This window comes from Schistocerca cancellata, chromosome 5 (genome assembly GCF_023864275.1).
Source record: "Schistocerca cancellata isolate TAMUIC-IGC-003103 chromosome 5, iqSchCanc2.1, whole genome shotgun sequence".
Taxonomy (NCBI): domain Eukaryota; kingdom Metazoa; phylum Arthropoda; class Insecta; order Orthoptera; family Acrididae; genus Schistocerca; species Schistocerca cancellata.
In genome coordinates, this window is record NC_064630.1 from 473,247,218 (window position 1) to 473,319,306 (window position 72,089).

The window sequence follows — 72,089 nt, forward strand, 5'->3', positions numbered from 1 at the left end:
GAGGAGACGCTACAGCACCAGTGTGCGGCGGTGAGTGACTGAAAGGCAGATCTCTGGTGGCTGCCAGGTAAGAAAGGTCGACGGCTCTTCTGACAGTTGAGATGTAGTTACGAAGTCAAGATCCGCCCCCAAGAAGGACAAGTGATGGACGCCCCCGGTTTGGGTGGAGAATAACGCTCTTCGGGCAGATTGTCAAGGAATTCGTGGAACTACTGAACGGGCAGTATCGTTGTTACATTAAGGTTTTACATGCTATGCTGCCCTGTCGTAAAGTTGGTTGAGTACATTTATTTTACAAAGAAATTTTACTTCACACACTTATGACCCGGATCCGTGGGGGATTTACGTTTTTTTTACTAGCCATAAGGCGTAAACTGGGGTAAGCACGTAACATATTTACAAACTTAACTGCCCTTGTCAGTTTACATCGAAGTTTAAAACATATTAGAGCCGAGTAACCATATAGGTGTTCATCATCGGCAACTAACATATGTCACTACATTGTAATGGCGTGGGATCCTTACACGGTGCATTCACACACAAATTAGAGTGCAAAATACAGGGTGACAATTCTAGCTGAAGCGGCATTATTGACAACCGGCGTATAAACAGGAGCTCAGTCGGAAAACGCAGCCTCCAGCGGCATCTTGTGCCGTTGTGAGTGCCACTGTTTTCTCGTCAACTACTACATATACAAAAATGAGATGGGCCCTTGAATTCATTACTCAGTTTCACGTTACTTCCACACCTTCAGAGGTGAGTAGAAAGGTACTGTGCGCTTTCATATGTTTTTATCAGAAGCCTGCCTACCTGCATCATGAAGCATCTCCGCTCGCATGAGTGTCCCACAGACCACTTTATCATTTCAAACTCGACTTAAAGAACCCTAGGTTTACATACAAGTACGAGATTAATAACTTCACACAGAAACTTAACACAAGGTTTTTTTCTGTTGTTGTGCTATTGCTAGTAAATGTTATCTTTGTAGTTCTTGTGTCAAAGAATACTTGTAGTAGTTATCTGCATTAAACGAGATACAGTGTCTCCTTTTTCTTCCTTTAAGTTTGTATCTGTAATTCTCACGTGGAACATAGCGGCCCGATACTTACACGTAAAACAATAGAAGCATGAACTTCAACACTCGTAATTCCATTGTTCTATTCTTGCACTTGATGAATTGTCACATGCTCAAGCACGAACTGGATGTGACAAGCAAACACAAAGTAAAAAGCCACCGCGATCGTGAAAGATAACACCTATTGAACAATTCGTCTTACATCAAGTACTATGGCACTGTAACCTCTCATATACTATGAAATTAAAATAGTTTTCTAATAAAACCAACTGCTTATTTGTCTCAGTTAAAGGACTACAAGACAACTTCTTGTATAACAACATATTGAAATATTACTTTCAAGTTTGCAAGGCTTAAAATTAATGTGATTATTTTCTTATTCTCTCTATATTACACTTTACACAGACAAGTACGATCCAGTGCATCTTACTCCCATAGTTAAATCAACGTCTACGGTATAGCAGTCACTACTGATCATATCACTGCAGCACGCAAATTTGACGTTTGCCATTCCCTCTAGCATCTGTTACGTAGGAAAACTACTTTTCACAGAAGCTTAGAAACAAATATCTATTCCCATTTAGTACTTAAACAAACTATCTACAAATAATCCGTTCACGATAAATAAACTATTCCTTGGTCAAATGTCCATAATTCTAAATGTACCAAGTAAATCAGTATTCTCGTTAACCAGTTACGAATTCTTTGTATACTACTTAACTTTGTTCTCAATTTACTAGTAGTACTCGTAACTATGCACTATAAGAGGAACATTAGAAATATTACGGCTTGTTAGCTTGTAGTGAGCAATTTTCAATATATTCAAACATCAGACAAACTTACTGTACTAAATACATTTAGATAATAGGGTATAAAAATAAAACAACACGATAAAAGAAAAGTATTTGCAAATTAGACATCATACACTATGGGCAGAACCTCTAATGTATTTGTTTCCTTAGATTTCTCTGATGGCACAATCGTTTTCAACATCTTCTGAGTCCGCCCCCGGTAGCTGAGTGGTCAGCGCGACAGAATGTCAATCCTAAAGGCCCGGGGTCGATTCCCGGCTGGGTCGGAGATTTTCTCCGCTCAGGGACTGGGTGTTGTGTTGTCCTAATCATCGTCATTTCATCCCAATCGACCCGCAAGTTGCCAAAGTGGCGTCAAATCGAAAGACTGGAGGCTTAGTCACAAGACATTTACATTAACATCTTCTGAATCTCGTGCTTTACGACCTCTCTTCTAGCCCACGGGACGTAATAGGACACATGACGACATGTTTTATAGGAAACTACCTCCCCGTGGTACTGATACTCCGTAATTACCCCACGTTTCCTGAGGAAAACTTTAACAGAACACTACAATAAATTCGCTAACTCAGTTCTATATTTCTCTGACAAACATACAGACTCCTCAACTTCCTTGCGTGTACGGGCCAAGGGTGCACGAGGGCGCTGCCACGAGCGATTACGCCGCTGCCAATGAGCTGAAAGCTCCCTCTCTCCGCAGCTCTAGCGGCGGGTGTATTTAAATTCATGTAATGAGCAACATTCATGTAATGAGTTTCATGTAATGAGCCTAATTTTGAGTGTTTGCCAGTTGAATAACATTTTACAGACTTCCATAGTGGTCAGGACTCGTGATCTACTGAATAGTTATTCTATTGAAGACTAACTGATTTATAAATCAACGTTCAAACTACTGTTACTACCTGACGACGTAAGTAAAGCAAAGAAGTTATGTGTTATTTCCACTGTTTGGTAGTAAGTGTCGAATAAATTAACGTTTGAAATCTCTGTTCATGAACAGCACCTGATCCTCGCTCCTGTATCCACTAAAGAACAACACAGCGTGCAAGGAATTATAGCACCATCACCATCATTTGGAAAAACAAGTAAGGCACCAGTACAGACCAGGTGATTGCTTATGCATATCACCCGAGATCACTTTAGCCGCAAGCACTATCTGCCTTTGCCTTAATTAAATTTAGAACAACTTCTTTACCATCAACTATCAGAGGGCACTGGCCACTCAGAAGGTCGATTTTCGCTTTCCATCCTAGCAGGATACCCAGTAAGCAACTGACAGATAACCCTTTCACACTACAAATATACAACTAATGGCCCTGTTCTCAAATTCTACACTCCTGGAAATTGAAATAAGAACACCGTGAATTCATTGTCCCAGGAAGGGGAAACTTTATTGACACATTCCTGGGGTCAGATACATCACATGATCACATTGACAGAACCACAGGCACATAGACACAGGCAACAGAGCATGCACAATGTCGGCACTAGTACAGTGTATATCCACCTTTCGCAGCAATGCAGGCTGCTATTCTCCCATGGAGACGATCGTAGAGATGCTGGATGTAGTCCTGTGGAACGGCTTGCCATGCCATTTCCACCTGGCGCCTCAGTTGGACCAGCGTTCGTGCTGGACGTGCAGACCGCGTGAGACGACGCTTCATCCAGTCCCAAACATGCTCAATGGGGGACAGATCCGGAGATCTTGCTGGCCAGGGTAGTTGACTTACACCTTCTACAACACGTTGGGTGGCACGGGATACGTGCGGACGTGCATTGTCCTGTTGCAACAGCAAGTTCCCTTGCCGGTCTAGGAATGGTAGAACGATGGGTTCGATGACGGTTTGGATGTACCGTGCACTATTCAGTGTCCCCTCGACGATCACCAGTGGTGTACGGCCAGTGTAGGAGATCGCTCCCCACACCATGATGCCGGGTGTTGGCCCTGTGTGCCTCGGTCGTATGCAGTCCTGATTGTGGCGCTCACCTGCACGGCGCCAAACACGCATACGACCATCATTGGCACCAAGGCAGAAGCGACTCTCATCGCTGAAGACGACACGTCTCCATTCGTCCCTCCATTCACGCCTGTCGCGACACCACTGGAGGCGGGCTGCACGATGTTGGGGCGTGAGCGGAAGACGGCCTAACGGTGTGCGGGACCGTAGCCCAGCTTCATGGAGACGGTTGCGAATGGTCCTCGCCGATACCCCAGGAGCAACAGTGTCCCTAATTTGCTGGGAAGTGGCGGTGCGGTCCCCTACGGCACTGCGTAGGATCCTACGGTCTTGGCGTGCATCCGTGCGTCGCTGCGGTCCGGTCCCAGGTCGACGGGCACGTGCACCTTCCGCCGACCACTGGCGACAACATCGATGTACTGTGGAGACCTCACGCCCCACGTGTTGAGCAATTCGGCGGTACGTTCACCCGGCCTCCCGCATGCCCACTATACGCCCTCGCTCAAAGTCCGTCAACTGCACATACGGTTCACGTCCACGCTGTCGCGGCATGCTACCAGTGTTAAAGACTGCGATGGAGCTCCGTATGCCACGGCAAACTGGCTGACACTGACGGCGGCGGTGCACAAATGCTGCGCAGCTAGCGCCATTCGACGGCCAACACCGCGGTTCCTGGTGTGTCCGCTGTGCCGTGCGTGTGATCATTGCTTGTACAGCCCTCTCGCAGTGTCCGGAGCAAGTATGGTGGGTCTGACACACCGGTGTCAATGTGTTCTTTTTTCCATTTCCAGGAGTGTACATTAATCTGCACTTGCTGGTTCGCCGTCTGACTTTTCGCACCGATAATACCAGATGCGAAACAATTCTGCACGGGCATAGTGGATATTTCAGAGTGTCAATAATTCTTTTAAAGAAACTGTCTTTTTAGGTGAGTGGTAGGGTGTTTGCCTATCATGCAGCGGGCCCTAGTTCGATTCCTGGCCCGATTGGAGACTTTCTCCACTCGTGATTGGGTCTTGTGCTATCCTCATCATAATCTCATCCTCACCGACGCGCTAGTCGCCAAGTTTGGTGTAATGTGAAATAAGACTTGCATCTGGCGGCCAAAGTTCCCCTGGGGTGGACTTCCGGCCATCAGGGCCACACGACCATTTCATTTTTTTTACCAGTAATAACGTTCATAATAGCACCTGTGTCAAGTATCCTGGTGGTCGTGTTGTTTTATAATGGTGGTCCGCCGGCCGATGGTGGCCGAGCAGTTCTAGGCGCTTCAGTCTGGAATCGCGCGACCGCTACGGTCGCATGTTCGAATCCTGCCTCGAGCATGGATGTGTGTGATGTCCTTAGATTAGTTAGGTTTAAGTAGTTCTAAGTCCTAGGGGACTGATGACCTGAGGTGTTAAGTCCCGTAGTGCTCAGAGCCATTTGAACCATTTGAATGGTGGTCCGAATTCCGACTACAGCGGCACTAATTGTGGCCTGGAAAATTTCTTGTGCAAGTTTCCCACATAACTCAAGAGAAATCATAGAGCTCTTGCCGAATATCTGTATCTTCATTATAACTCAACATATTGAGCTCCCGAGAACAAATGGTGCCCCCTATCTGTCTGCGACTATCATCACGACGATGCCTCACCTAGTTTCACGCTTCGTTTGTTGTTGAGGGACGCTCAAGTGCCATCTCAATAATGCGGACTCATGATTCTCTGGTGGTGGCCAGTTCAGAGGAGGTTCCGTGTTGGTCACATGTCCGTTGCCAAAATTTGAGTTTTGTACCAGTGGTCATTTCGGTGTAGGTGCCGCATTGGGCGCCTGTCTATTACTGTGATTATATGATTTCGACCTTTGGCAGAGTCCCAGTTTCTGTGTACCCCTGGTGCCGAAATTCGAGTGCGGTTTTTGTCGGCTCCATTACGGCTTTTATATCTTGGGATAACCTGTTGTTATTATTTCTCGGTCGCCTGTAGAAATGCGCCAGGTCTGTGTGTTCCCATGACTGTTTTGATTTGATAGCCCAGGGAGCGGCGCCATGCTGTTGCCACAGTGACCTTTGCTGTGAGGTGTTATGTCCCATAGTGCTCAGAGCAATTTGAACCATGTTTTTTTTCTGTGCACGTCAAATTTCTTTACAGGTTGTGCGCCGCCGTTGCCGTTTGTACACTTAAAATCTTCCTGGATCATGTCACTCGAATCAGGGACCGAGACGAAGCATTCCATGTCATTGTTTGGTATCGTTATTGGTTTCTCACGGATGTTAATCGGCAGTTTAGCGTTTAGGATCACAGTGAGTTTCATTACTGTATCACTCGAAGGATTTGCTCAAGCTACCCTGCTTTGGACCGTAAACTTCTGGGTTGAAAACCTCTTTCTGAAGACATTCCTGCATGCATCCTGACCAATACTTTCCCAGGAAGTCCTTTTCAAACTGATCACATATCGTGCAGACCTCGCTACAACAGTTGCCAACGAAGTAATGAGACTGATGTGGAAAAAAAAATTGCTTACCGTTTTAGTCAAGTTTAGTGTTGTCTCCTTCAAAGCAGTTACCTTCTGATTGCACACACTTTTTCCACCTCTTCTGCCATTGATGGTAAAATTTCTGGAACTCATCTTCTGTAATATCCTCCAAGACCCTCGTCACAGCTTTTTGGACATCTTGTGTTGTTTGAAAATGATGTCTCTTGACCGACGTTTTGACTCTTGGAAATAGAAAAAGTCGCACGGGGCGATATCTGGTGAATAAGATGGCTGTGGGGGTTCTGAAATTTTTTTTAGGTTAAAATTACTGTACTGGCAGAGCAGTATGGGATTGCGCATTATCGTGATGCAGAATCCAATTATCAACAATGTTGGCACGGACACGAACAACTGTTTTACCAAGTCTTTCTAAAATTTCTTTGTAGTAATATTGGTTAACTGTTTGTCCAGGAGGCAGCCACTCTGTATAAACAATTCTCTTTGAATCAAAGAAGCACACGAGCTTGCATTTCACTTTTGACTTTGACATGCGAGCTTTTTTTGGTCTGGGTGATCCCTTTGAGCACCATTGCGAACTATGGCGTTTTGTCTCTGGATAGTACTGAAAAAAAAAAAACAACTTTCATCACCAGTGATAACAGGGCTCAACAATCCTGGATTGATTTCCGTTTGCTCCAACAGATCGGCTGCCACATTTTTCCATGTTTCTCGCTGTTATGGTGTGAGGTTTATGGGGACCATTTTTGAACAAATCTTTCTCATGCCAAAATCTACAGTTATTATTAGACGAACCGTTTCTCCATTGATGTTCAGTTCTTCTGCAATCATTTTCACTGATAATCTTCGATCAGATCATACGAGTTCACACATCCTGACCAAATTGACATCCGTCCGTGAGGTTGATGCTCGTCCACTGCGCTCTTCATCTTCAACATACGTTCTGCCTTCACAAAACATATTATGCCAATGAAAAACTTGAGCTCTTGACATAACCTCCTCTTCAAAAGCCTTCTGAAGCTTACCGTAAGTTGTTGTCGCATTTTCATCCAATTTAACGCAAAAAGAAATGGCATACCGTTGCGCAATATTATGCAGTTCCATTTCCGTGACGACAGACACAAACATGTGTTAACTTATTACAGCACAACTCACGACTGAGGAGTTGGATCGATGTGCCGCTTGGACTAGAAGCAGCTTATAGACCAAGGTCAAAGATATTGTGCCTACGCAAGCCTGCAGGATTGCCAAATCTTGCAAAGAAAATTAGTCTCATTACTTTATTATCGCACCTATGCTACTGGCGATTAAAATTGCTACACCACGAAGATGACGTGCTACAGACGCTAAATTTAACTGACAGGAAGAAGATGCTGTGATATGCAAATGATTAGCTTTTCAGAGCTTTCACACAATGTTGACGCCGGTGGCGACACCTACAACGTGCTGACATGAGGAAAGTTTCCAACCGATTTCTCATACACATACAGCAGTTAACCGGCGTTGCCTGGTGAAACGTGGTTGTGATGCCTCGTGTAAGGACGAGAAGTGCGTTCCATCACGTTTCCGGCTTTGATAAAGGTCGCATTGTAGCCTATCGCGATTGCGGTTTATCATACCGCGACATTGCTGCTCACGTTGGTCGAGATCTAATGACTGTTAGCAGAATATAGAATCAGTGGATTCAGGAGGGTAATACGGAATGACGTGCTGGATCCCAATGGCCTCGTATCACTAGCAGTCGAGATGACAGGCATCTTATCCTCATGGCTGTAATGGATCGTGCAGCCACGTCTCGATCCATGAATCAACAGGTTGGGACGTCTGCAAGACAACAACCATCTACACGCACAGTTCGACGACGTTTGCAGCAGCATGGACTATCAGCTCGGAGACCATGGCTGCGGTTACCCTTGACGCTGCATCACAGACAGGGACGCCTGCGATGGTGTACTCAACTACAAACCTGGCTGCACGAATGGCAAAACGTCATTTTTTCGGATGAATCCAGGTTCTGTTTACAGCATCATGATGGGCACATCCGTGTTTGGCGACATCTCGGTGAATGCACATTGGAAGCGTGTATTCGTCATCGCCATACTGGCGTATCACCCGGTGTGATGGAATGGGGTGCCATTGGTTACACGTCTCTGTCATCTCTTGTTCGCATGACGGCACTTTGAACAGTGAACGTTACATTTCAGATGTGCTACGACCCGTGGCTCTACCCTTCATTCGATCCCTGCGAAACCCTACATTTCAGCAGGATAATGCACGACCGCAAGTTGCAGGTCCTGTACGGGCCTTTATGGATACAGAAAAAGTTCAACTGCTGCCCTGGCCAGCACATTCTACAGATCTCTGACCAATTGAAAACGTCAGGTCAATGGTGGCTGAGCCACAGGCTCGTCACAATACGCCAGTCACTACTCTTGATGAACTGTGGTATCGTGTTGAAACTGCATGGGCAGCTGTACCTGTACACACCATCCAAGTTCTGTTTGACGCAATGCCCAGGCGTATCAAGACCGTTATTACGGCCAGAGGTGGTTGTTCTAAGTAATGATTTCTCAGGACTGATGCACCCAAATTGCGTGAAAATGTAATCACATGTCAGTTCTAGTATAATATATTTGTCGAATGAATACCCCTTTATCATCTGCATTTCTTCTTGGTGTAGCAATTTTAATGGCCAGTAGTGTAATATACACTCCTGGAAATTGAAATAAGAACACCGTGAATTCATTGTCCCAGGAAGGGGAAACTTTATTGACACATTCCTGGGGTCAGATACATCACATGATCACACTGACAGAGCCACAGGCACATATACACAGGCAACAGAGCATGCACAATGTCGGCACTAGTACAGTGTATATCCACCTTTCGCAGCAATGCGGGCTGCTATTCTCCCATGGAGACGATCGTAGAGATGCTGGATGTAGTCCTGTGGAACGGCTTGCCATGCCATTTCCACCTGGCGCCTCAGTTGGACCAGCGTTCGTGCTGGACGTGCAGACCGCGTGAGACGACGCTTCATCCAGTCCCAAACATGCTCAATGGGGGACAGATCCGGAGATCTTGCTGGCCAGGGTAGTTGACTTACACCTTCTAGAGCACGTTGGGTGGCACGGGATACATGCGGGCGTGCATTGTCCTGTTGGAACAGCAAGTTCCCTTGCCGGTCTAGGAATGGTAGAATGATGGGTTCGATGACGGTTTGGATGTACCGTGCACTATTCAGTGTCCCCTCGACGATCACCAGTGGTGTACGGCCAGTGTAGGAGATCGCTCCTCACACCATGATGCCGGGTGTTGGCCCTGTGTGCCTCGGTCGTATGCAGTCCTGATTGTGGCGCTCACCTGCACGGCACCAAACACGCATACGACCATCATTGGCACCAAGGCAGAAGCGACTCTCATCGCTGAAGACGACACGTCTCCATTCGTCCCTCCATTCACGCCTGTCGCGACACCACTGGAGGCGGGCTGCACGATGTTGGGGCGTGAGCGGAAGACGGCCTAACGGTGTGCGGGTCCGTAGCCCAGCTGCATGGAGACGGTTGCGAATGGTCCTCGCCGATACCCCAGGAGCAACAGTGTCCCTAATTTGCTGGGAAGTGGCGGTGCGGTCCCCTACGGCACTGCGGTTCCTGGTGTGTCCGCTGTGCCGTGCGTGTGATCATTGCTTGTACAGCCCTCTCGCAGTGTCCGGAGCAAGTATGGTGGGTCTGACACACCGGTGTCAATGTGTTCTTTTTTCCATTTCCAGGAGTGTATTTGACCAATGAATACCCGTTTATCATCTGCATTTCTTCTTGGTGTAGCAATTTTAATGACCAGTAGTGTAGTATGTCACGTGAAACTGAAGTTTCTGCCATTCGTTCGAAGATCTGGGTGCACCTTTAAAGGCTTTATCAGAACAAGTGGGTGGGGAAATTACTTTTCAGATGAATATACTTGAAACTGGCGATGTTACGATAAGCTTTCTTCTAATAATATCGCCGTCGAGGTGGGTGCCTCCACCACCAGTTCAGTAGTGTAATGAAGGGAGTACACTAAGGTGTCCCGCCTCATCATGTCATATCCTATGACAATGCTCTGTCGCCTCATACATTTCATGAGTGCACCCTGCAGCGGGTTAGGATGCAGAACACTGCCTGGGGCGGACATGTAGTTGCACCACTCAGGAATGTCGTGATTTAGCATGCGGGTTAGACCTGGTACCAAGCGACTTGGCGCAGTGGCTGGCGCATTGGACCCGCATTCGGGAGGACGACGGTTCAAACCCGCGTCCAGCCGTCAGCACATGGTTAGATTCTGGGATCTCTAAATGCGCATTGTGCTAAACAAATCGTGCTCAGTGACAGTTATTAAAATATATCTTTAAAATCGAAATGTTGGGGTGATATTGATAGTGAAATCTTACTTTTTTGGTTGTTTCAGCCTGATGGAAGACTGGACGTGAAGTCTAGAAATAACAATATACATTGTAGATTAATTACCTTAAATCTGTAACACCATATTGATTATGCGTGACTATATGTCACTAAGGACGTTATTATAAGCTGTAAAATAGTGACAATTCATACGAAAAGATAACTTACCTGTTGCAGATAACCGGTTGCCACAAACAAATTTGCAAACTACTCTAAACGGTTCAGTATTGATCAGTATCTAGGTAACGTCCATTTGTTTGTAATATCTTAGGATGCGCATCGTTAACCATCGCCGATCATGATTTCGTCAGTTTTACTTAATATCTACACTGTATCTGACTTTACTCAAGAATCCCTCTACAGCGTGATTACTACTTTGCAGACTACGTGTCGCAATGTTGTTGTTGTCTTCATTCTGAAGACGGCGCTGATGCAGGCCACCATAGACCTCCATCAGATCTAACCCAGGCAGCTGATTATAACTAACTGATAGCAGAAACGAGATCTGTATTTGGAGGTGTAGCAGCACATCTCACGGTGATTCTATTTTTATTCTCACCTGGCGTCTTATAAAGATGATAGATGTCGATGTCGTCTTCTCTGCGGAAGATAGCGCCCGGCCTTTGCTTCATTTACGTAATGTTGCTGATAGGTTAACATCGTAGGAAAATGAGTAGGTACTTTGCTGTAGAGAGCACTACAAAGTTATAGAAGGAATGCTTTCTCGTATTACAGGCTGTAAGTCTTCCTACAGCACCCTCCCCACACAAAGCGATTACACCACTGATTACACTCCTCATCACTCGTGTAATTTTCTGTCACACAAAGCGAATAATTCATAACAGTGCTTATAATACTGTAATACTTCATATCATCGTCCTTGACAATATTTTCACCCTTAAATGCCAGAATTCTCAAACCTATATGTTTTGTATGTTCCTAGTTTATTGATTTCTTGTAGATCTCAATGTAAACAAACTATTATTTCATCTTTATCTTTCTTAGTGTGTCTATAACACACATGGTTCATGTGGATACGCTGTGTACTTACATGCAAATTTTACATTTTTTCTGTGAGATTGAAGTTCAGTTACTAATACTTTTGCTAATCAGATTTTAATACAAATAGTGCAAAATTTGAACAAAATAATGCCTGTTATTCGATTTGTAGCAATAAACACAAACTAATTCACAATCTTTGATTTACTGGACTCCGTGATATGTTTTAAAACAATCTAAACATAGTCCTACGTCAGATTTACCACATTTTGTGTAACTGCTGATGACTTCTGTTTGCAGTAAAAACGTAAAAACCTTCTCTTTTCCCACTTTTCTTGATGTAGTGTTTTATTCCATCGCTTATTTTACAACCTGAAGCGCGTTATTAGGTAGGACTGGTAGAAGGCCTGCCTGCTCATTTTAAAGGTAAACTTCTATAATTTCTCTCTTACATTCATGCTAAGTAGCCCTAGCTCCTGTTCCTTTATTCATCTCCCGGGCAGCCAAGAAAGTAAAGCCCAATACTATTTTTTGTTTCGACTACTTATTCTGTAGACGGAAATGTTTTCATGCATCCTATCGACACCCTCGATGTGTTTATTGTAAGCCGCATAATCTAAGTATGATGTATTTGGATTGTCTTCTTCTCCTTCGCAGAGTATCTCTTTATAGGTGACACAGGTTCCCCTCTTACACAGGTAGATGCTACAGCAAGCACTGAATTGTCCACTGTTAGCAGAGTAATTTGCTGGCGGTATCTTATTGAAACTGTAAGATTTATTGCACATACCAACACATTAAACACAGTTATACAAGTTATTGTATTATTCAGACCACAGAGTAAATAATAACGGCGTCCACAGCAACGCAAAAAGCATATTCAAATTGAAGACATAGACTCTAATTCCTCACATCCACCAATGTAGTGACAACAACGGCATCATCCTGGCAGAATGAAGATTCAAAATATCACCTCTCATTTTTAACTAGCTCTTTCTTTGAAGAAATAGGATCAGATTTGGTAACTCTGTTTTCTCTAATACTACATGTTCCTCTACAATCTTCTTCTCTTAGGAAAAACAGAATAACGAACCCTGTAAATACGTTGTCAAAGAGGAAATAGAATAGTAATTGCTCCACTTCCAGTGTTAAATTGTCTGTCACCTAAATGAGTGGAGCAGTATACTTACAAAATTGTTCTTCATACACCGCGTTTTGTGATTTTTCTTAAACAAAGGAAAAATTTATAAGATATCCAGAAGTGGTAGATAAACACCTTGTTTTATATCCATATCATATTGGTTTCTTCCGGTAAATTGCTTTCAAGAGAGTCTCCCAAAGAATTTTATCATTGAGTCATCGTAAGTCATGTGCTTCCGAGGAACGAAAAGCTTATTACATTTGTCTCTTCCCCGTTCATCCTCATCATCTGAATCATCATCCAAGAATACTGCAGGTAAGGGAGCTGGATGCAAATTCCGTCAGCAGAGCAGCATTTGTTTCCTCAAGCAGGATGTCTATGTTCTGCACAGTCAAAATTAGTTTCAAGATTCAGCAAGGCCTATGTTATGAAATAAAAGAGAAAAAGAAACGAAACCATTTTTGGCCGTATAACTTACCAGTATATCCATATGAGCAAACCTAAAATATTCACTTCATAAACAGAAAGTGGATCGATGGGTAACATGACGTTCTCAAAAAAAAAAAAAATAAATAAATAAATAAATAAATAAAATAAAATATATTGCTAATAGTTTCGCTTGGAAAAACAAAGACGTTTTTCATAAAACAATACTTACTTCAAATCAGTATGCTCCACTGTTGCGAAAAAGAATTGTAAGCTATTAGTGAAGAAAGAACAGAACTATTCAACAACTGTGTCCGTATGGACACGCAGCGATCTTAATGCCAGAAATATACACTTGCTATTGCACGTGGCCTCAGCCATAACATATATGATCGCTCACGAGAACGACCCTCGTCCACTCTAATTAATAAGACAATTACCTCCTATGGCCATTACTTACGTAACCATTTACTTTTGCCGTCATCACCCGACTCCGATAATGCCCCCTAGAGATTCAATTAACTCCTCTAATGAAATAATTAACACATTTAGCGAAATTCTTTACAACGACCTTAGATCACGAACGCTCACTGTGGCCACCGCCACTGGACTCTAACCAACAATGACACCGGAGTTTCTGCCTCAAACATTTGAGCCAGCTTGGGGTCAGGAGATTTCTTGCTGCCTTATAAGGGTTTGCTTCCCTTAGCCAGATGGAAGCGAGTATGTTGTCTCCAGGTGGATTGTGACGCCATAACTTGACACAAGGAAGATTCCACGTCGTACGAGGATCCCCAAAGTAAGGCTTGCTACGTTTTGCACAATAGTACCCTTTGGCAGATACAGTCTATCCCAGAAAGCCTCTTCATCTACGCATAACTATCGTAAGCTACATCCATTTGAACCTGCTTACTGTATTCAAGCCTTGGTCTTCCTATGCAGTTCTTACCCCACGCACTTCCTTCCTTTACTAAACTGACGATTCCTTAAAGGCTTAGCACATATCCTGTCAGCGGCTCCCTTCTTTATCTCATATTAGACCATCAATTTTTTTCCACTAATTGGATTCAGTACCTCCTCATTTCTTATTCGATCTGTCCATCTAATGTTCATCATTCCTCTATAGAACCACGTTTCAAAATATTCTATTCCTCCTTGTCTAAATTGTTAATCCTCCCCTTTCACCTTCATACATTGCTACCCTCTAGTCTTCAGAAAAGAATCCTAACACCTAAGTTTTCGATGTTGACGAATTTCTCTTCTTCAGAAATGCTTTTCTTTGCTGTCATCAGTATGAATGCTATATTCTCTTTACTTCTGCTATCATCACCTGCTCTCTGTGCAAATAGCAAAACTCGTCTACTACTTTTAGTGGCTCATTTCCTAATCTAAATCCCTCAGTATCAACTGACTTAATTCGACTAAATTCCGTAACCCTTTTGTTGACGTTCATCGTCCTTTGCCATCTCTGACAGAATTACAATGTCATCGACAAACCTCACACTTTTTATTTCTTCTCCCTGAACTTTTATTCCCTTTCCATATTTTTCTTGCTTTCCTTCACAACTTCCTCTATATATTGACTGAATAAAATCGTGGACAGTACACAGCCCAGTCTCACTCTCTTCTCAGCTAGTGCTTCTTTTTCATATCACTCGACTTTTGCAGCTGTATTCTTGTTTCTGTACAAGCTGTAACACCTCGGACACCTCTGGTAGACATAGGATGTGAGCACTCTTTGCCTTTGTGACAGACTGAACTCTACTGGGGAGTCTTTCAATGCCAAGTCTGAATGTCTGTGGAGGAATGGTAGACCATTCTTGCTATACAGCAGAAACCAGAGCAGGTAGTCATATGGGATCCTGGGGTTTGAAGCGATGTCGACATTCTGGCACATCCTAAAAGCATTCTATTGGGTTCAGGTCCTGAATGTGGGCTCTCCAGTCCATTTCGGTAATGATACTGTCCATAAACCATTGCCTAACAGATGCTGCCTTATGACAGGCTACATTGTCGTGGTCATACAAACAATAACCGTCTCAGAACTGTTCCCCTAATGCATGCAGTACTCAGTGCCGTAAAACGTGTTCATATCCTTCCGCATTTAGCGTTTTCTTGAGCAGAATAAGGTAACTGCACTCCAATCACGAAAAATATTCTCATATCGTACCGTGACCTGAGCCATACTTCACTGTTAGCACTACGCATGATGACAGATAACTTTCTCCATACATTTGCCAAACCCAAACTCTTCCATCAGACTGACACAGGGTATGACGTGATTCATCACTACCAATCACTCGTTTCCACTCATCCACTGTCCAGTTGCGTCGCTCTTTTACACCAGCGCAACAGCCACTTGCCAACGTGTAGCTTATGAAGAGCTGCTTGACCATTGTACCTTTTAACTCCCCACACTCAGTCACCGTGCTAGTTCGACTGCTGACAGCACTTTTGAACTCACAAATGACTCCTGCTGATTTCATGAGATTTTTTACAACCAACAGCCACAATGCTCGACTCTTCCTGTGCGTCAGTAAGTAAGGTCTGTTTTGGCTGTGATTGTTCCTTCACGTTTCCACCTCACAATCACATCAGCAACACTCGAGTTGGTCAGCCTTAGAGAGGTTGAAATCTCCTCCATGGCTTTGTTAGCTATGTGATTTTCACTAGTCCAAAGTCACTTGAGACAGGGCAATGAGAAGTTATTTCCCTCTCCACCCTCATTTGCGAACATACTATTACGTAATTTCTTAAGTTGAGGGTAACCGTAACTTATGGTATAATAGGTTTGAAATATGCAGAACATACGGTGTAATACGTTGTGAAACATGCGGCTAGAATTTTGCGTTTGATTGATGTAGTCCGCATCTACACCCAACGTTTGGCTTGAGATTTATGGAATTCTTAATCGAGCAGAGCAGCAGAATACAGGGAGGCGCAAGGTAGCTATGTTTGGCCATTGTTACACAGCGGGAGATATAAGGCTAATACGAGCAGGCACAAACATGTCACCGGGAAAGGGGTAAAAGAGGCATCTCGTAAATTCTAGAAGGCTGGCGTAGGGATACTTTTGGCAGAACTGAAAAGTAAGATGCAGTTTGATAGGCGAGGCATCCCTTGGTAACAGTAGACTGGATTCGTTTTTGTCCCTGGAGGAGGGCGGAGAGACGAAGTAGTCCATCGGTAAAAACATTGTTTGGATAAGAGAGATACAACATCCTAAAATTCTCGCAAGTGTTTCTTCGAGTGCGTATAAAAATGTTCGAATGTATGTGAAATCTTATGGGACTTAACTGCTAAGGTCATCAGTCCCTAAGCTTACACACTACTTAACCTAAATTATCCTAAGGACAAACACACACAGAGATGCCCGAGGGACGACTCGAACCTCCGCCGGGACTAGCCGCACAGTCCATGACTGCAGCGCCCGAGACCGCTCGGTTAATCCCGCGCGGCGAGTGGGTATAAGCACAAGTCACAGATGGAGCTAATAAAAGTATTTCAATTATATATTTTATGAAAAGTGACACATCTGACACCACAGACAAAGGAAAATTTACAAATAGGAGTAGTGTCCGCTTGTTTGAGGCATATTGTGATAAGGGTTGGCGCAGAGCAGAACATGTCACTAGAGGCGAACCAGCCTCTTTGGCGCAATAACCTGAAGTGGTAGGACATCTGTTGCTGCAAAGTAAAAGCATGAACAGTCGCGCGGGAGATGACTTTGGTGCACCAAAGTTTTATTCTGAATGGTGACAATAAATACAGACTTAGATATAATTAGCTGAGATGAACGAAGTTTATGTCGGTCTACTGCGTCATGTCTCTCAGCTGCTCTTGTAAATAAGGCTACGCTCACCATCTTACTGATCAATTCTTAGTTTTGTGGAAGACAAAGACGCATGGCGTTTGGTCGTGACTGAGTGGAGAAACGGTAATAGTAATGAAGAATGTTATTGTGAATGTTGCCAAGCAGTATCTCAAATATCCTACGGTTTTGTGTAGGAAGTTCCACGTCGCTGCACAATTTGTACAGGCTTTACTGGATGTGTCAGTGTAATACACAACTGTTGGTTTATCTCCCACTGTTGTCGCTCGTTCGTAGGGAGCCTGGTGGGGGGACAATTACTTGCAGTTATTGGGTCACGTGAAGGTTCCTTGAATTTAGTTGTGACATATTGTGATTCTGGATATGATTTGCTAGTGTGCAAAAGTTAAGGACGAAAGTAAATTTCGCGTGATGTGACACGACCAAGTAACACAGCTCGATGGAACTTCGACCATACATAGAAAGAAATGCAACAGTACAGTACAGTACAGAAGGTAACTGAAAGAAATACGCAATGGGACGAACAGAAGTGGTACTTCTATTCAAAGACAATAACTTCACTGAAGTCACAGCTATTCATTACTGTCCTCTGGACATTACAAAAGACGGGACATAATTCTTAATAGCATGTATGATCACCACGGACACAAAGCTGGTAAGGAGTTCTTGTGGTATGGCGTTTCATTCCCACAGCAGCACGGCTGATATAAAATCTATTTTCACATTCTTATGTTGTTGTGTGATATACTTTCAAATGTTTGCGTATGATTGTAATGTACTGTGTTCATATTTCATTTTCTTTTTTTTTTTTTGTGATTTTGTGCCGAGCCATCAAGACTTTTAATTGATAAAAATCTGTCAAGGTTGGTAGCGACATGCAGTGTAGGCATATTCATGTTAAAATTGCTAGATACGTTGGCTTCCAAAAAATCACGGTTAATAACGATTATGATAATTTACTATCACAACCGTTTTCGGTCATGATATTGCAATGATTTCTGATGGAAATATGGATGATGTACATTGATGGCAATCTGTTCATATAATATTATTTTTTGTGAGACATGAATAAAGAAGAGAGATGAAGCACGGTCGTGTGGATTTTTTATTTTTGCTAGCAAAAAATAAAATTAAAATGAAACGTGCATACACACGCAAACACACACACGCACAAGACAAATCATTAAAGTCTCTGCACCACCGCATCTTCTCTCCGCACTTCAACGTACCATCCACTTCTACCCTCTTCAGTTCCCATAATGCCTTAGTTATCGTAGCACCTAGGTCAAGTGCAGTATGCTTGACACGCAGCTGCACAGAAACTTCTAAATACGGACTGAATCTAGAAGCCTGTCACAAGAGCCTATGGACACATATAAAATTCAGGAAATTTAAAGTAAGTACTCAATCTACCATCTGCATACAGCCTTCACTTGTACATTACGTGTATATTAAGTTAACCCAAAAGTGGTGCTATGAAATACCACGAGTATCAAAACAAAATATTTGAAATTAAGCAAAAGAAAGTTCTTTGTAGCTCTCTGAATATGTCTAAAACAATAGTTGAAACGTATTTGCTGGCCGGAGTAGCCGAGCGGTTCTAGGCACTACAGTCTGGAACCGCGCAACCGGTACGGTCGCAGGTTCGAATCCTGCCTCGGGCATGGATGTGTGTGATTTCCTTAGGTTAGTTCTAAGTTCTAGGGGACTGATGACCTCAGAAGTTAAGTCCCATTGTGCTCAGAGCCATTTGAACCATTTTGAAACGTATTTGATTAATAACAACAATGACAAAAATACAGTTGCAAGAGACAATTAATAGTTACGAAAGAGATATAGGACAATGAAATAGCAACTGAGGAAAGATGCCTGCATATATTAACATTAACAATCTTTGTAATGAGATGTCAACTACTAAATTTAACATCGCGGGCAAACACAACTGCATATCTCATTTTTTTTAAGTTTTTAGTGTGTGTGTGAAATCTTATGGGACTCAACTGCTAAGGTCATCAGTCCCTAAGCTTACACACTACTTAACCTAAACTATCCTAAGGACAAACACACACACCCATGCCCGAGGGAGGACTCGAACCTCCGCCGGACCAGCCGCACAGTCCATGACTGCAGCGCCATCAGACCACTCAGCTAATCCCGCGCGGCTTTAAGTTTTTAGTAATGTAGTAAAAATACCTTGTTCCCCTCTTCATGATTGACTGTTTCGGCACAAACTGCACCAGAGATTAATTATTAAAAAATTACAGCTAGACGAATCACGTCCAGCAGACTGTTGGAAATATTTCGCCACAATCTACACGAAGTTCAAGTTCCTTCCGCATTTCTCATCATGGCTGTATCTCTTAAAGTAATTCTTGTCATTTCCGTTCAGATCGTTTCATAGAACAACGAGTTTGACAGGTTTCTTTCCGAATTTATCTTCGTCTTTCACAGTAGCCGTTCCCCATTCTCAATACAATAAGCAACAAATTACAACGTTCCTGCCAACTTTACCTGCGACGTGTATCGAACTGAACATTAATTTACCAAACATCTGCAATAAATCAAGAAAGCTTAGCGACGACAGCTATCAAAAACGAACACGTGTGAGAAGCAGGCCGCAGGCCACTGGCCAGCGATATCGTGGTGCTCTAAGCGGTTTTCTCCGCCAAGGAAACCGGACCGTGCGGCCGCGAGTGGGGGTTTCCACACGCAGGAACCACTATCGACGACGGGCGCATATCGATGAGGCTGCCGCCGTGCGTGACACGGAGCTATGCTAATGCCCAGGCCGCGAGCCAAGTCGACATCTAGGTCGATACCGCTATTTCAGTACACGCGAGAACGCGCCTCCTTAGCCTAGGTCGCTAGCGGTAGCATTCTACTCCGGAATGACCAGCAGGGATTCTGGTGATGAAATGATATTCATCGCTACAGCCGGGCCCGCAAGGAAAGAGGAGAGGTGGTGGCGTGAAATTTCTGATCACCAGACTTTGCACAAACGTCCTGTCCGCAAAGTCTCGTGAATTGAGAGCATACACTCCTGGAAATTAAAATAAGAACACCGTGAATTCATTGTCCCAGGAAGGGGAAACTTTATTGACACATTCCTGGGGTCAGATACATCACATGATCACACTGACAGAACCACAGGCACATAGACACAGGCAACAGAGCATGCACAATGTCGGCACTAGTACAGTGTATATCCACCTTTCGCAGCAATGCATGCTGCTATTCTCCCATGGAGACGATCGTAGAGATGCTGGATGTAGTCCTGTGGAACGGCTTGCCATGCCATTTCCACCTGGCGCCTCAGTTGGACCAGCGTTCGTGCTGGACGTGCAGACCGCGTGAGACGACGCTTCATCCAGTCCCAAACATGCTCAATGGGGGACAGATCCGGAGATCTTGCTGGCCAGGGTAGTTGACTTACACCTTCTAGAGCACGTTGGGTGGCACGAGATACATGCGGACGTGCATTGTCCTGTTGGAACAGCAAGTTCCCTTGCCGGTCTAGGAATGGTAGAACGATGGGTTCGATGACGGTTTGGATGTACCGTGCACTATTCAGTGTCCCCTCGACAATCACCAGTGGTGTACGGCCAGTGTAGGAGATCGCTCCCCACACCATGATGCCGGGTGTTGGCCCTGTGTGCCTCGGTCGTATGCAGTCCTGATTGTGGCGCTCACCTGCACGGCACCAAACACGCATACGACCATCATTGGCACCAAGGCAGAAGCGACTCTCATCGCTGAAGACGACACGTCTCCATTCGTCCCTCCATTCACGCCTGTCGCGACACCACTGGAGGCGGGCTGCACGATGTTGGGGCGTGAGCGGAAGACGGCCTAACGGTGTGCGGGACCGTAGCCCAGCTTCATGGAGACGGTTGCGAATGGTCCTCGCCGATACCCCAGGAGCAACAGTGTCCCTAATTTGCTGGGAAGTGGCGGTGCGGTCCCCTACGGGACTGCGTAGGATCCTACGTTCTTGGCGTGCATCCGTGCGTCGCTGCGGTCCGGTCCCAGGTCGACGGGCACGTGCACCTTCCGCCGACCACTGGCGACAACATCGATGTACTGTGGAGACATCACGCCCCACGTGTTGAGCAATTCGGCGGTACGTCCACCCGGCCTCCCGCATGCCCACTATACGCCCTCGCTCAAAGTCCGTCAACTGCACATACGGTTCACGTCCACGCTGTCGCGGCATGCTACCAGTGTTAAAGACTGCGATGGAGCTCCGTATGCCACGGCAAACTGGCTGACACTGACGGCAGCGGTGCACAAATGCTGCGCAGCTAGCGCCATTCGACGGCCAACGCCGCGGTTCCTGGTGTGTCCGCTGTGCCGTGCGTGTGATCATTGCTTGTACAGCCCTCTCGCAGTGTCCGGAGCAAGTATGGTGGGTCTGACACACCGGTGTCAATGTGTTCTTTTTTCCATTTCCAGGAGTGTATTACACTGTCGATGGTGATCTGTCCTCTGTAAAGTACGGCATTCATCATCCAGAAAGTACATATGAACACTACAGTGTTTTACTAGCCATCGTCCTAGTGGAGGAGGTAGGCCGTCGCCTTAACATCTACATCTACACAGATACTCCGCAAAACACTGTGCGGTGCGTGGCGGAGGGTACCATATGCCACTACTTGTCATTTCCTTTCCTGTTTCACTCAAAAATAGAGTGAGCGAAAAACGACTATCTACCTGCCACCGTATGAGCCGTAATTTCTCGTATCTTATCTTCGTGGTCCTTACTCTCAATATATGTCGGGGGCAGTAGAATCGTTCGGCAGTCAGCTTCAAATGGAGGTTCTCTAACCTTTCTCAACAGTGCTTCTCGAAAAGAACGTCGCCTTTTCTCCAGGAATTCCCATTTTAGTTCCCGAAGCATCCCCGTAACACTTGCGTGTTGTTCAAACCTTCCGGTAACAAATCTAGCGGCCCGCCTCTGAATTGCTTCCATGTCTTCCTTTAGTCCGACCTGGTACAGATCCAAAACACCCGACCAGTACTAAAGAACAGATCGCACCAGCGTCCTATATGCGGTCTCCTTTTCAAATGAATCACTATTTCCTAAAATTCTCCCAATAAACAGAAGTCGACCATTCGCATACCCTATTGTATATCTTGCACGCTCGTTCCATCTCATACCGCTTTGCAACGTTACGCACAGATATTTAAATGACATGACACTGGCAAGTAGCCATTAGTAATACTGTAACCGAACATTACAAGTTTGATCTTCCTACTCATCCGCATTAACTTACATTTTCTCACATTTGGGGCTAGCTGTCATTCATCACACCAACTGGAAATTTTGCCTGCTGTTTGGCAGTGTCGGTGAGTATTCAAAATCTACGTGCAATTAATGTTCATTTATCAATAAGAACAGTGTTCGTCAGTGAACTGCAGTATCAATGAAGTTACACAACAGTTGCTAATTTAATCTTTGAAACCGCTGCAGCCGGCCCATGTGGCCGAGCGGTTCTAGGCGCTTAAGTTTGGAACCGCGCCACCGCTACGGTCGCAGGTTCGAATCCTGCTTCGGGCATGGATGTATGTGATGTCCTTAGGTTAGTTAGGTTTAAGTAGTTCTAAATTCTAGGGGACTGATGACCTCAGGTGTTAAGTCCCATAGTGCTCAGAGCCAGTTGAACCATTTTTGAAACCGCTGGTTTATTGGCATTTCTGGAAAAGAACACTCTTATACTCTCATTCGATCAGCAAATTCCGTGTAATGGGACTTATTAAGTCGGAAATCGTTCTAATGAATGAATTGACTTGCATTACAGTGTTGCTAAGCAACTTGATTAACAAGGTGATATGCGTCCTAATTAAAACAGAACCTCGATATTTTGAATACATTTTCGGTTCGTTCTTATCAAAAATCGGTATCTGTCTCGAAAAGTAATTTCAAACTTCGAGCATTAAGTCCAAGCACGTTTGCAATTATTATGCGAGATTTAATGGAAAGCTCAATCATGTCCCAGCGTGTAACGTGTTTCAAATCGAGCACGCAGGTTTCAATTGTCCCTGATGGGCTAAACGACTTTTTGTAATAACGTGATTTGTCTATCTCACGTTAAGTCTAAATGAAACTGGATTTGCCTCTATTCGACTCAGAATCACGAAATTCACTGCACAGGTCAGCGAACTGTACACGCGCACTTTTAGCACTCTAAGTAGTCATTTGTGTAAGAGTAAAAGCCGCACATAAATTCATATAGCGTTCTCGCTTCCCACGCCCGGGTCCCCGGGTTCGATTCCCGGCGGGGTCAGGGATTTTCTCTGCCTCGTGATGGCTGGGTGTTGTGTGCTGTCCTTAGGTTAGTTAGGTTTAAGTAGTTCTAAGTTCTAGGGGACTGATGACCATAGATGTTAAGTCCCATAGTGCCCAGAGCCATTTGAACCATTAAATTCATACTTTTTACAAGCATACAAAAATAAAAACAGCTTTACATTAAACAGATAAATTATGGCATGCAGTTACTAATTAAACATTTCCTATTCTGAATAAACTTCAAGAAGTTGTATTTCATAATCGATAAAATTTTATCCCGTGCTAGAAACTATTAGTTTCCTGAAACGGATTCAGATTACTGTCAACTCGTGTCTGGACGATGCCGTCACGGATTGATACGTGCTTGAAATGAACGAAATACCTCTACTGAAAAAGACTAACAGTTGAGTAATTTACGGACCTTTATGACAAATTTGGTACCCCTTGCACCGCTACACTGGGTCCTATTACTTAAGAAGTGTTCGAGCCACTCACGTATATGTGAACTTATTCTATATAATCGTGCCTTCGTTAACAGCCTGCAACGGGGCTCCATGTCAAATGCTTTCCAGAAATCTAGAAAATGGAATCTGACCTTTGAACTGATTTTCCCAGCCAGTTATAGGAGAACCGATCTATCGGAATGAAATTCGAACCACGGTGCGGCTCGGGATTTTTCATATTAACAAGCATTTCCAGAGATGCAAGAAATAATAAGCGATAGAAAAAAATCGTAGGCACGACGAGTGATCTACTTCTTTGTATGGGGTCATGATCCATACAAGTAAATAAATGAACAGGTGAATAAGAGTACCCGTAAAAATGTCCCTGTGGCGGTACATTCAGTAGAGCATGAAACCAAATGCTTCAGTTCATACAGACAACGTAGAATGTAGCTAGCCGATAATCACACATGGCTTCGTCGCGTAATCAAACAAGCCCATAAAATCAATTCTTAGATACTTATGTGCATAGTGTTGCAAAGATGACAAGAGAGATAACGTTACAGTATCACTTTACTATGCCTTAATCACCAGCACCTAATAATTAGAGCGTGAAGGCGCAGGCATAATAAGTTGCTATAGTCTTAGAAGACAAGTAATGCTATTTCCAAGAACGCTGTAGAAATGACTTCAGATGAAATTATAAACCAACAGACTGCGTCGAACTCCTAGTTTCAGTTACATAGGAAAATAAGACATAATTACTTTCTTGTTCTATTGTGAGGAGACGTTTTCATCAATTTGAAATTGTAACAAAGGTTAAATATTTACTTCCATATGAAGTTTGTCTTTAAGAACTATTCAGAATTTCGTAATCAACATTAGCGTTCATAAACATAACACCAGGGAAAAATTATTTTCACCAATCATAATCTAACCTTGCGACTGCAAAGAAAAGAATAAAAACTGTAAACTATTTCTCCAGTAAATTAACGGTGCTGGTAAACTGCACAAAGAACTTTAAAAGCATGTTTTAAACAGACTGGTTGGCAACTCTTTCTTCTACATACAATAATTTTGCTATTTTTTCATATGTTCTGCTTTATCTTTCAATTACGGTTACAGCGGTGTTTTCATGCTAAAATGTATTATTTTGTAAAGCAGTTCAGAAATTGCAAGTAATATCGAGATAAGGAAAACATGATCCAGGCAACATGAAAAGAAAATCGCACAAAATTAAAAAAATGCCTCTGTGCACTAAGTGACTTAACTTCTGAGTCATCAGTCGCCTAGAACTTAGAACTAATTAAGACTAACTAACCTAAGGACATCACACACATCCATGCCCGAGGCAGGATTCGAACCTGCGACCGTAGCGGTCGCTCGGTTCCAGACTGTGTCGCCTAGAACCGCACGGCCACTGCGGCCGGCCATAAAATTAACTTTAGAAATTTTGAAATTTGTTGTAAGGTTCTATGGAACCAAACTGCTGAGGTCATCGGTCCCTAGACTTACACTCAACGTAATCTAACTTAAACTAGCGTATGCTAAGGATAACACACACACCCATGCCCGAGAAACGATTCGAACCTCCAACGCGGGGAGCCGCGCGAACCGTTACAAAACGCCTAGTCGGGACGGCTAGCCCGCGCGGCTAACTTTAGAGTTAAGACACTTAACTGAACGTGCCCTGAACTTACCGCTTTCCGCAAACTGATGATTAAATATGGCAATGCTACATAGAGATGCTGTACTAGCCGTGCGGTGATACCAATCACTCCAAGTGCATCACGGCATTGCGGATATGATGAACACAAAGGAGCGAAAAGGAGATTTGTCCTCCTATGTACGCATTTTGAACTGTGTAAATTTCTAGAAAAGCTGTTTACTGTGAATACTTCAGTTAGTGATTTCCGGAGCAGCCAGATTTTAGATAACACCTACAAAAAGATACTTTCACGCTCGTGTCAGACGCTTACAAATGCCAGCTCTACAGGAGAAGGGGCACGGCTCGCTTACTTCCCCATCCTTCCCCAATCAGATTAAACTGATGACCTCACTGTTTCGTCGCCTCCCCCATAACGACGAATCAACCAATCTACTGGAGACCATATGAGAGTATGAAAGCATCTGTCAACAAATGCACAGTTCTCCCGAATCATATGTTTTGTATTTTCTGGACCAGTAACATTATCGTCTTAAAACAATTAACATTGACCGGTAGTACCTATTAAAACCATCAGTTGCAACATCATGACCTAGAAGTGAAAACAAACACCTGTGTTTGTATGTGTATAACAGGACCTCAATTCACGATACACGCCTATAATGCGCAGGGAACAGGCATGGAGTGGAACGCAATCGTACCTAATGATCCACTGAGTATCATGCTACTCAGCTAATCGACATCATACATTAATCGCCTTTATTTAGCATGTATACTGTTTCAAACGCAATTTTTGTTGTTACCACAATCGAAAAAACCTTAACAGCGTTAACCCATATCTGCTCTGCAGTTAGGAATTCGGTCTCATACAATGGAAAACTTCTTTGTTAAAATGGGCCTACTCCCAATGATTGTATCCACGTACCAAAACCTGCAAGAAGAAAAGAGAAATTAAAGCATGACATTTCAGCAAAAGATAATGACTTTCCTTCCAAGCAATTAGACAAGGCCCCCACCAGACGAACTATATCATCCCAAAGTTGAGTGGTTAATGAGTGGAGTCACTTTCTACACAACGTAAGTATAGATGGATTCAACAAGCTGGATGTTTACAAAATAATTTCAGTTTCATTAAATAACATACAGATCTGTTTTCAAAATCAAAGTGAATCATATTGGAAAAAAATTCTTGGAAAACCATTTCACATCCCATTCATCAACACCAGATTCTTTTTACCAGTGGGGACAAATTTCATAAGATATTATATGTGCAATGTTGAACTATCCATAGTCTGTAACAAATACTTCCTACAGTGAAAATTAATCTTTATGTATTTTCTCAAAATGAATCGACTCATTGTAATTTACAAAATACGTGATGGAGATGTGTTTGTAAGTAAATAGTGCAGGGTTCGGAAACAATAAAAACGAATGCGACATAATCGTGGGGCGGAGTACTGTATAGGATGATTCAGTTGCCCCTAGCGCTGTGTTTTATGCCACTGGAGACCCCAAATACCTCTCACAATATTTTCCTATTCCCTCGCTCACTATGCGCTAAGTATTAGATCTACAACTTTGCTTCCGCCGTTTTGCAATAGACGGCAGTAGCGGCAAGAGAGGTTCGGGTGCTTGGTCATAGGTGTAATACAATAAGCTTAGGCATCTCTAAACATAATGCCATAAAAATATTAGTCGATTTGTGATTGCATCATAAGGTTATTCTCGATTAAGTACGTCAACTTACGTACCCATTTCTCGCCATTTGCGGGAAGTTTTAATTTTCTGCTTTAACATGTAGAAATCTGCGGCTGTGGCTCTTAAAATGCTGGGTAAGACCAATGGTGGGGGAATATTAGTGGAAGAACATGCAGAGAATGTTTTCAACGCCTTAAGAACGGTGATTTTTATGTCGAAGACCGGCATGGCGGTGGAAGACAGGACGTTTTCGTAGCTACTGAAACAGACGAAGACAGTCACAGGACATCATTATCGAAAGCAATTGATGTGTTCGAGCCCACCACTGAAACACAAGCGGCTACAATACAGCGAGACACGTAAAGGTAATTTTGAGGCAGGTCAGTGCTCGACCCCATGTCACAAAACCCGTCAAAATATACATGGAAACTTTGAAATGAGGAGTCCCTGCCCTTCCGCCGTATTCTCCATACTTTGCTCTCTCCGACTACCACATTTTTCGCTAAGTGGCATACATTCTGGCTGGCCAGATTTCCGATCATATGAACAAGTGCAAAATTGAATCGATTCATGGATCCCCACAGAAGACGCCCAGTTCTTCCACCACGGGATTCGTATGCTATCCGAAAGATGGGATAATGTAGTACACAGCGATGGGCAATACTATGAATGATACTTTTTTTGTAAGTTTTTCACAAAAACGCTCCGAACTTCGAGAAAAAGCGGCGGAAGCAAAGTTGTAGACCTAGTATCAGTCCTATGGAAAAAATGAGTAGAAACTTTTTGCAAGATATTTAATGTAGCTAAATTTTGTACTGTGAGACGTTTTCACTGGAGGAGACAGTTTCCAAGTTATTCAAGAAAAACACATTTTAAGGTCACATTTGTACGTTTCTCTTGGATAATTCGAAAACCACAGCCTCTAGTGGAAACACACTCCTGTACAAAATTTAACTACATCAACTTTTAAATTTTTAAACTTCCTACAAAAAGGTCGTGTTCATTTTCTTTCTGTAGGAGTAATATTTTGGTGTAGCGAGCGAGAGAATATGAAAATGGTACTTGAAGGTGCTGTGGGTTGCATAAAACCCAGCGGTAGGGGCAGCTGAAGCACCGTGTATATCCCAGCAATGAGTGTACTGTTAACGGGGAAGCGGTCGATCCCACAGGGCTGGCTGCTACCAGTACATACCTGTAGTGTCCAAACCCACATTCTGAAAGTGTCACATTCAACACTGAAAGAATGAGATTCTTCCAATAATATACTACAAGGGAAAAAGTCTAGGAATTATCTCGTTCTGTAAGGACTAAAAATTTTAATAGAGGTGTTGTTACAATGCCTCACCATTTCAACACTGCTACATAGTGAGTTGGGCCATTGTTGTTTTGACACCTATTGTTCTCACCCTGAGCTATAACTTTGCAAATTATCTTCTTCTTTAAACCTCAGATGACACTCACTGTCGAACTGTAGCAATTATATCTCGGCTAATACATCAGATATTAATTCATACAAATATATTTCATTCAGAAAATACAATTCAAATTTACAATGACAATGCATGCTTTGAGTCAAAGGACGTACTGTAATCATGACACCCGAGTAACAAGTCTTTCAGAGTCATTATGAGCATTATTGAAAATACTTTTTCCACATAAATTCTTCGTCAATGTCTTGCTCATTATACAGGATGGCAGCAATTAAGTGATAAACTATATGCTGTTTCTAAACACGTTTTACTTTTCAACGAACTGTAACCTTAAACTTGTAGCACCCCATCGAAGGAAAGGGTGACTCGTAGTCAGTAATAAAGCTTCTTTTCTCAGTTTCGAGTCAGCTGTACCAGTAAATGCGAGATCCATTGCAAATCAGCTGAACACCAACACAGCAGTCCGATAGTGCACGATGCTACCGACAAATTCTTTCCACGAGGAACTAATCCTGCAGCACGAACAGTTCACCCGTGCAGGATACGAGAGATTGCTGGCGAGGAGACAGCAGGTGGGGGAAAGACAGGCGTCCCTCACTTGCCGGTCCTGGCGACGAGTACGGGCCTGGGTAGCGACCTCTTGGTCGGCACCTGCTGCTGCTGCTGCGGCTGCTGGTCGTAGACGGCGTTGTCGCCGACCTCCGCGTCTTCGGCGTTGACGTTGTGCAGCTGCTTCCAGGAGACGGCCATCTGCGGCGGCGCGCGCGGCATGGGCACCCACTCGCGGATGTGCATCGGGCCCCACACCTTCTTCCAGACCGGCACCCAGATCATCTTCTGGCGCCACTCGCGCACCCAGCGCATCTTCCACATGGTGCGCTCCACCCACTCGCCAGGCATTTTCTCCGGGCCTGTGGGCTTCTCCGTAGTTAGGCTCACCATATTGCTGTGAAAATAGTTGTACAAACGTCAATTAGTCTACGAAATACTTTCTAATATTCTGCTAAATTATATTTCTTTGGTCAAGAAACGACTTTCGGCTTCTTAGGCCATAGGTAACAACTGAATGTCACAGTCGTAGATGAAATATATACATATGGTGTGTTCTTTCGTTTCCAAATGTCCGGAAGAACAGACACCACACTTGGTAAAGACTGCCCATGATCTCTTCATTACAGATGCATACCAGCCTCAAACTCTTAGGGGAAACGACGAAGAGTTTTTAGCAAACAGAACACAGTATGTCGTTCCCAATGGAGAGACGTCTACAGACGTTAAAGTAACCTCTGTCGTGCCACAGGGGAGTGTTACGGGACCATTGCTTTTCACAATATATATAAATGACCTAGTAGATAGTGTCGGAAGTTCCATGCGGCTTTTCACAAATGATGCAGTAATATACAGAGAAGTTGCAGCGTTAGAAAACTGTAGCGAAATGCAGGAAGATCTGCAGTGGATAGGCACTTGGTGCAGGGAGTGGCAACTGACACTTAACATAGACAAATGTAATGTATTGCGAATACATAGAAAGAAGGATCCTTTATTGTATGATTATATGATAGCAGAACAAACACTGGAAGCAGTTACTTCTGTAAAATATCTGGAAGTATGCGTGCGGAACGATTTGAAGTGGAATGATCATATAAAATTAATTGTTGGTAAAGTGGGTGCCAGGTTGAGATTCATTGAGAGAGTCCTTAGAAAATGTAGTCCGTCAACAAAGGAGGTGGCTTACAAAACACTCGTTCGACCTACACTTGAGTATTGCTCATCAGTGTGGGATCCGTACCAGATCGGGTTGACGGAGGAGATAGAGAAGATCCAAAGAAGAGCGGCGCGTTTCGTCACAGGGTTATTTGGTAAGCGGTATAGCGTTACGGAGATGTTTAGCTAGCTCAAGTGGCAGACTCTGCAAGAGAGGCGCTCTGCATAGCGGTGTAGCTTGCTGTCCAGGATTCGAGAGGGTGCGTTTCTGGATGAGGTATCGAATATATTGCTTTCCCCTACTTATACCTCCTGAGGAGATCACGAATGTAAAATTAGGGAGATTCGAGCGCGCACGGAGGCTTTCCGACAGTCGTTCTTCCCGCGAACCATATGCGACTGGAACAAATGGTTCAAATGGCTCTGAGCACTATAGGACTCAACTGCTGAGGTCAGTAGTCCCTTAGAACTTAGAACTAGTGAAACCTAACTAACCTAAGGACATCACAAACATCCATGCCCGAGGCAGGATTCGACTGGAACAGAAAAGGGAGGTAATGATAGTGGAACGTAAAGTGCCCTCCGCTACACATCGTTGGGTGGCTTGCGGAGTATAAATGTAGATGTAGATGTAGATGTAGAAATGTAGCGAGTAATTAGAATAATGGGAAGGGGCACTACATTAGTAATGTGTCGATAAGTTAATAATTTGGGTCTGTGGGGGGGTGTGCTAGGGTGCTCGTGCGGTTGCGATGATCACTGTGTCCCGATGGCGTACTAAGCAGGAGACCAGGGTTCGAATCCCAGTCTGGCACTAATTTTCCACTTTCCCTATTGATTTGAATCAATGCCCACTTGCAACCAATGTCTGCAATTCCTTTGTGTCTTAATAGATAAAATGAAATAAGACCTGCTCAGATATTGTTTGTATGGAAGTTACCATGGAGGTATAATATGGAGAGTTGTCATGACGCCACGAACATGAAGCCGTCGTCCGCCATTTTAATTGCCCCAAACTTGGGCCGTTTACTGCTGTACTAATCATTTCGATTACAGTCTTAAGTGTAAAGGAATCACATGTAATGACGTGTGGACTCATTCAAGCGAAATTTTCTTTCGTCTACATGAATTTTGTATGTGCTGTTTACTTTTACTGATGTGGTTTTATTCCTGGCATTTTACTTTGAATTTTCCGCCAATGCAGCTCTAAAAGTTCTCTGTATGAAAGCTGCGAGACGGAAATATTAGAAAGCGAGCACTCATCGCAAAGTATGTTCTCCGCATTTTCTGGAAGAGAACTTAGACTGAAAATCAGTTTCATAGGTCGGTACTAACGAGGATTCTGTATCATAGAAGTATCCTTTCCACATAATATACTTTTCTTCATGGTTATTCGACACTCGTGATTAAAAAAAAGTTACATTAACGAGGCAAATTGCCTCGTATTAGTGGATCAAAAATGCCTTTGACACCTGAAATACATCTGAAAATACGTTCCTACACTGTGTTATTCACGAAAATACTGCAACATTTTCTGTTTAAAGCAACTGATGTATGCAGTCAACTGAAATTAAGAACAGGAATCGATCGCAAATGGTAGTCCGCTATTCTGTGTGGCATTCAACATGGCGCCTCCAATATCAAATCGAGTACAGTGTTAAGTCTATAGGTCAGTTCACTATACCTCCATGGAAAATAAAAAAGGAACGAATATAATGAAACTTAGAATGTTTACATAAGAGAGTACTGTATTTGTTTATTTTTTGCCATGCACAAAAATTAAAGTTACATAAAAAGGGAAGCAACTTTTTATTACGTGGAGATACATTTAATAACTGATCAAAAGCCAAGTTAAACTTACAATACCAGTCTAGTATTTAAAACTAAAACTTAATTAACACAAGACAAAAATGAAACTGTCTTTGGTCACTTAATATTAAACCATCCAGTGTTTCGAGTAGCACACTCTTCCTGCTTTTGGTGACACAATGCTAAACTTTACGTTCTGCATCATATGTGTGGTTCTTTATTAAAATATGATCGCCAGAGTTTGAGTCTTTCTTTCTTAATGTCCAGCTCCTCTCACGTTCAGATAATCTAATTGCCATAACTCTGTCCGACTGACCAATATATATTTTACGAGTGCTTTCCTGTGATTTTATAGCCATTGCTCTATGCCAGTTTGTCTTTTCTACGGAATAAAATTTTTAACACGCTGTTAGGATTGTACATTGCAGGTTGCAGTTGCGTGAGTTAATCAATGCACGGGATTATGCATCGGTTTTTTTGTTGACTGTTTCCTGTTGGCTGACTGAGACACGAGGTGTAATATTGGACATTTTTCATTTTTCGTAGAATATTGTTAATCAGAGTAGAGCATCAGCAATTGTTTCCTGTTTCATACTGTTATCATGCTTTGCCAAGCACCGATGTAATGTTCAGTTTATATTGCATTTTCCATTGAAAAGCGAATATGACACTAAATCCACTAAATCCATGGGTCAGTTTAAGGTCGCGAGGGTTCCTTAGCAATGGCGAACTACTGTGGCCATATTCGGTACAGTTGCTCTTTTTTTTAAATGTATTGTTTTACTTTCTTGTAATCCGTAAATTAGCGTATATTAGAACTTTATTTCACTAATTTAAAGACTAACATATATAATACGCTTTCATTTTTCAGTCATAATTTTCAAAAACAAAATAAACATTACTAAAGACACTATCTGATGAAAGGTGTCCCCCTTTTTGACGGCTTTGGTGGAGACATTTTCAACGAGACGCCTGAACGTCTGTGGAAGAATGGCAGCCAATTCTTCCTCAACAGCTTAAAAACAAAGATGGTAGTGATGTTTCACGCCAGGGTCTGGATCGAAGTCGACTTTCTAACTGTATCTACATCTACTTTTATACTCCGCAAGCCACCCAACGGTGTGTGGCGGAGTGCACTTTACGTGCCACTGTCATTACCTCCCTTTCCTGTTCCAGTCGCGTATGGTTCGCGGGTAGAACGACTGCCGGAAAGCCTCCGTGCGCGCTCTAATCTCTCTAATTTCACATTCGTGATCTCCTTGGGAGGTATAAGTAGGGGAAAGCAATATATTCGATACCTCATCCAGAAACGCACCCTCTAGAAACCTGGACAGCAAGCTACACCGCGATGCAGAGCGCCTCTCTTGCAGAGTCTGCCACTTGAGCTAGCTAAACATCTCCGTAACGCTATCACGCTTACCAAATAACCCTGTGACGAAACGCGCCGCTCTTCTTTGGATCTTCTCTATCTCCTCCGTGAACCCGACCTGGTACGGATTCCACACTGATGAGCAATACTCAAGTATAGGTCGAAAGAGTGTTTTGTAAGCCACCTCATTTGTTGATGGACTACATTTTCTAAGGACTCTACCAATGAACCTCAACCTGGTACCCGCCTTACCAACAATTAATTTTATATGATCATTCCACTTCAAATCGTTCCGCACGCATACTCCCAGATATTTTACAGAAGTAACTGCTACCAGTGTTTGTTCCGCTATCATATAACCATACAATAAAGGATCCTTCTTTCTATGTATTCGCAATACGTTACATTTGTCTATGTTAAGGGTCAGTTGCCACTCCCTGCACCAAGTGCCTATCCGATGCAGATATTCCTGCATTTCGCTACAATTTTCTAATGCTGCAACTTCTCTGTATACTACAGCATCATCCGCGAAAAGCCGCATGGAACTTCCGACACTATTTACTAGGACATTTATATATATTGTGAAAAGCAATGGTCCCATAACACTCCCCTGTGGCACGACAGAGGTTACTTTAACATCTGTAGACGTCTCTCCATTGAGAACAACATGCTGTGTTCTGTTTGCTAAAAACTCTTCAATCCAGCCACACAGCTGGTCTGATATTCCGTAGGCTCTTACTTTGTTTATCAGGCGACAGTGCGGAACTGTATCGAACGCCTTCCGGAAGTCAAGGAAAATAGCATCTACCTGGGAGCCTGTATCTAATACTTTCTGGGTCTCATGAACAAATAAAGCGAGTTGGGTGTCACACGATCGCTGTTTCCGGAATCCATGTTGATTCCTACATATTTGATTCTGGGTTTCCAGAAACGACATGATACGTGAGCAAAAAACATGTTCTAAAATTCTACAACAGATTGACGTCAGAGATATAGGTCTATAATTTTGCGCATCTGCTCGACGACCCTTCTTGAAGACTGGGACTACCTGTGCTCTTTTCCAGTCATTTGGAACCTTCCGTTCCTCTAGAGACTTGCGGTACACGGCTGTTAGAAGGGGGGCAAGTCCTTCGCGTACTCTGTGTAGAATCGAATTGGTATCCCGTCAGGTCCAGTGGACTTTCCTCTGTTGAGTGATTTCAGTTGCTTTTCTATTCCTTCGAGACTTATTTCGATGTCAACCTTTTTTTCGTTTGTGCGAGGATTTGGAGAAGGGACTGCAGTGCCATCTTCCTCTGTGAAACAGCTTTGGAAAAAGGTGTTTAGTATTTCATCTTTACTCGTGTCATCCTCTGTTTCAATGCCGTCATCATTCCGCAGTGTCTGGATATGCTGTTTCGAGCCACTTACTGATTTAACGTAAGACCAGAACTTCCTAGGATTATCTGTCAAGTCGGTACATAGAATTTTACTTTCGAATTCACTGAACGCTTCACGCATAGCCCTCCGTACGCTATGTTTGACATCGTTTAGCTTCTGTTCGTCAGAGAGGTTTTGGCTGCGTTTAAACTTGCAGTGAAGCTCTCTTTGCTTTCGCAGTAGTTTCATAACTTAGTTGTTGAACCACGGTGGGTTTTTCCCGTCCCTCACAGTTTTACTCGGCAGGTACCTGTCTAAAACGCATTTTACGATCGCCTTGAACTTTTTCCATAAACACTCAACATTGTCAGTGTCGGAACAGAAATTTTCGTTTTGATCTGTTAGGTAGTCTGGAATCTGCCTTCTACTACTCTTGCTAAATACATAAACTTTCCTCCCTTTTTTATATTCCTATTTACTTCCATATTCAGGGTTACTGCAACGGCCTTATGATCACTGATTCCCTGTTCAGCGCTTACAGAGTCGAAAAGTTCGGGTCTTTTTTGTTACCAGTAGGTCCAAAATGTTATCTCCACGAGTCGGTTCTCTGTTTAATTGCTCGAGGTAATTTTCGGATAGTGCACTCAGTATAATGTCACTCGACGCTCTGTCCCTACCACCCGTCCTAAGCATCTGAGTGTCCCAGTCTACATCTGGTAAATTGAAATCTCCACCTAAGACTATAACATGCTGACATAATTTATGTGAAATGTATTCCAGATTTTCTCTCAGTTGTTCTGCTACTAATGCTGCTGAGTCGGTAGGTTGGTAAAAGGAGCCAATTATTAACCTAGCTCGGTTGTTGAGTGTAACCTCCAGTCATAATAATTCACAGGAACTATCTACTTCTACTCCACTACACGATAAACTACTACTGTCAGCGACAAACACGCCACCACCGGTTGCATGCAATGTATCCTTTCTAAACACCGTCTGTGCCTTTGTAAAAATTTCGGCAGAATTTATCTCTGGCTTCAGCCAGCTTTCCGTACCTATAACGATTTCAGCCTCGGTGCTTTCTATCAACGCTTGAAGTTCCGGTACTTTACCAATGCAGCTTCGACAGTTTACAATTACAATACCGATTGCTGCTTGGTCCCCGCATGTCCTGACTTTGCCCCGCACCCTTTGAGGCTGTTGCTCTTTCTGTACTTGCCCGAGGTCACCTAACCTAAAAAAGCGCCCAGTCCACGCCACACAACCCATGCTACCCGTGTAGCCGCCTGCTGCGTGTAGTGGACTCCTGACCTATCCAGCGGAACCCGAAACCCCGCCACCCTATGGCGCAAGTCGATGAATTTGCAGCCCACACGGTCGCAGAACCGCCTCAGCCACTGATTCAGACCCTCGACTGGGCTCTGTACCAAAGGTCCGCAGTCAGTCCTGTCGACGATGCTGCAGATGGTGAGCTCTGCTTTCATCTCGCTAGCGAGACTGGCAGTCTTCACCAAATCAGATAGCCGCCGGAAGCCAGAGAGGATTTCCTCTGATCCATAGCGACACACATTGTTGGCGCTGACATGAGCGACCACCTGCAGATGGGTGCACCCCGTACCCTTCATGGCATCCGGAAGGACCCATTCCACATCTGGAATGACTCCCCCCGGTATGCACACGGAGTGCACATTGGTATTCTTCCCCTCTCTTGCTGCCATATCCCTAAGGGGCCCCATTACGCGCCTGACGTTGGAGCTTCCAACTACCAGTCGGTATCAATAATAAAGAATAAGCACCCTCGTTGTATTGTAGAACAATTACGTTTCCTAGTATTATTTACCAATTAAATTTTACTCTGTTATTTCTTTCACAGATTGCAGCTAAAGTACCAAAAACGCTATATGGAGCACTGTCTTGAGGAGATGGAACCCTGAGTGATTAATCTTGTCCCGTTTTTGGAAATTTAAAAAAATCCAAGGAAATTATTTATTAGATAGGTCCCATATGTGGTATCCAGGTCCCAAACAATAGCACTCATTAAACAGAATAGACGTTTTTACTGCGGGTAAACTAGTCTGGAAGGTTAGCCGAGATAAGGCCTCCTATCACTTAGTGAGAAACGTCGATTAGCCGTCACAGTTCAGTTAAATTAGTCAGGATGAAGATGTACATTAGTCGTGGATCACTGGTAGACACGACAAGCTTATCGAGATGCCCGAGCTGACATTCCTAACAAGTGAACAAACGAACCAAAACAGGGAAATGATGCGGCGTTACGCCAAACGTTGCTGCTGTGTTATCGGAGTCAGTCACCACAGGTGAATGTCGGGTACGTCATTATGACACCGAGAGAAGCAGCAGAGCAAAACACTCAGCATCACCACTGTCACGAAAAAAAATTAAGAAGGTTTCTAACTGCGAGAGGAAGTAAGGTCCCATGCGTCGCGAAATGGAGACCACGGTGAAAATCAAACATTTTTTATTTGCAACAATTAGTGTTGTACCAACTTTCCAACACCTTCGGCATAATTGGCAGGCGTCTGTGCTTTCCGCTAATTCTCTACGCCTCTGCTAAAATTTTGTGTTCATTGCCAGAGGAAGCAGTGATGAAACTCAGGAGGAGCTAGTTATGGGTTTTATTGTGGGTGATCAGCCACTCCCCATCGAAAACGCAGCAGGAACACCTTAATAGCCGTTGTAGAGTGTGGCCGAGAATTTTCGTGGAGAAGGAAACGAATGAAAGTTATATTGTGTGGGCTGCACGAAATCAGGCGAAATCTCTCGCCACGCCTTTATGGAAGAGCTTAGCGGGAGACACTATTTTCTAGGAATCTTTACCCGCGCACTATGCGCTGAAAAGACAGACGTGACGCGATCGACGGGCGCGCTAGAGACACTGCCCAACACATCTCTGCAAAGCTCCAACGGATTTTGACAGTGTATCCCATTTCGCGCATGATTGGACGTTACTTTCCGAATAGCCCTCATAGAATTATGAGACACATTCAGGTACAAACGTCTCAGGGATTCGTTCAAGGGAGCACGCTGAATAATAACGTGGCAAGAGAACTTCCACAGCAAACGATGACGTTATGTGGCTGCTTTTTTGTTATGTCTTATTTACGTAGTAATGTGGCGAAGCTGAAAACATTCAACACATAACCTCCGCAGTTATCGTTCTTTGTGTCATATTTTCTTCATTTGTAATAAACCAGTGTCTCTGTGAAAAGGTAGCAGAAAACTTCAATCCCAACATCTTCTGAAACTTTTCGTGGGATGTGCGGAACCTTACCTGACGTCAATTGAAGACGCATCTTCCGCTACACTCACCGCCGCCAGTAAAGTGACGACCAAAGCCTGTAACAAAATATAACGTGTTTGATTTAAACTGACTTTAATCCTACAGAAATAGATATATTTTTGCGTATAAAAATTTGACACGTTGTAGAGAATGAACACGTGCTACATACAAAGAATATTTTACAATATAGGAAAGCACTATTTTAGTTAATATATGTATGTGTGTGTGTGTGCGTGTGTGTGTGTGTGTGTGTGAGTGTGTGTGTCTGTGTCTGTTTAGATCACAGCATCACTTTAGAACGGCTGTAGAATGACTTTGAGCTAGTGTCATTTTCTCGGTTGTCGAGAAAGAGCAGCCAATTAGGATACAGATTTGTGGCTGAATGAAAAACTACGCTGTGGCTGAGGTAGAGAGTTTGGAATGCTCTGTTTGTTTGTAATAATAGTACGTCAAAACAAGCCGGACTCCATTCATTTGTAGATGCAATGCCCCGAAGAGTTTCACATGGTGAGGTGCATCTCAATGAGGTATTGAGGAAAATCGTTGGCATCACACAAGAGGAAGCCGATATAGCGAAACTACAATAGTGGTGCTTGGCCAACTCCGTTAAAAAGAAAATCGTATAATCGTCACTGCAGGGGTTACGAAGAAAGGAAAAAGCATGAATGAGGGTCAGTTACTCGATTGTATTGCCAAGTTATATGCGTTGCGTGTCCGCCGCTCACTGTCTCGCGTTAGCGTTCTCTCTTCTCGAGCACGGGGTCCCACGTTCGATTCCCGGCGGGGCCAGTGATTTTCTCCTGTCCCGAGATGACAGGGTGTTGTGGGTGTCGTCTTCATCATCATCATCATCATCATCATTCATCTCCATTACGGTCGGGGAATCTTGCCTAGTACGGCGGTGCGGGTACGTCGCGTCATTCCCCTACGCTCTGTCATGCAGTACAGGGCTTCATTTCCATGCTTCGGCGTTGTAGCGATAACTGTCTCGTGGAGGTGACAGTAAAAAGCGCATGTATATTGTAGTACCGTGTTCCTGTTGTTGGCCGGCCGGAGTGGCCGTGCGGTTATAGGCGCTACAGTCTGGAACCGAGCAACCGCTACGGTTAGTTAGTTTTAATTAGTTCTAAGTTCTTGGCGACTGATGACCTCCGAAGTTAAGTCGCATAGTGCTCAGAGCCATTTGAACCTGTTGTCGTCGATAATAATGAAAGTTTTGAGAAAGAAGGAAAACTGAAATTCAGTACTAATAAGCTTGCCATTCAGCGCCCGCGAACAACAGTCACAGTCACCATCTTCTTTTTCGCCATATATTTCTCTTGAAGATCACCTGCTGGGTTTCAGAATGCAACGAACCCATGAAAAGAAATAGTTCACCCTGAATAGTGCCGCACCCTGTCTCTCTATGCGAAAGTTTATTTTTCTGTCTACAGTTACGCGTCTGCATTTACGTTTTTAATATTAACCACGCTATAATTAACCATACAGCAAATATTACTATTACACCTATACTATTACTACTACTAATTCTACTACTAGCACGTACGCCTGCCACAGCAACTATTATTTCTACTGCTGTTGATTTTTAAGTATCTAGGAATTACAATTACGAACAACATAAATTGGAGAGATCGCATAAATAATGTTGGGGAGGTAAGGCAGAGACTACGTTTTATTGGCAGAACTCTTTGAAAACGCAACAGGGCTACGAAGGAGACTGCCTACACTACGCTTGTCCGTTCTCTGCTGGAATATTTTGTGCTGTGAGGGATCCATCAGACTGGATTGATGGAAGACATCGAAAAAGTACAAAGAAGGCAGTTACACTAATGCGAAACAGGGAAGAGAGTGTCAGGGATCTGATAAGCAAAAACTGACTAAAATTTAAGGCACCAACTTTCTTCTATGAATGTGGAAATACCTTTTACTGACGCCAACCTATACAGGGAGAAATGATCATAGGGTCAGGGATTTTCTCTGCCTCGTGATGACTGGGTGTTGTGTGCTGTCCTTAGGTTAGTTAGGTTTAAGTAGTTCTAAATTCTAGGGGACTGATGACCATAGATGTTAAGTCCCATAGTGCTCAGAGCCATTTGAACCATTTGAAATGATCATAATAACAAAATAAGAGAAATCAGAGCTCGTACAGAAAGATTCAAGCCTTCATTTATCCCACGCGCTGTTAGAGAATGGATCGGTAGAGAAATAGGTGGCTCGAAGAAATGTACTCAAGTGTGAATTGCAGAGCAGTCGTGTGCATATAGATGAAGATGTAGATCTGTCTAGTATCAGACAGTCCATTCAATGGCAGCCCAATCCGTAGTCGGTTCTATAAGCTTTGTAGAGGAAGTTGTGAAGGAATCTGAAATCTTCAGCCTTTTCAGGTCAGATATTAGTGTCTTTCTACACTCCTGGAAATTGAAATAAGAACACCGTGAATTCATTGTCCCAGGAAGGGGAAACTTTATTGACACATTCCTGGGGTCAGATACATCACATGATCACACTGACAGAACCACAGGCACATAGACACAGGCAACGGAGCATGCACAATGTCGGCACTAGTACAGTGTATATCCACCTTTCGCAGCAATGCAGGCTGCTATTCTCCCATGGAGACGATCGTAGAGATGCTGGATGTAGTCCTGTGGAACGGCTTGCCATGCCATTTCCACCTGGCGCCTCAGTTGGACCAGCGTTCGTGCTGGACGTGCAGACCGCGTGAGACGACGCTTCATCCAGTCCCAAACATGCTAAATGGGGGACAGATCCGGAGATCTTGCTGGCCAGGGTAGTTGACTTACACCTTCTAGAGCACGTTGGGTGGCACGGAATACATGCGGACGTGCATTGTCCTGTTGGAACAGCAAGTTCCCTTGCTGGTCTAGGAATGGTAGAACGATGGGTTCGATGACGGTTTGGATGTACCGTGCACTATTCAGTGTCCCCTCGACGATCACCAGTGGTGTACGGCCAGTGTAGGAGATCGCTCCCCACACCATGATGCCGGGTGTTGGGCCTGTGTGCCTCGGTCGTATGCAGTCCTGATTGTGGCGCTCACCTGCACGGCGCCAAACACACATACGACCATCATTGGCACCAAGGCAGAAGCGACTCTCATCGCTGAAGACGACACGTCTCCATTCGTCCCTCCATTCACGCCTGTCGCGACACCACTGGAGGCGGGCTGCACGATGTTGGGGCGTGAGCGGAAGACGGCCTAACGGTGTGCGGGACCGTAGCCCAGCTTCATGGAGACGGTTGCGAATGGTCCTCGCCGATACCCCAGGAGCAACAGTGTCCCTAATTTGCTGGGAAGTGGCGGTGCGGTCCCCTACGGCACTGCGTAGGATCCTACGGTCTTGGCGTCCATCCGTGCGTCGCTGCGGTCCGGTCCCAGGTCGACGGGCACGTGCACCTTCCGCCGACCACTGGCGACAACATCGATGTACTGTGTAGACCTCACGCCCCACGTGTTGAGCAATTCGGCGGTACGTCCACCCGGCCTCCCACATGCCCACTATACGCCCTCGCTCAAAGTCCGTCAACTGCACATACGGTTCACGTCCACGCTGTCGCGGCATGCTACCAGTGTTAAAGACTGCGATGGAGCTCCGTATGCCACGGCAAACTGGCTGACACTGACGGCGGCGGTGCACAAATGCTGCGCAGCTAGCGCCATTCGACGGCCAACACCGCGGTTCCTGGTGTGTCCGCTGTGCCGTGCGTGTGATCATTGCTTGTACAGCCCTCTCGCAGTGTCCGGAGCAAGTATGGTGGGTCTGACACACCGGTGTCAATGTGTTCTTTTTTCCATTTCCAGGAGTGTATACAGGAAGTACTATGGAGAGGTCTGGCATTTTACCCAGGCTATTGGCGAGTAGTCCGTTGATCAAGAATTATATGCCGCTCCTTTACCTTCCATTACTGGCCTATTAATGTTTATCTTTTTTCATCAACTGGGTCCGAACTTGCTACCTGTAAGTTACGCGTAACGCGTTAGCAAACTGAGCTGTAGAGGTGGGCACTAATTTGTTGGTAAACATGGAACGCAATGTTTAAATGAATAGCTCAAAAGAACCCTATGTAGTAGCTCTTACCAGAATGAACTGAAACGGACATGGGTAAATCTTCTGCGTTTATCATTCTAAAACCTTTGCTGAAGCACTCCTTAGACGTAAGCCCTACCGAACATTTTATACATACATAATGTGATCAAACGTATTCGGACACCACAAAAACATACTTTTTCATGTTTGGTGCATTGTGCTGCCACCTACTGCCAGATACTCCGTATAAGCGACCTCAGAAATCATTAGTCATCGTGAGAGAACAGTATGGGGTGCTCCGCGAAACTCACGGACTTCGAACGTGGTCAGGTGATAGGGTATTCCTTATGTCATACGTCTGTACGCGAAATTTCCTCACTCCTAAACATCCCTAGGTCCACTGTTTCCGACGTGATAGTTACGTGTAAACGTGAAGGGACACGTAGAGTACAAGCGTACAGGCCGACCTAGTGTGTTGACTGACAGAGACCTCAGACAGTTAAAGAGGGTCGTAATATGTAATAGGCAGACATCTATCCAGACCATCACACAGGAATTCCAAACTGCATCAGGATCCACTACAAGTAGTGTGACAGTTAGGCAGGAGGTGAAACAACTTGGATTTCATACTCGAGCGGCTGCTCGTAAGCCACACATCACGCCGGTAAATGCCAAACGACGCCTCGCTTGTTGTAAGGAACGTAAACATTGGACAATTGAACAGTGGAAAAACGTTGTGTGGAGTGACGAATCACGCTACACAATGTGGGGATCCGATGGCAGGGTGTGGGTGTGACGAATGCCCGGTGAATGTCATCTGCCATCGTGTGTAGTGCCAACAGTAAAATTCGGAGGCGGTGGTGTTATAGTGTGGCCGTTTTTTCATGGAAGGGCCTTGCACCCCTAGTTGTTTTGCGTGGCACTATCACAGCATAGGCCTACATTGATGTTTTAAGCACTTTCTTGCTTCCCACTGTTGGATGGCGATTGCATCTTTCAACACGATCGAGCACCTGTTCATAATGTACATCCTGTGGAGGAGTGGTTATACGACAATAACATCCCTGTAATGGACTGGCCTGCAGAGAGTCCTGACCTGAATCCTATAGAAAACCTGTTGGATGTTTTGGAACGCCGGCTTCGTACCAGGCCTCACCATCCGACATCGATACCTCTCCTTAGTGCAGCACTCCGTGAAGAATGGGTTGCCATTCCCCAAGAAAACTTCCAGTACCTGATTGAGCGTATGCCTGCGAGAATGGAATCTTTGGTCAAGGCTAACGGTGGGTCAACACCATATTTAATTCCAACATTACCAATGGAGGGCGCCACGAACTTGTATGTCATTTACAGCCAGGTGTCCGGATACTTTTGATCACATAGTGTAGTAGCTCCTCACACGAGTGAAACAGGCCTGGACATGTTCTTCATGATGAACGACAGCAGATTCTTCCGAAATTCACTGGTAATTCCACTGAATCTGTGCTTTACACGTGCAAAGTTGTGCGAGCTGGTAGTAGTCAACGCTCAAACAATTAGAAAAAGTGAATTATGGTGTGTTCATTTTCTTGCGAGCTGTTTCACTTTCCGAAAATACATTTTTATCCAAACATATAAGAATTACAGTGTATTAATGTAGGTATTTTGCAGTATATTAGACTAGGTCTGAAAGAATATTCTACTTTGTACGAGTATATCACAAAACATTATAATAATTTTTTCCGCCATGTTTGATATAGTCCTGCAACATTCACTGATTCCCTTAATCGTTTTGGCAATTGTTGACATTTCCTTTCTAGTGGGTGCCATATTCCGAGGAACACTGTTTGCTATGTAATCGTTGTTACCGCGCTAAAGAAAACGCTAAATGTGGAAGGATGTGAACATGTTTTCCAACGAAGTGTAGTGCTTACGGTAGAGGAACAGCTCGGACACGATGGTTGTTTGTATCGCCATGACAATGCGCTGTATCGTAAAGCAGCATCTGTGAGGTGATGGTTAATGGACAACAGCATTACTAAAATGGACTAGTGTGCCCAGAGCCCCGACCCCAACCCAATGGAACACCTTTGAGACGTGCTGGAACGTCGACTTCGCCCCAGACCCAGCATCCGACACCACTACCTTCTCTGGTTTCGATTATTGAGGAAGAACGGGCTGTCATTGCTCTACAGGCATTCATACACCTCCTTCGAAGTGTCGTCAGCAGAGATGAAGCTGTCCGAAAGGCAAAAGGTGAACACACCCGACATTAATGTCCACTAATAAGTGTCCGGATACATTTGATCAGATAGCCTAGTCTTCTTTCCACTACCGTTGTTGGGAGTACTTCACTCGTCATTCAGTCAGTCCCTTTTACTTCTAGCTTTTTTTTCTACAGCCAAATTTCAAAGATATCCGTATATTTTCCTCTTTCTTTTTCATTGCCCTTGATTCACTACCATATACGAGGTGCTACAATAAAGTAATGAGACTGATTTTCTTTGCAAGATGTGGTAACCCTGCAGGCTTTGGTAGGCACAATATCTTTGACCCTGGTCTATAAGCTGCTTCTAGTGCAAGCGGCACAACTATGCAACTTCTCAGTCGTGAGTTGTGCGGTAGTAAGTTAACACGTGTTTGTGTCTCTCGTCACGGAAATGGAACCACTTAATAGTGCGCAACGGTATGCCATTTCTTTTTGCGTTAAATTGAGTGAAAACACGACAACTTACGGTAAGCTTCAGAAGGCTTTTGGAGAGGAGTTTATGTCAAGAGCTCAAGTTTTTCGTTGGGATAAAATGCATAAAATGTTTAGTGAAGGCAGAACGAATGTTGAAGATGAAGACCGCATTGGACGACCATCACCCTCACGGACGGATGTCAACTTGGCGAGGGTGTTCATAAAGAGTGGGTGACTCCTGGACAAACGGTTAACCACTATTACTACAAAGAAATTTTAGAAAGGCTTCTTAAAAGAGTTTTTCGTGTCCGTACCAATATTGCTGGTAATTGGATTCCGCATCACGAGAATGTCCCATCCCATACTACTCTGTCAGTACAGCAATTTTTAACCTCAAAACAAATTTCAGTACTATCACAGTCACCTTATTCACCAGATATCGCTCCGTGAGACTTTTTTCTATTTCCAAGAGTCAAAACGGCGGTCAAAGGACACTATTTTCAAACAACACAAGATGTCCAAAAAGCTGTGACGAGGACCCTGAAGCGCTGGAAAAAGTGTGTGCAATCAGAAGGGAACTACTTCGAAGGAGACAAAACTAAACTGGACTTAAACGGTAAGCAACATTTTTTTCACATCAGTCTCATTACTTTATTGTCGCACCTCGTATTACTAAACTCCAGGCAGAACATTTTGAGAGTCTGTCAAAATTTTTTGAATTCTTCTTGCGCAAATATATCTTTTCAAAAGCTCTTTTACTTCTTATCTCCTGCACATAGGTTCTATTTTCTGTAATCAATCGTCTTGAGTACCTAATAGATTTCACTTGTTCCAAGGAACTTCCGTATCTGCTGATTCTTATCAATTATGTTATTCTTATATTTATCCTCATTTCATACTATTTTCACATTTTTCTGATAGTCGCCCTCATATATTGTAACTGTGCCTCTGATTCAGCCGTCACTGCTTAGGCATCTGAATACTCTTCTTGCGTGAAACTTTACTTGAAATTCGTTGCTGCCTGGAAAGTTCAAGGACACTTGCATGGCATTCTCTGGCAGAGAACCAAAGAATCCGTGCACTCAAGAGGTTTCTCTTGGCACGTGACACTTTCCTCGCCGCTAGCGTGAGAAATTTCTCAAACATGTCGCTCAGTATAAAACCAACGGTTCTCGTACATGGTAGTAGTCTCCCGATTGTTTAGAACCCACAGCTGAGATTTTCAGAAAGAATTCAACTTAGTAGCGATTTATGAAGCACAAATTGACGCAGTGCAGACGACATATTTGAGATGCAACATGCCGCTGTTGATTATTACTGCACTCCTGTCGCATTTTTCTTCTTGTATTTCTTCCTCTCTTGTCCCGCCTCTTGGTTCTTCCATTCGTTTCTTTCTCTAACACATGACGAGATTACAAATCGGACCTGCCGATTACAACATGGCAAAATGATTCACTGTAGTCTGATATCTGTAGCGACAATCCGAACATCGTTTAAGAAATTACTGAGACTTGAAATGTTAAAAGTACTTTGGGTACAGTTCTGTGCAAATGTGCGTTTCAAAATGAACTGTGATGGCTTTATACTTTCAGGGCCAACCATAGAAAGAACTTAAATACCAAGAAGTCTCTTGCCCATAAACTTTCTCGTCAAGTGCCACAAATAAACCTGACGTTAACTCGTTCCACAGACAGCTGTCCTTGGCAAACGAAAAAAAAATGTTATTTAGAATGAGATAACAGTCGGGAAAGTAACAGGGAGCGACATAAGTAGATTTTAAAAACCTCTATCTTAGTTTTCTGCCGCTAGTAATTTCAACATCCAAGACGTATTAGAAACTAAAAATGCACTGCAGTCTTCTGTTAGCAGTTGTGTCATATGGCTGATATAGATATTCTGGCTGGTTGTCTTTTCTATAATTTATCCTAATAAGACCATTAATTAACTCAACATAGTCTCACTGCCTCGTCACGACATTAGGTTATCAATTATTTAAGCTGTCACATTGTAATCCCATAAATACCAGTTGCAACATGTATGGACTGTATGTAAGGCGTACTACCGTCAACACTTTGTATATGTTGGTTTTGTTACGGTAACAGTCATCAAGTGTCCTTCCTCGCTATGAAAACTCTACTCTTAATCCATATATTCGGCTGCTGCTTAGGTGTACGTCTACATTTAACTACTATGCTGTTTACCTTTAGTTGTTAGCTCTTGTATTGCTGCGCCTGTACTTCCATAAAAAAGTCATGAAAACTAGCATGCTCGATCTCAAACAAATATAGTATTGCTTAGCTGTGATACACTCCTGGAAATTGAAATAAGAACACCGTGAATTCATTGTCCCAGGAAGGGGAAACTTTATTGACACATTCCTGGGGTCAGATACATCACATGATCACACTGACAGAACCACAGGCACATAGACACAGGCAACAGAGCATGCACAATGTCGGCACTAGTACAGTGTATATCCACCTTTCGCAGCAATGCAGGCTGCTATTCTCCCATGGAGACGATCGTAGAGATGCTGGATGTAGTCCTGTGGAACGGCTTGCCATGCCATTTCCACCTGGCGCCTCAGTTGGACCAGCGTTCGTGCTGGACGTGCAGACCGCGTGAGACGACCCTTCATCCAGTCCCAAACATGCTCAATGGGGGACAGATCCGGAGATCTTGCTGGCCAGGGTAGTTGACTTACACCTTCTAGAGCACGTTGGGTGGCACGGGATACATGCGGACGTGCATTGTCCTGTTGGAACAGCAAGTTCCCTTGCCGGTCTAGGAATGGTAGAACGATGGGTTCGATGACGGTTTGGATGTACCGTGCACTATTCAGTGTCCCCTCGACGATCACCAGTGGTGTACGGCTAGTGTAGGAGATCGCTCCCCACACCATGATGCCGGGTGTTGGCCCTGTGTGCCTCGGTCGTATGCAGTCCTGATTGTGGCGCTCACCTGCACGGCGCCAAACACGCATACGACCATCATTGGCACCAAGGCAGAAGCGACTCTCATCGCTGAAGACGACACGTCTCCATTCGTCCCTCCATTCACGCCTGTCGCGACACCACTGGAGGCGGGCTGCACGATGTTGGGGCGTGAGCGGAAGACGGCCTAACGGTGTGCGGGACCGTAGCCCAGCTTCATGGAGACGGTTGCGAATGGTCCTCGCCGATACCCCAGGAGTAACAGTGTCCCTAATTTGCTGGGAAGTGGCGGTGCGGTCCCCTTCGGCACTGCGTAGGATCCTACGGTCTTGGCGTCCATCCGTGCGTCGCTGCGGTCCGGTCCCAGGTCGACAGGCACGTGCACCTTCCGCCGACCACTGGCGACAACATCGATGTACTGTGGAGACCTCACGCCCCACGTGTTGAGCAATTCGGCGGTACGTCCACCCGGCCTCCCGCATGCCCACCAGACGCCCTCGCTCAAAGTCCGTCAACTGCACATACGGTTCACGTCCACGCTGTCGCGGCATGCTACCAGTGTTAAAGACTGCGATGGAGCTCCGTATGCCACGGCAATCTGGCTGACACTGACGGCGGCGGTGCACAAATGCTGCGCAGCTAGCGCCATTCGACGGCCAACACCGCGGTTCCTGGTGTGTCCGCTGTGCCGTGCGTGTGATCATTGCTTGTACAGCCCTCTCGCAGTGTCCGGAGCAAGTATGGTGGGTCTGACACACCGGTGTCAATGTGTTCTTTTTTCCATTTCCAGGAGTGTATATGACTAGATTAGCCCTGTCTGTAATAATAGCCTTCCAAATGGAAGGTTATACTAAATAAGTTTTTCAAAATTTGCGAAGTTGCACAGTGTTACATTTTGAGCACATTTCTTCAAGTAATCTAATGGTGGAAGTTGACGTAGAGTTTCTATAGAACTGTTAGAATGATGTTTCTTTTTCTGTTCTTGTAATAAACTTCCTAAGCATTCGGTAAGCTAAACAAAACACCTGAATAGTCTGGTGAACTTAGTCGAGTAAAATTTCGGATCTGTGTCTTCTCAACTCTATAATAAATGTTTAAAATGACGACGATGGTGTAACGCTGAATTCAATCTCTCCTTATTATAATTTCCATCTTATAATACTGAATGCTGCATAGGACACTTAATCTCATCTGTTGTTCCTACCAATTATGGGTATAAAATGGCCTTTAGTAATTTCTTTAAGAAAACGTCGGTAGAGGAGCTGTCAGGAGAGAGCGTAGGCGCAATGACTGTGCATCGCCTTCCAACTACTCTCTACCTGAAGATGTCTATGAGATATACTCTGGCCAGAAGATCCAAGTGTGACGAGTTCTGCTATGCTGGTACCTTAAACTAGCACGCAACCTCAAGCGAATGTCATCATGAAGTTCGGGCAAGACGTTATCGAGAATGTTTTAATACCGTGATCTCTTTAAACAACTTGTGTGCCGCAGTTGTTTAATGAAAGTTCCAGGTGGCAAATCTCTTACGAGTAGAGCACGGATTTCCGGCAGCTTAGGCGTGAAATTTCGAGGGTCCGTAGCAAAATGGGACTAATCAATAGAAATCACGTGTTCTGAAATGTTGGGACACCAGCATACTGACCAATGAACCACTGACCAAGGAACTGTGACATTTGTTGACTTGGTTGAAGTCTGGTTGTCCGGAAGGATGTACGCCACCACCATGCAGGAGGCATCAAACACTCATGCACTCGACATGCCTTGCGTGGACAACTGGCGTGAACTTGTACTCTGATTGGCAGCTCCATGTTCCGAAATGTCCTCCTCATATTCGGTGATCCGTGTGGTTCTCCTACCCGTCACAGACGTCGACTGTCACGGTTTCTATTTCGTTCAGTTCACGATGAATATTATTGAATTCTATTTTGCTAGGGAGTCGCCTGTGTGAGTTTCTTCACACATGCAAATGACGAGCAATAACGCCATCTCGAGACTGGTTTTCAATCACTATAGTCGACATAATATTTTTGAGAGATTCAGCAATTGTATACATATTTAAGATAATTCTCATTCATTGTCTCAGTTGCACTGTTTCAATTAGATAACACTTTTCAATCACGTCTAGTATGGGGTTCTGAGTTGACAAGACGGGCTGTTGAAGCAACTACTTAGATCTGAAGATGATCCACAGTGACAGAAACATGTAATCTAATCGAAAATGTGCAACTCGGACGGAAGTATCTTAAATGTTTTCAAATCAGCTGAAGACGACCTACAAGTAACTTCATCTAGCACGATAAAAAGACAACCGTACACTGCCTCTAGTAGATTGTGTTTTGACATCCATCGTTGTGTTCAGTTCCTTCCAATTATACCCATGACACACCATCAATGGATGGAAGGTGAACTATTTGAGCTACAGGAAACCAAATAAGCCATAGCTTATTTTAAATGAAGGCTCTTTCTGAGAAATGTTCAAAATATACCCTCCCACAAGTTCTCAAATGTAGAAGAAAAACACTATGTTCTAAAGCACACTGTATACATTCGACATAAGCTGGAAATGCCACCCGCTCATCCACTTGTACAAGGCAAATTCAGTTCACATCTTTCACTGAAACACAGCTGCAGAGGCACTTTCATGTACGTAGTTTTTGATGTTACGTAATTCACGTTGTACGTTCTAATGGTAGTATACTAATTTTCCACTTACGTGGATGCTTGTAGAATATTAAGTAACTACTTCACGTTCGGTAATTTATGTACGTTTCGTAATTTTGACATCGTGAAATCTACGTAATGCGTGAGACTTGCTTAAGGCCGGTAACAGCAAAGGATAGCAGTTTAGGGCTTTCTGCACCTACAAAATAACCACTTTTTTAGCATTTTCACTGTATATAAATGCTAGATGTCCTAAACTGTACGAGGAGGTACCCATAAAAACCGGGATAACATTGCGGTGGGCGGAGATTGTGTAGTACGTATTTCTGCCGCATTGTTCATGGTAGCGCTCTTTTGATTTTGTTCCGTTTTTTATTATGGCAAGTTTAAGAGAACAACGTTCAGCTGTGAAATTTTGTTTTCTACCGGTAATAATGCTGCTTAAGCATTTTAATGTCGAAAACTACTTACCAGAAGGACGCTATGGGAAAAACAATAGCATCGATTGCTTTGCGCGCTTTAAAAACGGCGACATGTTTAATGATGACAAATCTCGTTCTGGAGTTTTATCAACTTCTCAAATTGACGAAAATATTGCAAAAATTCGAGATCTTGTGCTTACAGGCCGTCGACAGACAATAGGTCAACTTTCAGTGATTAGTGAGTTATCTTGGAGCTCGGTTTAGCGAATTTTAAGGGAAGATTTGGGAATGAAAATGGTTGCCGCCAAGTTTGTTCCTCGGATTCTGACTGACAATCAAAAGCAACGTCGAGGTGAAACATATCGTGCCTTGAATCAACAGCTTGAAGCTGATCCAGATTTTCTATCACATTACTCGTGATGCGCCATGGTGTTATGGTTCCGACCCAAGAACAAAGCTACACTCAAGCCTGAGGAAGACGACATCGCCACCCCATCCAAAAAATGTCTTCAAGTCAAATGAAACATCAAAAAAAATGCTGATCTGCTTTTTGGTTGCCAAGGGCGTAGCTCATACAGAATTCGTTCCTCCAGGTCAGACCGTGAATCAAACTTTTATTCTGAAGTTATAAGATGATTGCGCAATAATGTTCGTAAAAAGTCCGATTTGTGGCAGAAAATGTTTCAAATGGCTCTGAGCACTATGGGACTTAACATCTGAGGTCATCAGTCCCCTAGAACTTAGAGCTACCTAAACCTAACTAACCTATGGGCATCACACACATCCATGCCCAAGGCAGGATTCTAACCTGCGACCGGAGCGGTCGCGCGGTTCCAGACTGAAGTGCCTAGAACCACTCGGCCACACCGGCCGGCGATATGTGGCAGACAGGAGTTCTTCCAACACGACAACGCACCTGCACACACTGCCATCTCTGTTAGTTTTTGGCTGCTGCCCCATGCACCTAATTCGCCTGACCTGGCACCGTGCGACTTTTTCTTATTTCCACGCATCAAAAGGGGCATGAAAGGACACCGATTTGACAACTTTGAAGAAGTCAAGAAAATAACGACGCAGGAGCTGTCTACACTTCTACAGATGATTACAAAAAATGTTTTGAACAGTGGAAGCAACAGTGGGACAAATGTACTAGTTGCAACGGAGAGTATATTAAGGGGGATTAGGTTGTTTTGTAAACAATTTGAAAATACATAGCTTTTAAAAAATAATTACATTTATTTGGGTACCCGCATCGTAAAGCAAAAATCTAAGGAGGAGCATTGAGACCAAATCGTGAAGCAGTTTACTGTGATACCCATAAAATCGCGTCTAGTCCTTCCGGTGAGGTAGAAACTAACATCGTAAAGGCGATATTCCACTGATGATCTCACTGTGGGAGGTACTCACCGTGAGCGGCAGCGGCTTCATGGCGGCCCGGGACGGAGTGTGGCGGCCGCCCCCGGGGCGTCGTATTTATGCCGTCGGCGCGACTTTTACCGGCGCTGGCGCAGGTGGCGGCGAGCGCCTCATCGGTACCCAACTGCGGTGCCGCGAGCGGTCACTGTCTCCGCCACTGTCACTGGGGCAGCCGCGCCTCTGCCTGCACACCACGACCGCGACCTCCACAACTCTCAGGGACGCCGGTACGAGTCAAACAATTAACGTTCTGAGCGTCATGGGACAGAAAAACATCCCATCTCTAAATCAGCTGATAACTACGTTTTGGAGCTCCAGTGTCATTAGCTCATTACCTACTTGAACTCTTGAGGGTGCATCTACATCTACTCCGCAAGCCACTTGACGGTGTGTGGCGGAGGGTACTTTGAGAACCTCTATCGGTTCTCCTTTCTATTCCAGTCTCGTATTGTTCGTGGAAAGAAAGATTGTCGGTATGCCTCTGTGTGGGCTCTAATCTCTCTGATTTTATCCTCATGGACTCTTCGCGAGATATACGTATGAGGGAGCAATATACTGCTTGACTCCTCGGTGAAGGTATGTTCTCGAAACTTCAACAAAAGCTCGTACCGAGCTACTGAGCGTCTCTCCAGCAGAGTCTTCCACTGGAGTTTATCTATCATCTTCGTAACGCTTTCGCGATTACAAGATGATCCTGTAAGGAAGCGCGCTGCTCTCCGTTGGATCTTCTCTATCTCCTCCATCAACCCCATCTGGTACGGATCCCACACTGCTGAGCAATATTCAAGCAGTGGGCGAGCAAGTGTACCTTAACCTACTTCCTTTGTTTTCGGATTGCATTTCCTTAGGATTCTCCCAAAGAATCTCAGTCTGGCATCTGCTTTACCGACGATCAACTTTATATGATCATTCAAATGGCTCTGAGCACTATGCGACTTTACTTCTGAGGTCATCAGTCGCCTAGAACCTAGAACTAATTAAACCTAACTAACCTAAGGACATCACACACATCCATGCCCGAGGCTGGATTCGAACCTGCGACCATAGCGGTCGCTCGGTTCCAGACTGTAGCGCCTAGAACCAGACGGCCACTCTGGCCGGCTATGATCATTCCATTTTAAAACACTCCTAATGCCTACTCCCAGATTATTTATGGAATTAACTGCTTCCAGATGCTGACCTGCTATATTGTAGCTAAATGATAAAGGATCTTTCTTTATGTGTATTCGCAGCACATTACACTTGTCTACATTGAGATTCAATTGCCATTCCCTGCACCATGCGTCAATTCGCTGCAGATCCTCCTGCATTTCAGTACAATTTTCCATTGTTACAACCTCTCGATATACTACAGCATCATCCGCAAAAAGTCTCAGTGAACTTCCGATGTTATCCACAAGGTCATTTATGTATATTGCGAATACCAACGGTCCTACGACACTCCCCTGCGGCACACCTGAAATCACTCCATTGAGAATGACATGCTGCGTTATGTTATCTAGGAACTCTTCAATCCAATCACACAATTGGTCTGATAGTCCATATGCTCTTACTTTGTTCATTCTACATCAGTGGTTCCCATACTGGGGGTAATTACACCCGGAGAGGTAAAAACTAAACGAATCGATTATGTTTCCGTCACGAAACTAAATTATTTTCAAAAGACCATTACTATTATCTCAGTTCTGTAAGACTCTATATTGTTTATATAAATTATCAATAATTACTTTTTCTCAGTTAGTAGTATTAATCCGGTGAAGGTTACACGTTGCTCACTTAGCCCATCCACTACACACGTAAGTTGTGCTTTGTACCGTACATGGCTGATGATAAAATTGAGACGTATCCGTAACAAACGTCAAATATCTCAAGAAAATGTCTTCTCCAAGTTGTAGGTAGTACTTGCAGTCGTCCAGAAATTGCTTCATTATTCGCTTCGAAACAGATAAAGGAATTAATTGACAGCAAGACACAGCAGCAGGTACATTAGGCTGTACATAGTATTATTACTGTTATTATTAGACTGGTTATACACAAAGCAGTAACAGCCTAAATTTGCCTAATGTGCGCCACTTGAGAAGTAAGGGGCCAGAAAACAAGTGTTTCACAAACAGTAAGTACAGTGAACACGTCTCAAATTATTTTATTTTAAATTGGAGTTGCAGGGCGCAGGTCAAGCAAGTGCCGCAATGCAGAGGGGTATTGCAGGGGAAGTGTGTTTTGCAGCACCTGTCTAACCTCGCTGTGGATAGTTAGCTTTCTTATCTGAGAAATAATTGCAATGCACAGCAGGTTGCTTAAACATTCATTCTAAGAAGCACACACACTCATACACACACACACACACACACACACACACACGCACGCACACACACACACACACACACACACACACACACACACACGTCAAATATCATTCATCTTTCATCATTTCAAAAATAAAAGTGTTCCAAGAAAAGTTTTTCATTCTACAGTTTAATTAGGTAATAAAGTTAGTGATAATAGGGGGGCATGGGGAACAGATGGCAGAGGAGGGGTGGGGGCAGGTCAGGGGTACTAGCTAATGTCTGATCCAGATCAGGGGTAATGCTCTAAGAGAGCTTGGGAACCACTGTTCTAGAGGTTGTGAAGGGGACTTACAAATCAAGTTTTACTTAGGAATCCACGTCCGGAAACTTCATCCACCGACACTACAGAGCGTCAAAGTTGCAGGTGCCGGCGCCTCTGAATGCGTCTATATGTCTACATACAGGGTGGTTCCTTGGATGACAACGAAGGACAAATGGATCAGTGTGAGGTAAGGATCCCCGTACGGGAAACGAACAAGTCGAAAGTTATAAGCGAAAACCATTCTGATACCTCTGACTGTGCCGATACCGTTGTTGCTAAGATTGTGCGGTAGATTCCTTTCAGAGATATGGCCCAAGATGTGAAAAAAGTCTAGTAAATATGGGCACTAATATGCGTACCCTGAGATCTATGTACTTGTTCAATAGAGGAGATGTGTTTCACAGTAGCGAAAATGGATAAGTGCTCATAGCTTCTCAGGTAAGCATTTTGAAGCCCATTTTTATTGGACATTTTTTGGTCCATAGTACCACCTCTGGAAGTTGCCAACGCTACAGTTTTAGCAACAACAGTTCCAATCCACGTATTCCACTGTCAGACGTATCAGAAAGGTTTTCATTTATAACCTTCGACTTGCTTGTTTCCCGTACAGATACCCTTACCTCAAATTTGTGCACTATCCTTTTCCATTGTCCTAGAAAGTTTGTAACATCACCATGGCTCAAATTGATACACTATCCTTCTCCATTGTCCTAGAAAGTCTGAAACATCATCGTGGAATCACCCTTTATATACGTACATTTATAGGCGCCGCCATCTTTGCAAGACGTTTCGGATATGAGTTCCTATGTGAAACTTGACCCACTAAGTCCCCTCTACAACCTACTGAAGTGTGTAACATGCCTTGTGAAACACACTGCTCTTTTCGTCGTTGTGTCGCTCCTGATGTGCATAGATTTTTGTAGTCTGATGCGATTTTTAACGTCCCTACCTGAAGATTTTTTTCCATAGTAAATTCCTCTTAAACGTTTCCTGATTTACTGTGACTGAAAAGCAGGGTTATAAAAACTCCCAGGTAGGACTCAGTCTTCACTGAACAGGCTGTACATGGTTCGCCGTAACGGAAGGAAAGGCTTTGTAAACTGTAAATCAACTGTATGCTGACAGCTTTTTGTTGGTTTTTCTGTGGGAGTACTGTGTCATCAGATTTCACAGCACCTACCGAAAATTGCTGCCATAAAGTACAGCATTTTAACTGTAATAAGACGCACGGCTACATTTGTACTTTTTTCAGTTATTTCCAAACTCTATTAAATTAATATTATACACGGCTTGCCATTAAAACTGTAAATGTATAAAGGATACATGCAATAAAATTCAAACTGGTGTGAAGAGTAGCACATGCATAGATACAGAAATGTTTACCAATCCACTGTTACGGCGCTCAATATAAGAAGTGTTTAAATGAAAATGTACGAAGCGTCGTAACAACTAAACCGGTTTAAATTCGCATTTGCCGCTCTTGGGATAACTTAGTGAGGCACCTAGTGACGCAGAAGTAGTGTAGTGGAAGCATGCATCATCACTTCCTCTTCAAAAAATTCAAATTGTGGCGTAAGCAAGCAGGTTGATGGTCACCGTCTGTTTCTACGTCCGAGCTCCAATACTCATCGAATTTCTAGAACATGATAAAATACTCCGTAGCCTACGTTAAGTCCATCAAGAGTAAACGACCTGGGCTGCTCACCAAAGGAGTTAATCTGCTCCACGATAACGTCTCCGATGCCACCCAAAGTGTAATGGCTGAGATCAAGTGGGAGCAGCTTGGGCACCCTACCTACAGACCGGACAACGAGGTGTTTCAAGTGGGACGACGCACTGAAGGACCCAGTGGATGACTCACTCCTCGCACAGCCACAGGTATTCTGGGAACATGGAATTTCTTGGTTCGTGTAACTGTGGGATAGCTGTGCTCAGACTTCTGCTGATTACTTTTCAATAATACTTCCATTATAGCCAAGGTGTGGTTTCATACCTTTTCATTTGAAAACTTCTCACATAGACAAGTAACCACGTCTACGTTCTTGAGTTGGTGCGCCCCTGGCGCCAGTCTCCATCGATTGTCATCCCGAGCGTTGTCAGTCGATTTTCGATACCTGCTCTTCTTCATCGCATCTTTGGCGGATGGCTTTTTAACTGCGGCGCGCTCTCTCTGCAGGGGCTTGCGTTCGGGTATCAGCTCTGTGAGCGACAGTGACGTGTGGCGCTGGCGAGTGACCGAGTCGGTACGACGAAGGAGCCTGGGCAGCTGCTGCGGCGTGTTTAGCCGTTTGAATGCAGATGGAGGGGTCTGTTCACGTTAATTGAATACCCGAGTGCATTGAAAACTATCTTGGTTGTTTCAGTTATTTGTCACTGCACTTGGTCTGGGGTCCTCATATGTTGATGGTATTTAAGGGTGTGCTAGCTATGCACAACAAATAGACATGAAGCCGTGCTTAACGCGTAGCTAGAGGTCATGCCAAATAGTACGTAAGTCTGTGCCTGACGTTCAAGAGCGGGCCGAAATAAATTTCCTATTTCCTGTTCCTATGTTATTATTTTATTTCTTTCTTCTGGAGAAATGGCTAATCAAATTTTAATTGCCGTTACTGGGCAAGTGCTCATCTAGGTTAGTCAGACATGGATTCGTTGGGGCCGTGTATAATTAAAGATTTATTTACAACCAGTTGGGCAGATATCTTGGTCTATCTGATGTACCAGAATGTTCTATGCCGCTGATGTGTTTATGTTTCAGATATCTGGCAGTGGTTGACGCGAGCATACTCCGATCGGGGTATCACGGTGGAAGAGGGAAATTTAAGGACCTGGATCGATGTCTGTGGTTAGGTTGTTAGCGTCCTGAAATTCCATCTTTCCGGTGGAGCATTGTGGTTTTCTGGAATCTTAATTGCAGCCCAAAGTTGTGTATAGCTCCATTTTACCCTCTCGTCCGTGAATCTCCTCTGTCTGGTAGCACCTTTCGGTCTGCTCGCGTCCATCACTAATTTTCAACGTAAAAAATTTAATGGCTCCATGTAAAGACTATTTAATACGCTATTATTATATGCTGGCCATGAAATGTATGTGAAGCTTGTACCCGTGAGTAATACTAAAGAGGAGCTTAGTCGAGTGCATTAATCTGATAATACTTTTAATTTGTTACGATTGCTTAAAATCAGTCCATGGAAACAGTTATAAAATTTGATATGGGTTGTGTGGAAGCCAGTTCCTATGTAAGTCTGAAGACTGTAGTTATGTCAGTTAAATTTTATTAATTGCTTGAGTAAATTTTGAAAAATCTGGGTCGGTCTCATTTAAATCCATTAATGTTTCAATCTGATTACTGTTCCTTGTTCTGTAGGCCAGGTGCCTTTTATTATAATCGTGTTGCTCTTGATTTCATTAACAGCATGTGTTTGTAATAAAGAAGTGTTTGGCAACTACAAATTAGTTATGTGTTTAATTTCGATGTGTCGAAAGGAATGACGCATCAGTTCTCTTCACAAGGACAGATTTCACAGCAGGTTTCTCATTCAGAAATCGCATTTGATAGCTCGTGAGAAGATCATGTTCTCTCTCAAGACGAAGTAGAAACTTCTGTTAGCATGTGTCATAATCAGACAGTGACAGGATCATGGAACATCTAGCGTACAGTTTATCGCTCGATGATACTACTGTTCGTGTTCCTCTGGATCTCAAGAACGTCATGCGAATACGGAATCGATGGGTTCAGGATGGCCATACAGAAGTACATGCAATATCTCATGGTCATGCCAAATAGTACGTAAGTCTGTGCCTGACGTTCAATGATGCAGTGCGACGACGTCTTGAGCATTACGAACTGTCAGCAAGGTGACAATTGTTGGCGTTTCCTTTGGTGCGACGGGAGGGTGGGGGTGCTCCAGCAGCGCTACGACCAAAGCGAACAGCACCTACACCAGATCGTCTTTTCAGGCGGTTCTCCGTACAGCACCACGATGAACGTATCTATATGTGGAGGCTCCAAGGAGAATGACTGTTTCTCGATTGCATTTGACATCGTCATACCGGCCCAGCGCCTGTTGTGAGGTCTGAGAGCCACTGAGTACTCACCCCAATCATGATTGGCTCGTATTGCCACGATACGGACAGCAGGCGTTACATTTCATGCGCGTCAAGCCTGCGACGTTGTCTTTCATCAAGATAATGGAAAACTATATGTTAGCCATCCTGTCCTCACCTACCTCAATACAGAGTGTGTTCGGCTGATACCTTTGCCTTGTATGTTCTCTCGATCTCTCACACACTGAAAACATCCGGTCACTGGTAACCAAAAGACCACCAGGCCACCATTTCCTAGACACTGCAATTGACAGACTGTGACGTAGAGTTGTACCAGCACGGAATGGGCTTCTCTCACCTGTCATCAAGTTCAGTTCGATTCGATATCCAACCTGATTACAGACATTACTGCTTCCACCGGTGGCAGCTCTGTTTACTAAATTATTCAATCTGCAACCCTCCAAATCACCTACAATTTTAATCGAGTAGTTTTCTTATTATAACTGCATGTACACAATAAGTAAAATTCCGTTATTTTCTATCCTATTTGATGTCTCAATGTTAGTGGCAAGCAGTGTAGATTCCAATAGATTTTTGCCATATCAAAAGAAATAACTGGAAATAACTCCTTTATAACTTCACATATCACATCTGAAATGAAGATTATCGCCTAATACGGCCGTGTAGCTTTGATACCTTACTTCAAATTTTCAAATGTGTGTGAATTACGAAGGGACCAAGCTGCTTAGGTCATCGGTCCCTAGAACTACATGCTACTTAAACTAACTTATCCTAAGAACAACGCACACACCCATGCCCGAGGGAGGTCTCGAACCTCCAGCGGGAGGGTTACGTTAGTCTTCTCCAGGACTATGTTATGTCAGTGGACACAAAAGGTATTCTTTTTAACAAAGCAACAATAAGACAATTCTGTGTAGTCATCTAACAATTTTATAAAATGCAAAATAAAATTACTTTAATCGAGTAATTATAACTGCATGTACACATTAAGTAAAATTCCGTGGTGTTAACATTACCACATACATGAGTCATCGGCTGCGGAAGCCCATCATTAGGATTGTTCGGAGCACTTTGTTTTCAGACACACTTCAGTCCGAAGACTGGTTTGATGCAGCTCACCATGCTACTCTATTCTTCGCAAGCCTCTTCATCACCGAAGAACTACTGCAACCTATGTACTTCTGAACCTGTTTACTGTATTCATCTTTTGGTCTGCCTCTACAATTTTTGACTCCTAACACGCCTCCCCCCCCCCTCCTCCCGTCCCACTCTCCCAATCAATACGAAACTGGTGATCGCTTGATGTCTCAGGATGCGTCGGATCACATCCTTTAATAAGATTTGCCACAATTTTCTTGTCTCCCCAATTCCATTCAGTACCTCCTCGCGTGTTACATGACCTACCACTCTAATCTACAGCATTCTTCTGTAGTACCACATTTCAAAACTTTCTATTCTCTTCTTGTCTAAACTGTTATCGTTCAAGTTTCACTTCCATACATGGCTACACTCCAGACAAACAGAAAGATACCTTCAGAAAAGACTTCCTAACACTTAAGTCTGTATTCACTGTTAGCAAATTTCTTCAGAAAACCTTTTCTTGCTATTGCCAGTTTACATTTTATATGCTCTCTACTTCTGCCATCAGTAGCTATTTTGCTGCCCAAATGCCAAAACTCATCTACTTCTTTATGTTTCTCGTTTCCTAATCTAATTCCCTCATCATAAACTTATTTATTTGGACTACATTCCGTTATTCTTGTTTTGTTTTTGTTGTTGTTCATCTCACGCTGATCAGCCAGAACATTATGACCACCTACCTAATACACAGTGTGTCTACCTCTGGCTGGGATGCGTTGTGGCATGGAAACAATGAGGTCTTGGTAGGTCGCTGGTGAGAATTGGGATCACATATGCGTACACAAGTCACCTAATTCCCGTAAACTACGGAGAGGGGGCGATGAACTCTAACACCACGTTCAATCACGTGCGGGATGGGTTCGACTGGGTTCAGATCTGGCGAGTTGGGGGACCAGCACATCAATTGGAACTCACTATTGTATTCCTCGAACCACTCCATCACAGACCTGGTCTTGTGACATGGTACATCATCTTGCTGAAAAATACCGCAGCCCCCGGGAAACATGTTCGTTATGAAGAGGTGTACGTGGTCTGCAAACAGTGTACGACACACTTAGGCCGTCATGGTGCCTTGCATGAGCTCCACCGGATCTACGGATGCCCACGTGAATGTTCCCCAGAGCATAATGGAGCAGCCACCAGCTTGTCTCTGTCCCACAGTGCAAGTGTCAAGGCGCTGTTCCCCCAGAAAACGACGCATCACATGATGTGATGGACTCCATCACTCAGGTTTAGGATAGAATTACCTCCCTCCCTAGCGATGGAGCCCATCTGTTCGTCACGATTTCCCGTCAACTACAGTACTTACGGCTGTTGCTGACGGTCCACCTTCTGGTGCTGCGAATTCGCACAAGCACTCCACTTCAGCACCTACAAAGTGTCACATCTGAATCTTGGGTGAACGGCATCCTTCGTGTGTGCCGAGGGCAGGTGTGCCATCTCAGCTGTGTCCAGCGCGGTCCCACCATCGTGAACGCGACTGCATCAGCAGCTTTGATGGGGAAACCCCTGACGGCCACAAACACTGTACCAAACAACTTGCTTGAAGGCTTGGCCAACCAGTCTTACTACCTAGAAACCATTAATCTGAATAAGGTATGTGCACACCATACACTAGCCATACTCCAGGACATGCTCAAAGCAGAGAAATTGGACGTTACTCTCCTTCAGGAGAAGCATATCGAAGTTTTCTCAGAAACAATCCGCTATATGATTTGTGTCTCTCATGCATCACAGGGTGGCGGTCATCCTCTGCGAAGGTGTATTTGAGGAAACAGTTCAGTATCTCCCTGGTGCCATAGGTATGGCTCTTGCAATCCAAGGAGTCAGACTCATCAACATTTATTTGCTATCCAGATCGGGTTGGCCTCGTGAATGATTCACCTACTTCGTGGATGTGGTCGCACCTCTCCTTACAGGATGGTACAGCATCCAAGCGCCCAAGAGTCAGTTCCCATGTCACTCTCCATGCACAGAACTTACTACAATTATAAAGAACCTTCAGTTCGTAGACTCATGGGAACACGTTCATGGCAATCGATTTAGCTTTATACACTATACTAGACATTTATCTAGCTGCTTCGATTGGGCTTACATCTCGCACTCCATTGCCAGGTGGACAAGAGCTGCGAAAGTATAGCCCAGACAGTTTTCTGACCACTTGGCTTATATCTGTGCTATCGCCCTTGTCCGCCAGAGGATATGGCACAGCCCTATTCCAATCAAGTTGAATGTGGCCTGCCTTACCTCTTCAGAACGTCAGCGGCTCATAAAGAACACATGGGACTCCTGAACTCAACAGCCTGGCACTTATCAGTCTGCCCTTCCGTGCCTCGAGACAGAATGGATTGGGAGGGACTGTCTGTATAATATATCCTTGGCAAAAGACGACGCTGGAAAAGGGCCTTGATCTACATTATCGCTACAAAATAGGGACGAAGCCCCAAATTTCAGTGTGATGTAGGGAACATCCTTCACACCCACTACACTAGGCTCTGCATCAAGCCTGCACTCAAGAAGACCTTGAATGGCTATGGGAGAGACATGTGACATGGAGGCGACATTCCATGGACATCTATTAAAGCATTCTATGGGAGCATTTCACACTGCTACACTCGCCTATTTGGCAGACGATGGTGAATCGCGCCAAGGCCCAAATCACCAACCTCATACACCACCACCTTGAGGGGGCGATTGTCAGGACGTGCACTCAAGACAGAGGGGCTTGGGAGGTACTGTCTGGGTATCACATCCTTGGTAAAATAAGACGCTGGTAAAGGGCCTTGATCAACAATATCACTACAGAATATGGACGACACCTCAACACTCAACATGATATAGAGAACACCCTTCACAACCACTATACTAGGCTATAGTTTGATCATCATCATTCCCCAGACCCAATCTTGGAGATCCCTGAGTTCACTTCTGGCAGATCCACCTAGCTGTGGCAACAGATTTAACTGAAGATGTAATGTAGGAGGAGGTTCTGGAAGTGATGCAGATAGGAGCTGCTCATAAGTTGCAGTGGCTCGATGGTCTCTCTCTTGAGCTGTACTAATTTTTCCAGCTTTTGCTGGCACCTGCCTGGATGGACATGTCTCGTAATCTACTTGGAAACTTGTGGTAAGATCTTATGGGACCAAACTGCGGAGTTCCTCGGGCCCTAAGCTTACACACTACTTAATCTAACTTTAGCTTAAGTTAGAACAACACACATACCCATGCCCGAGGGAGGATTCGAACCTCCAACGGGAAGAGTCGCGCGAACCGTTCCAGGACCCCCTAGACCGCACGGCTAACCCGCGCAGCCGTAATCTACTGTCTGCCACAGTGTAGATCCCTGGGACCTTCTTTGAAGGATTGATCTTTTCCATATATAAACCATGAGGAAGGACCAGGGTCTATGATGAAAGGCCCTTGACCTTACTCAGTAGCGACATGAAGTTTTCCCTCAACTGCTGGCAGCGTATCTCGAGTGCACGGTCCATCATCATCGGTCAGACATCGTTAGGAAGAGCTCATAACATCCACATGGCATTCTGTCAGTATCGCGACATGGTTGCGCTTGCCCATATTCGCTAAATGCCTGGGATCTTGGCCTCTGTCGACTTCAGCTAAGCCTGCAATAGAGGTGACCACGCGTTTTTGATGGCGGTACTATGACATGGGTCACACGAACACCAATACAGACGTAATGATACGTCTTCTTCACAGTGCAACAACCAGTGTGTTGTATAACTACAGTCTCATGCCGCCGGTCCTGATCCAGCGCTCGGTGACAAAGGGCTGGCCTCTCTCAGCGATATTGTATGTCTTCGCTTTGGAAGTCGCTGTGATCTCCGACAATGCGTAATGGGGTTGACACTCGGCGGACACACGTTTTGCTGCACTGACCATGCCGACGATCTTGTACTCCTCCTTCATGACCGAGCTGATGTCTACACAGCATTGGCGTGGGTGGCAACCTACGTCGCAGTAGTTTGGCTGTTCAAAACAGACATGCTCTCTCTATAGGTAATGGGGTGCCCGATGGGTGTATCACATTCCTAGGATAAATGACATGAACTGTTGCTTGTGTGTTAAATTCACAACTGACCTGCGGATCGCCGTCCTCAGTGGCCGAGCGGTTCTACGCGCTACAGTCTTGAACCACGGGACCGCTACGGTCGCAGGTTCGAATCCTGCCTCGGGTATGTATGTGTGTTATGTCCTTAGGTTAGTTAGGTTTAAGTAGTTCTAAGTTCTAGGGGACTGATGACCTCCGAAGTTAAGTCCCATAGTGCTCAGAGCCATTTGAACCATTTTTTGACCTGCGGATCTCGACAGCCCTCAAATTCAGGTATTTATTACACCAGATCAGAGCAGGGCTGGTTAATCACCGTCCTGAAACTCTACATATCTTGCAATGGACGCGTTTGGCAACGCACCATTCCCATGTTGGGCCACTCTTCCAATATTGCACCTTTAGGATCCTTTAGCAGTAACGGCATGCTGCTTAAGATCTGCTACGAGTTCCTCACCCTCGCACGTGGCAGAAGGGCTTGGACCTTTACTATCTTCAGATCAGAGAAAAGGATCGGTTTGTATGCTATTAAAAGAAAATGTGGTGACATTGTCCGATATGTGTTATAAGTCTGCTGCTGGAGGCTTTCGTGCTAATGTCTCTCTCTCTCTCTCTCTCCCTCTGCTGTTATCAGACATCCCAGAATCTTTCTTTACAGTGTCCAAATCTTCCTTCAACTCTGTTACATCCGCACCACACTATTACCCACATGTTTGACATCGGCAAGGGCAATATACACCAACGTGTAACTGAGTAGGACACCGAGCTTGAATGAAATGAAATACCTCCATATAGAGTGGCGTGGAATGTTGTGTGGCAAGCAGTGAATGCCATCACTCTTGGTATGGGCTTTCAAACCTGCTGGTACATAATGGTTTGTGGGAAGCAGGTGTGCTAGTCCCGCATACAACAAATTCGCCTTGCAGCTCTCCATTGTGTGCCACCTGTGAAGTGATGATTATAGGTGACCTTCGACTTGTATGTGGCGAAGGATATTTGGCATTTGGTGTGCCAGAAGTTGGTCTTGCTCATATAAGTGATTCCTGACTGGATAACTGTACGTCAGATCCTTTTTCCAGATAAGGTTACTTTTCCGAAAGGAAAAGCGAATCCTGTGACAAGGATAGACAGTCACGCCGTTCTCTACTTGTTCGGCGACGGTGAGAAGACAGTCCTAGACTTTTTCCACTGCTTAAACGAATCCTAAGAACCACCAACATCTCGTAAATTTTCTCTGGAGCGCATTCCATAATACACCTTGCAGTTGCATTACTCATGACAGCAGAAGTTGAACCACGAACCCTTTTTGCGTTCACCTCCGTTCTGTCAACGGCCTTGTCAAATGAGGCCGGAGGAGCAGACAGATATTCAATGTACTCTCTTGCCCTTGACATGGGAAACAGCTCCTTAAAAGCGGAGTATCAACAGTGGTCAACGGTATGAGGATGCAGAAGTCAATGGCAACCACTGCATTAAGGACACACAATGTGTATCCACAGATTATATGGCCTGTGATTGAAAAAGTTTCATGATCATCTCTCGATTGGGAAGAGAGTCAAGCTTAGTACCCATTCAGATCTCTGGGAGGGGAGTGTACGGAAATGGGATACTGGAGTACTGGGGAACAATAAGATGCGTTTGAAGTTCGCTAAGGTGTGGATACTGTCATAAAGACTGAAACAGTAGGAAGGTCAGTTGAAGAGGAATGGACGTCTCTAAAGTTGGCAGTCACAGATGTTGAAAAGGCAAACATAGATACGAAGAACCTTGGCTAACACATGGAATACTTCACCTGATCGACGAAGGACGGAAGTACAGAAATGATCAGGGAACTGTAGGAGTGCCGAAATATGCGTCACTTAGAAATGAAATAAATAGTAAGTGCAAGCAAGCTAAGGCGAAATGGCTGTAGGAAAACATGTAGAAGTCTAAAAATATCGGTGCAGGGACTGACTCAGCATATAGAAAAGTCAAACCAATCTTCAGTGAAATTAAAAGCAAGGTTGGTAAGATTAATAGCGCAAAGGGTGCTCCACTGTTAAACGCAGAGGAGAGAGGTGATAGGTGGAAAGAGTGTGAAAAGTCTCTATGAGAGAGAGGACTCGTCTTATGACATGACAGAAGAAGAAATAGGAGTCGACTTTGAAGGATATAGGGAGTCCAATATTAGAATCAGAATTTAAAGGGCCTTAGGAAGACTTGAGATTGAGTAATGCAGAAGGAATAGATAACGTTTCATCGGGTTTCCTAAAATCATTGTCGAAGTTGAGACCAAAGAACTATTTTAGTCAGTGTGTAACATCCGGATTTTCTAAAATCATGGGAGGGAAGTTGCGACCAAACAACTATTTAAGTTAGTGCATAGAACCTATGTGGCTGGTGACATATCATCAGGCACACAATTCCGAAGATAGTAAGAGCAAGAAAGTGAGAGAACTATCACACAATCAGCTTAAAGATCATACATCCACGCTGCTTACAAGAATAATATACAGAAGACTGGGAAGTGAAACTGAGAAGAGGTAGTTCTGGCATTGAGCTTAATAATGGGAGCAAAGTTGAAGAAAAATCACGACATATTCGAGGATCTGTTGACTTAGGAAAAGCGGTCGACAATGTAAAATGTTGCAAGATGTTCGAAAATCTGAGGACAATGGGAATAAGCTATGAGGAAATCAGGTAATGTGTAGTATGTGTAAAAACCAAGAGGGAATAGTAATATCGTAAGACCAAGAAGGAAATACTTGGATTGAAAAGTTATGGTGTGAATAAAATAATGGATCAAGAGCGAGATAAAAATTCAGGATGAAAGGATATAATGATAAGGTCCCCTGACGACCAAAGCAAAAGTGAAGAAGGTTTACATAACCTGTTGAATGGAGTGAACAGTCTAATGTGTACAGAATACAGATTAAGAATAAACCAGAAAAGATAAAATTAATGAGAAGCAGCAAAAGTGAGAATAGCGAGAAACTTAATATTAAAATTGGTGATCACGAAGTAGACAAAGCTAAGGAATTCTGCTAGCTTGGGTGCAAAATAACCTATGACAGACGAAGCAAGAAGGACGCGGGAAGCAGACTTGGACAGGCAAAGAGGGTGTTCTTGGCGAAGAGAAGTCTACTAGTATCAAACATGGACCTTAGTCTGAGGAAGAAAGTCTAAGAATTCTGGAGCTTTGCATCATACGGTAGTAAAGTATGGACAGTGGGAAAACTGGAACAGAATCGAAGTGTTTGAGATGTGGTACTATAGAAGGGTGATAGAACTTAGGTGTACTTGTAATATAACGAATGAGGAGATTAGAAGTAGTAGTTTTGCGACTCTGGGACAGATATCATCCTTACAGACACACCTGATCTTTAAATTGCACATTGACGTTTTTTTGAAGTCATGCATGAGGACGTCGAGGACCTTGAGTCAGTAAAATCCATCTACCAGTCAGTAATTGGAAATACAAAACCCTGTCTCCTTCCTCCTCCACCCTCCTCACCCCACCTTTCCCATCTATACTCAGCCAATCATGTGCAGTACTAAAAATCCAAGAAGGTGAAAATAATCTGATTGTTTTTGTGGTAAATTAAAAACCCCTCCCATCTCCCTGTCCTCAGTCAATCGTACCGCAACATTAAAGTCCAAGATGATGAAACAAGGCCAGTTGCGTGCTTTATACCCCACACGTCCATACTCTCTATCTCCAACCAATTAGACTGCAGTGCAAAAATGGTCTCAGGTTACATTATTTCCAACGTAGACATCATGCCGTGTCCCCTTCCCCTCTCACCCTTATTATCTACAGAATGATATTAAGTATCCTAGTTGATGAAAATAGAGCAATAGCGTGTTTAGTAAATGCTAAATGGTTAATGCTAAAATCTTAACGATATATGCTTAATAGCAAACGCTAAATGATAAATGCTAAATGCTAAACAGTAAACGCTTAACACCTAACAGTAAATTCTTAACACCTTATGCATGACGCATATTGATTACTGACCATTATGTACACCAGCCATTACTAATCACTTGCCATCACTGATCACTGGCCATCAGTGGTCACTGACAGTCAGTGATCAGTGTCATCAAACCGTATCAATTTACCCCTAAGAGTATCAGCCTGCCCCAGAAGTGTAGCACATCATCCCTGAAACTTGTATAAACTTGCTCCAGAAGTGTATCATCTTGACCCACAGTGTATCAGCTATCCCAGCTGTATCAAATTACTTATCAAACTGCATCAACTTGCCTCAAATATGTATCAACCTGCCCCAAAAGTGTATCAAATTATCCTTCAAACCGTGTCAATTGCCCCAAACGTATCCATGTGCTGCAAAAGTATATCAGTTTACTCATCGAATTGTATCAGTTTACCCCAAAAGTATATCAGTTTGGGTCAGAGATGTATGGCCTTACTCCAAAATGTATCACATTAGCTACAAATGCATCGAAGCACCTTCTCAAACTGTATCAACTCGTCCCCAGAGATTGTGTGTACGTGCATTAGAAGACTGCACAGATCAGTGCAATACCTACACATAATGCCTAATGACTAACAGATTGCATGACATCTCCAGGAAAGAACATTATAATATATTACAGAGGGACTGTAGTTTCCCTCCGTCCAGTAACTGTCACCCATCATGTGTTACAATACTATTTAAGACACAGTAACACCTGATACTTAACACTTAACACAAGATGCATAATGACTTCAGGCAATAACATTATAATAGAGTATTCCACTTAAAGTTGCTGAAATTTATCTGGTGTTTGAATACCGTTTAAGACCCATAATCTAATTCTTAATGGCTAACACATAAATCGTGACACCTACAGGGAAAAAAATTAAAATATCCTGTTTCCCCCTTCTAGTAAGTGACACCCATCTGGTGTCAGAATGCTATTGAACATCCAATAATGCCTCATGCTAAATGGCTAACGTATAATCCATAATGCCCAATGCCTAAATTCTAATATGCAAAATCGGGTGCGTGTACATACCTGTGGTGTAACATTTGAAAAAAAGAAAAGACTCCAAGGTCAAAGACGTCTATTACAGTATATCAACAGAAACATGTTATTCACAAAAACATTCACAATATGAAGCCCACTGATACATTCAGTTCTCCCAAGAGAGATCACTGACTGCTGTGTTATTCTTTGCTAATGATGTATTTGGATGTCAGCCCACTTTGCAGTATATAGATGTACAGATGGGAGTGTGCTTCCTGGAGACGACTGTTTCGAGCAAGATTTTACGATCTTGCTAAAAATGTTTATGCTGACTCTTCTTTAAAATAATCTCTTGGGAATCCTACCTTCTCAATATTTTTCAAAGAAATTAGTAGGCATTTTGTAGGAAAATGTAGGAGGGCAGAATCTAAGCTTTTATAAGATACCGTACACGTAGAAATGTGATCTGTGTGTTTAAACTCCTACAACTGGTGCATATATCGCTAATATATTGGAGAGCATACCTGCTTCATCACCTACTCCCTCAGAGAGGGGTATTATTATTATTATTATTATTATTTCTTTCTTTTCTCAGACGTTATGTCTGGTTAAAAATGGAAAGTGACGCGGACCTTGATCAAGCGTGACTTCCTTTTAACTGTACAGTATATGTTATATTGCATTTAGGAACGTTCGGGTAATTGAACATGTATCGATAATTACGGATTTCTGTAGTTGTATATATACTTTTGGATGTAGCTGTATTGCATTGATGTACTGGTGGATATTGTGTGGTATGACTCCTGTAGTTGATAGTATAATTGGTATAATGTCAACTTTATCCTGATGCCACATGTCCTTGACTTCCTCAGCCAGTTGGATGTATTTCTCATTTTTTTCTCCTGTTTTCTTTTGTATATTTGTTGTATTGGGTATGGATATTTCGATTGGTTGTGTTAATTTCTTCTTTTTATTGGCGAGTATGATGTCAGGTTTGTTATGTGGTATTGTTTCATCTGTTATAATGGTTCTGTTCCAGTATAATTTCTATTCATCATTCTCCAGTACATTTTGTGGTGCATACTTGTATGTGGGAACGTGTTGTTTTATAAGTTTATGTTGTAAGGCAAGCTGTTGATGTATTATTTTTGCTACATTTTCATGTCTTCTGGGGTATTCTGTATTTGCTAGTATTGTACATTCGCTTGTGATGTGATCTACTGTTTCTATTTGTTGTTTGCAAAGTCTGCATTTATCTGTTGTGGTAGTGGGATCTTTAATAATATGCTTGCTGTAATATCTGGTGTTTATTGTTTGATCCTGTATTGCAGTCATGAATCCTTCCATCTCACTATATATATTGCCTTTTCTTAGTCATATGTTGGACGCGTCTTGATCGATGTGTGGCTGTGTTAGATGATACGGGTGCTTGCCATGTAGTGTGTTCTTTTTCCAATTTACTTTCTTCGTATTTGTTGATGTTATGTGATCTAAAGGGTTGTAGAAGTGGTTATGAAATTGCAGTGGTGTATTATTATTATTATTATTATTATTATTATTATTGTTACTCGTTACATATTATATCCTCTCTCAAGATGTGGTGGGACTAAAGGTTTAAAAAAAATCTCTAAACTCTCGCCTTTCAGTAGGGTATGGTGCGTATGCGTGTGCGTGCGTTCGATTCCCGGTACCTCTTCCATTTTCTATGAGATGAGGAGGCCTGGAATGTGCAGTCGAAAAGGAGAGACGTCTTGAAATTTTCTAAAATTCCCATTCCAACTGTGATCGATTTACCGAACACAACATTCAGTCTGCAAAGTTCAGTGGTGACAAGACTCTCAATAAGAAAATAAATCTCCTCAAACAATTTGGCAATGATGCAGCTGCCCAGAATCGATCTTCCAATGACTATTTTACATCCCTAGGACTGAAAGAGAAACGACTTTTTGGAAGATGATTTTAAAATGTTGCTGTAGCGTCAACCAGTCGAAAACGGTAGACAGTAATATCTATTGACTAAAAATTTCTCACTGTAAACAAATGTCAGTGGTCGACAGCTTGAGGTATCTTCACGGCAGGCATGTGTCACTTATGTTCTCTCAAGCACACATCAGCTTGGCGCGATAGGAAACACGGGTTTCGTAAAAGCGTTATAACGTTCGTTAGTGGAATTAGTGCAAGATGGAAACGAGAGATAGGAAATTTCTTAATACTCACTATGTGGCACAACACATGTGGTACATTATCTTAATGTAATCACTGTCTCTTTGGAATTTTTTCTGTGTCCATTGGACCTCATTGTGGTTTGTATTCGCAAATAAATGTTAATATTATAAAAACTGGTTTTAACCTTCCTCTAGAGAGTGAGAGGCTGGAAGTTTCTACAGTCTGGAGATTAGCCATTACAAAAACCAATGGGAACAAGTCTGAGTTCGCCTGTTTACTCTTTCTCAGAGAGAAAAATAACTCTCTCTCAAGTTGCTTAGGTCTGTCTGTTTCCTCACTCTTAGCGTTTGTGGACAAATATGGAATCCCTGATTCATCACATAGGGAATCTCCAGTGACGCTGCAGGGAGGTTTGAGTACAAAAGTAAGAAGATTCGCTTTGATGATTTTACTTGATGCAAACTGTTGAGGACAGTCCATAAGATTGTGAGGAATCTTGCGAGTTCAGAGAGCAGAGTCGAAAATTTGTTATATGATAAGTGTACGTATTCTTCCAGCTTATCCTATCTTTCATTCAAACATTCTGTTTGTCCTATCTATAAATACATTTTGTTTGTCATATTCAGAAACAGATGTTTTTTTCTCATTTAATGTTACAGAAACTTCAATCCTTCTTATAGCAGGAAGGTTCTCTTGGAAGAATTCAGAGGGTACAAAAAGGAGAAAC

At 43.7% G+C, this 72,089-nt stretch overlaps 1 protein-coding gene across 1 annotated transcript; it reads right to left on the bottom strand.

Moving 5' to 3' along the window:
- Positions 1–28,806: 28,806 nt before the first annotated feature.
- On the bottom strand, positions 28,807–52,380 carry LOC126188266 (uncharacterized). Its single transcript, XM_049929836.1, has 3 exons — positions 52,357–52,380; positions 38,211–38,275; positions 28,807–29,626 (listed from the first exon to the last, which is right to left on the bottom strand). The coding sequence occupies exons 1-3, from the start codon at positions 52,375–52,377 to the stop codon at positions 29,275–29,277; spliced, it is 438 nt and encodes a 145-aa protein (XP_049785793.1). The 5' UTR covers positions 52,378–52,380; the 3' UTR covers positions 28,807–29,274.
- Between the last annotated feature and the right edge of the window lie 19,709 nt (positions 52,381–72,089).

Coding starts and splice junctions, on each gene's coding strand:
- LOC126188266 (XM_049929836.1), bottom strand. CDS start 52,377: ATGAAGCCGCTGCCGCTCACG. Junction 38,276..52,356: donor TGAAGCCGCTGCCGCTCACG/GTGAGTACCTCC, acceptor ATTTTGTTACAG/GCTTTGGTCGTCACTTTACT. Junction 29,627..38,210: donor GCGTCTTCAATTGACGTCAG/GTAAGGTTCCGC, acceptor CTATTTTCACAG/CAATATGGTGAGCCTAACTA.